The sequence below is a fragment of the Lontra canadensis genome, unplaced genomic scaffold (assembly GCF_010015895.1).
Source record: "Lontra canadensis isolate GAN:19392208 unplaced genomic scaffold, GSC_riverotter_1.0 scaffold23, whole genome shotgun sequence".
NCBI lineage: Eukaryota > Metazoa > Chordata > Mammalia > Carnivora > Mustelidae > Lontra > Lontra canadensis.
The window spans coordinates 680,776-752,864 of record NW_022631017.1 but is presented as its reverse complement, the minus strand read 5'-3'; positions in this window follow the sequence as shown (position 1 = coordinate 752,864).

Genomic DNA, 72,089 nt, shown 5'->3' with positions numbered 1-72,089 from the left:
AGCACTAATTCAAAGGGATACATAAACTCCTGTGTTTATAGAAGTATTATTTATAATAACCAATATATAGAAGCAGTCTAAGTGTCCATAGATTGATGAATAAAGAAGATAAAGGTACATATAATGGAATATTATTCAGCCATATAAAACAATGAGCCCTGCATGAGGCTCTGTGCTCAGTGCAGAGTCTGCTTTTCCCTCTCCCGCTGCTCCTTCCCCTGCTCACTCTCTTTCAAATGAATGAATGAACGAATGAATGATAAATAAAAATCTTTTTTAAAAAAGGGTACAAAATCTTGCCATTTGTAATGATATGGATAGAGTAACAGAGTATTAAGCTAAATGAAATAAGTCAGAGAAAGAAAAATATCATATGATTTCACTCATATGTGGAATTTAAGAAACAGCAAATGAGCAAAGGGGGGAAAGAGAGAGAGGCAAACCAAGACACAGACTCTTAACTATATAGACCAAACTGATGGTTATCAGAAGTGAGGTGGGTGGGGTGTTGGGTGAAATAGGTTGAGTTCTGGTTACTCTTGACTACCATAGAAAAATTTGAGAAGAGAGAAATACTTTAAAGATCTATATGCTGACAAGAAGGGATTTGGAAAACTCTCAGCCAATCCCTATTGTAAACAATAAGAAAGCCTATTCCAGAGAGAATACTAAGGGTATGGCAAAAAGACATTTGGTAACAAGTTAACCACTTCAACAGAAACCATGAGCTTTTGTTCCAGAAAATGAAAGAATGCAGCACTTAGGGATCACCAGCACCAATGGGACCCCAACTCACTGTCTACAACTGCCTGGCTTGGAGGGATACCCACTCCATAGTCTGGTGCTAATTTTTAGCTGCCCCAGGTGTGGCTTCAGTAGGTCCCAGTGAAGCACAGGTCATGGTCACCATTCTTCTGGAGAGCACAGATGGAAAACTGGTAGTATCTATGCTATGCTATCTATGCCAGCATGCAGAGTACACAAGCTATGGAAGTATAGTTGCCTCCACCTAGTTTTCAAAGAATACCAAGACAGAGAGCCTCTGAGCAGCTGTTCCACAAAACTGTTGGGGCAGGGCCACCTGGACCGTTAAGGACCCAAACCCTGCTCAGCAAATCTGAAAAGGCAAGACCACTGCCCTTGGACCCTCAGGACAGAGCACTGAGCAAAGGAGGATCATTCTCATGCCTTAAGGTCTATTAAAGTTTGCCCAGCTGGGTTTTGGATTTACTCAGAACCTGTTACTCCTTTTTTCTTTTCCTGCTCTTCCATTTGGTGGGAATATCTAGCCAATTCTCCTTCCATTACATTTTAGAAGTAAAAATCATATTTGATTTCACAGTTTCACAGCTGCAGAGAAATTTGCCTCAAGCTAAATTGTGCCTTGAGTCTTACCCATATCTGACTTAAATGATATTAAATGAGACTTTGCATTTAGACTTTGAAATTGGTGCTGGAATATTTTAAGACTTTTGAAACTATCCGAATGGAATAAGTATTTTTTGCATGTTAGGATGACATGGAGTTAGGGGGCCAAGGGTGGAATACTTTAATGTTTGTATCCCCCTTCTGAGAAATTAATATGTTGAAACCTGATTTCCAATGTGAAAAGGTATTTGGAGGTAGGAGCTTTGGGTAATGATTAGGTTGTGAGGGTGTAGCAGTCATGAGTATGATTAATGTTTTATAAAAGAAGCTCTAGAGAGTTCTCTTCCTGCTTCCACCGTTTGGTGACACAGTGAGAAGATGGCCATCTATATCACTCTCATCAAAGCAGCCCTTTGGACTGCTTCCCCTTGATATCCAGTGGTATGTTTCAAGTGAGTTGCCAATGAGATTTCCTGTGTGCCAATCGTTGGTTCCCAGCCTCATTGTGCTAGCAATTCAAAAGGGTATTATTTCCTGTTTGTCAGTACTAGCTAGCCATGGTTTTCTTTTGAACCCTGATTTTTCCTGCTTTCTCAACAACTGTGGACAAGATCTGACCTAGATTACCCCACCCATCTTCTCTGCTATCACAGGTCTGTAATCATGCCTTCTCTGGTGAGAACTGAATTCAAGCCTTGAGATTTATCTTCTTTTTAGGGTATTCTCCCTCAGCCCCAGGATGGGTATTCTTTAGATTACCTTTTTTTCGTTTATAGAAAATCCCATTTTATCATTAATGATTCTTTATATTGAATACTCTGTTTTCAGAGTACTGTGTGGTTTCTCTCTTCTGATTGGATCCTGACTACCAGAGGAAGGAATAAATATTGAAATTTTGTCTATGTCCTCTGCATTACCAAGTGGAATTTCTGTAAGTGAAATATATCAACCCGGGAAGTTTTTCTCTTAATATATTCTTTTTTCTGAAATAACATCCCAAAGGAATTCATCAAGCAGTGAATGTTAACGGATAACCATATAATAATATAGTTAATGTCCATAGCAATTATATTTATAATTGAAACTTTTAAAGTTAAAACTTTTAAATCTTAAAATGAGAATTTTTTTCTTCATATTTAGAATACAAGACAAAGTTCACACCACCTGAATTTCTAAATAGTCAGAAGTGATAGACATGATTTAACAGGCAATTAAAAATAACTTTCATGAGGACTGATCAAATAGAAAATTGCAAAGGTTGACTAATAATAATTAGTAGATAAAAGTTGATTAATAGTAAATAGTAACAGTAACAATAATAATAAAACATTTATATAATTTTCTTGGCAGTACAATTTTATCACATATATTTGGCATCACCACTAAGAATATTATCTTTCATATTTTTCATGGAAAATTATTCTCCTTTTGGAAATAGGTAACTTTTGGAAATAGGTACCTCATTTTATGTTAGAACCTATGTTCTATTGTAAGGCAACCAAGAATATCAAAATTGTATACATAGTTTGGGAATGCAAAGAACAATACTGATGTTAATAAAAATAGAAAAAAAAATTACTGCTATGTACCTCCCAAGTTTTATCAGTTTTTTTTGTGTGGCTAAAGTTCTGGGCAATAGGTCAGTAGGGGGTTGCTGAACACGGTGTTTTTCTGACAATGCAATCTTTTCTAACTTGTTATTAATTTTTCTATTCTTTTCTGGTAATACAGCAGGGGCTGAAAGGGAAAACCAGTCTACTGTTTGAAGAGAAAAATTAAAGGACTTAATGTATTAATTAACTAGTGAAGTGACTAATTTTTCCCTGTACTTCTTACCTCTAGAGTTCTTGTTAGTTGAGGATATTTACTTTGCTTCCATTACATGCAACTTGTTGCAATTCTGAATTAATACAGTCAAATGCCAAAACAGGAAATCATGGCAAACTCCAGGTCATTAGAAAATTACAAACATTGAAGGTACATATTGTGTCTTTCAAACTTGGTTGCACATTAAAATCATCTGGGAGTTTAAAAAACAACAGTAGGAACAACTAATGTGGGGATATTAACCACCATTTAAAAAAAACCTGGTTTTTGGCAAAGTCCATTAATAGATATTTTTGAAAAGCTCTCCAGAGTTTAATTTTCAATCAATGTATAGCCATATTGATATTATATTCTGAATAAATCTTTCTGGATCAATTATGTTGCTTCTGAATACTAGGCTGAGGTTCAGAAAGGTTAAGGTACATCAATGAATTCATTCTGAGAAATTTCTTTCCAGTATGATTTTAAAATTTTGGCATTGTTTATATGTGTTTCATCAAAAACAAGTATTCAGCAGAAAACAAACAATTTAAGCTTCTTTAACTTGCTATCTCAATTTTTTTCATTTATCTGGCATTTTTTTTTCACCATGAAAATATCCTTTTTTCCCAATAGTGGCTGGATTATTATAAGTTCTAAATTCATTGTAGTGGAAAAAAAAAAAACCTATGCCTGGAATGGAAGTGCCAGCTTCTAAATTGTTTCCATGTCATTTCTGGATTTGGAATCATAATGGTGTAGAATTCACTACCAAATGTATAGCATTGCATTTTCTAACATACAATGATTAGGTACCTCCTGGTGGGTATCTTAGTGCATTTAATAGAGTCAAAATGATTAAAGTCACTTTTTTTGAATGGCTGACTTTCCTCACATATTTTTTTCATGATAGCAACTTCAGTAAGATTTTTGGTCCATCTCAATATGTACCTGATTAACCATCTGGATTTCACCTGCTTTGAAATCTTCCTGACATTAGAAATGCAAAGGCTTCTTAGAAGTCCTAGGAGAGTTGGTTGCAGGCAATGACAGCTAAAAAGTGGGAAGCTGGGTGGACTGATAATCAGATGGCTCTGACAGTCTATTCTCATTCAGATGGAGATCAACAAGTTTTAATTATAAAGTCAATGTCTCCTAAATTTTTAAGGACACTATTTTTTTTTACATAGTAGACTATCTTCTGTATTGATGCTAAAGATAAAGTATTTAAAAATAACTAAACATTTACTTTAGATATTAAAGGACCCCTACCTTTGAATCATCTCATTGACATTATAGAAATTCTGGGCAACATACAGGGTGATCCAACATCAACCAAATTATCAATACATAGGGGAATAGTGTCATCACTCATGCAGTATCAAGTTACACTGACATTACATTGACAAGTTAATTAACAAAATAATGAGCTTTATATATTTGACATATATTCAGTCTATAAGGATTTTGCTTTGATAACTAGAGAGGCAGGCAGCCTACTTTTTGTTTGAGCAGAAGCTTTAATAAGTCAAATTCTACTGTATGATGAACTTTAAAAGTGCTACTACATGTTTGGTCAGGTCAAGGGGGTTGTCGCAACTGATATATTACAAAACTATAAAAGTAGCTTCTTGGAATACAATATTTAACTGAATTTGGTGTTTTAAAGTAATAGATATAAGAACTGAGTAAAGATCTCTCTCTCTGTTCTACACACATACACACACACGCACACACACACACACACACATTTTCTCTCACACACCCACACATACACACACAGATCAAAACTTGAGCCAAAACATTAAAAACATTAAAGTTTCTTGCTCGGGGAATAACATAACATAAACATTCACTGTTGGGTGGAAAGACATTAAATAAACCAACACAGAAGGTGCAGATAAGAGGAGCAAAATGGAGGTGCCTGGGTGGCTCAGTGGGTTAAAGCCTTTGCCTTCGGCTCAGATCATGATCTCAGGGTCCTGGGATCGAGCCCACATCAGGCTCCCTGCTCAGTGGGGAGCCTGTTTCCCCCTCTCTCTCTGCCTGCTTCTCTGCCTATTTGTGATCTCTGTCAAATAAATAAATAAAATCTTCAAAAAAAAAAAAAAGCAAAATGTTGAGTTAATGAATGCAGGGAGCAATTAAATTTGTGAAAAATAAAAAATACAGAATGGTAAGAATTGGGCTCAGAGATATGGGGTGAGGTTTGAAGAAGAGAAAGAAAACAATTATTATACAGTTACATATATAAAACAGGTATACAAAGGAAGACAGGATATAATACTAATATTATAAATTAGTGCATGTCATAAAGGAATAAAAAGTATTTTAGTTTTGAGTTCAAGGGGTTGAGACAGAGGATAATTTGGTGGGTACAGGTGTTAATTAATGAATACTAGAAGGTACATCAAGAGAAAGAAGGAGATGCTATAAGCATAGCTGTGTAACATGAAAGCTGCAGGTGTGGTGTGATAGTTCTTTCACGCTTTTAATAAGTTAAGGATTTCTATATTGTTATATGCCATCCACCTAAGCAGCTCATCATGAAACATCAGAAGTCCAGGGAGAGAATGAGAACCTGCCTAATGAGCCAGAACAATGAACCAACCCTTGTTATCCATGAGGAAAGTAGACTAAAGGAAACAATTTAGAGATCCCTTTCCTTATACAAAAGAACCAATCAGAAATGAAAAATTCAATAACTGACACAGAAAATACACCAGAGGTAATCAGTAACAGATCAGGGTATGCAAAGGAATGGATCAGTGATCTAGAAGACAGGGTTATGGAAGGCTGCTAAGCTGAACAGCACACAGAAAAAAGAATTTAAAAAAATGAGAATAGGTTAAGAGAATTCAGTGAAATCAAGTGGAATAACATGTGCATTATAGGGATCCGAGAAAGTAAAGAGAGAGTAGGGCTTAGAAAATTTATTTGTAGGAATAATAACTTAAAACTTCCTCAATCTGGGAAAGGAAACAAACATTCAGGTCCAGGAAACACAAAAAGCCCCTAAGAAGAGGAAGCCCAAGGTGTCAACAATAAGACACATAATAATTAAAATGCAAAAAGTAATGATAGAGAATTTTATTTTTTTTTTATATTTTATTTATTTATTTGAGAGAGAGAATGAAAGAGACAGAGAGCATGAGAAGAGGGAGGGTCAGAGGGAGAAGGAGACTCCCTGACAACCAGGGAGTCTGATTCGGGACTCAATCACAGGACTCCAGGATCATGACCTGAGCTGCAGGCAGTCGCTTAACCAACTGAGTCACCCAGGTGCCCCAAAGAGAATTTTAGAAGAGAAAACAGTTTAATACAAAGGAAACCACAGAAAACTATAAGTTTTTTGGGGGTTTGTTTTTTTTTTTTTACCAGAAATTTTACAGACTGGAAGAAAGTGGCATGATTTGAAATGAAAAACAAAACAAAACAAAGCAAAAACAAACCCTGCAAATGAGAATACTCTAGTTGGCAAGATTATCATTCAGAATAGAAAGAGGTAAAGAGTTTCCCAGAAAAACAAAAGGAAAAGAGTTCACACCACTAGAGAAGACTTATAAGAAATGGTAAAGGGAATCATTGAGTATAAAGGAAAGGCCAGAATCAGGAGTAAGAAAATTAAGAAAGAAAAAAATAGCATAGGTAAATGCAAACATATAAGAAAAGTAGTAATCACTTATGAAACCTGTATGGAGGTTAAAATGCAAAGCAGTAAAATCATCTTACCTACAAAAATCAATCAAGGAATGGTAATGCACAAAATAAAAGAATGTAAAGTATGGCATGAAATATGTGAGGGAATAAAAATTTAGTGTTTTTAGAATGGGTTCAAACTTAAGTGACCAGTTTAAGTTGGGTTCAAATTAATATAGACTGCTATATGCATGTGATGTTATATATGAACTTAATGGTAACTGCAAATTCAAAACCTATAATAGGTACATCAAAACTCAGAAAAAGAGAAAGAAAAGAAAAGCATCCAAATATAACACTGTGGAAAGCAACCAAACCACAAAGGAAGAGAGAAAGAGAAGAAAAGATCAGAGAAGACCTTCTCTGTACATGTATCAAAATGTATCAAAACAACAAAAAACATGTATCAAAATGGCATAAATATATACTTATTAATAACTACTATGAATGTAAATGGAATAAATGTTACACTCAAAAGACAGACTGTTTAAAAAAAAGAACAAACTACTGTCTACATGAAATTCATTTCATACCTAAGGACATAAATGGATGGAAAGTGAAGGGACGGAAAAATACTTGACATACAAATGAAAGTGAAAAGGAAGCTGGGGTAGCTTGTATAGGATAAAATAAACTTTCAAACAAAAACTGTAATGAGGCAAAAAAATATATATATTATAAAATGATAAAGGGAACAATCCAATAAGAAGATGTGATGTCTATATATACCTATGCACCCAGCACTGGAACAACAAAATACATACCGCAATTATTAACAGTAGTAAAGAAATAGAATGTAATACAATAAAAGTAGGGAAAGTAAACACTGCAGTTACATCAATAGATAGATCATTCAGGCCAAATCCAGTAAGGAAACAACAGCTTTGAATGACATGTTACACCAACTGGATCTACAGGACATTCCACTAAAAAAACAGTACTTTACATATTCTTCTCAAGTGCACAATTCTTCATAGAAGATAATATGTTAGGCCATGGAACAATTCTCAATAAATTTAAAAGTGTTGAAGTAATATCAACTATATTTTTTCTGATCACAATAGTATGAAATTAGAAATTAATCACAGGAAAAAATCTGGAATGAACACAAATACATGGAGGCTAAATACTAAAAAATAATCTAAAAGGAAATTAAAATTGAAATGAAATGAAAATGAAAACACAATGGTTTAAAGTTTTTGGGATGCCACAAAAGCAGTTCTAAGCAGGAAGTTTATAGCAATATATGCCTACCCCAAGAAACAAGAAGAATCTCAAACAATATCACCTTATACCAAAAAGAGCAATAAAAGGAACAGAGAAAGCCCAAACAAGTAGAAGGAAGGTAATAATAAGGATTAGAGTAGAAATAAATGAATTAGAGACTAATCAAAAAAATAGAATGGATTGTTGAAACAAGGACCTGGCTCTTTGAAAATATATGCAAAATTGATAAACTTTTAACCATACTCATCAAGAAAAAAAGAGAGGACTCAAATACATAAAATCAGAAGTAAATGAGGAGATGGGGTGTCTAGGTTGCTTAATCAGTTGAGTTTCTGTCTCTTGATTTTGGCTCAGGTCATGATCCCAGGGTCATGGGCTTGGGCCCTAGTCAAACTCCATGCTCAGTGAGGAGTCTACTAGGGATTCTCTCTCTCCCTCTGCCCCTCCCCCCAACATGCTCTCTCTCTTTCCCCCCCTTTGTCTCTCTCTCTCTCTCTAAAATAAATAAACAAATCTTAAAGAAAATAGAAATAAATGGGGAAAAATAACAATGGGTACCACAGATATACAAAGGATTATGAGAATATTATAAAAAAATATGCCAAAAAATTAGACAATGTACAAGAAATGGGTAATTTCTAGAAACACACAATCTCCCAAAACTGAATCATAAAGAAATAAAAATTTGAAATAACAATCACTAGCAATGAAATTGAGTAATTATAGTAAACAAACAACTCCCAACAAACCAAAGTCCAGGATAAGATAGCTTCACAGGTGAATCCTGCCAAATATTTAAAGAGGAGTTAATACCTATTCTTTTCAAACTTCCAAAAAATATAAGGGGAAAGAAATATTCCAAATTTATTCTATGGGGTTAACATTACCTTCAGACCAAAACCAGACAGACATTACCAAAACAACAACAACAGCAACAACAACAACAATAACAACAACAACAAAACTGCAGGCCAAAGTCTCTGATGAACATATATGCAAAAATCCTCAATAAAATACTAGCAAACCTAATGCAAAATACATTAAAACAATTACTCACTGCATTCAAGTGAGATTTATTCCAGAGATGCAAAGTGTTCGTTACTTACAAATCAATAAGCATGATACATCACACTAACAAGAGAAATAATAAATACCATATGGTTATCTCAGTAGATGCAGAAAAAGTATTTGAAGAACTACAACATCCATTCATTCATGGTAAAGACTCCCAACAAAGTAAGATTTGAAGAAACATAACTCAACATAATAAAGGCCATATATGGGGAAAAAATAACTAACATAACACTCAATGGTGGAAAACTGAGAATGTTTCCTCTAAGATCATGAATAAGAAAAGAATGTCATCTCTCACCACTTTTTTTCTGTATAGTACTGGAAGTCCTAGCCATAGCAATCAGTCAAGAAAAAATAAATAAAACACATCTAAATTGGTAAGGAATAAGTAAAATCCATTATGTGCGGATGTTATGATACTATATACAGTACACCCTAAAGACACCACCAGAAAACTACCTGAAAGAATAAATGATTTCAGTCAAGTTGCAGGATATACAACTAATATATAGAAAGTTGTATTTCTATACACTAATAATGAAGTAGCAGAAAGAGAAATTAAGAAAAAAAATCCATTTACAACTGTGCTAAAAAGAATAAAATACCTAGGAATAAACCTAACCAAGGAGGTGAAAGACCTGTACTCTGAAAACTATAAAACACTGATGAAAGAAATTGAAGATGACATAAGCAAATGGAAAGATACTCCATGCACATTAATTGAAAGAACAATTACTGTTAAAATGCCCATATTACCCAAGAAATGTACAGACTATATGCAATACCTATAAAAATACCAATGTTTTTCACAGAACGAGAACAAAGAATGCTAAAATTTATATGTAACTATAAAGACCCTGATTAGCCAAAGCAATCTTGAGAAAGAAGAACAAAGCTGGATATATCGCAATCTCAGATTTCAAATTATATTATAAAGCTATAATAATCAAAACAGTAGTATACTGGCACAAAAATAGATACATAGGTCAACAGAGCAGCATAGAAATCTCAGAAATAAACCCATGCTTATATGGTAAATTAATCAACAATAGATGGTGCTCAGAAAACTGGATAGCTACATGCAAAAGAATAAAGCTGGACAACTTTTTAATTTTATACAAAAAAATTAAACTCAAAATGGATTAAAGACCTAATTGTGGGACTTGAAACTATAAGATTCCTAGGAGAAAACATAGGCAATAATTTCTTTGACATGAGTTATACAGCCATTTTTTCTAGGTTTGTCTCCTCAGGGAAGGCAAACAAAAGTAATATTAAACTATTGAGACTATGCAAAAATCAAAGAGCCTCTGCACAGTGAAGGAAACTATCAACAAAATAATAGGGCAACTTAGTTAATGGGAGAAAGTATTTAAAAATGCCACATCCAACAAGAGTTTAAGACCATAATTATATATATATATATATATCATACAACTCAAACCCTCCCCTCAAAATAATAATCTGATTAAAACAGGCAGAGGATGCGAATAGACATTTTTCCAAAGAAGACATAAAAATGGTCAATAGACACCTGAAAAAATGCTCAACATCACTGGTAATTAGAGAAATGTAAATCAAAAGCACAATGAGATGCCCTCTTAAAACTGTCATAATGGCTAGAACAAAAGAGACAAGATAATGAGTGTTTGCAAGGAGGTGGAGTAAAAAGAACCCTCATGCACTGTTGGTGGGAATGCAAATTGGTGCAGTCACTGCATAAGACAGTACAAAGTTTGTGCAAAAAATTAAAATAGAATTATTATATGATCTAGTAATTCCACTACTAGGTATTTACCTAAAGAGACTGGAAACACTAATTTGAACTGATATATACACCCCTATGTTTATTGCAGCGCTAGTTTATAATCATCAAAATATGGAAGCAGTCCAAGTATCTATCTATAGATAAATGGATAAAGAGGAAGTCTTATATTTATACACTGGAATATTACTCAGGCACAAAAAATGATGTATTGCCATTTGTGGCAACATGGATCAACATAAGGCATATACAGCTAAGTAAAATAAGTTGGACAGAGAAAGACAATATCATATCATTTCATGCATATGTGGAAATTAACAAAATAGACAAAGGAAAAAAAAAGAGACAAAAAATTAGACAAATACAGAGAACAAGCTGGTGGTTGCCAGAGGAGAGGTGGGCCAGGGAATGGGTGAAATAGAGTAGATTTTGAGCACACTTATTGTAATGAGCACTGAGTAATGTATAGAATTGTCAAACCCTTATGCTGTACACCTAAAACTAATATAACACAGTTCGGTAATTATACAAGAAAGAAAGAAAGGCAGGCAGGCATGCCTGCCTTTTCTCAGTTAATGACATTTGCTGAGAGACCAGAGCTGGCATAGTGATTTCTAAAATATACCTCACCTTGGTTAATTCAGAAAACCTAAGGAAGTACCACTTTACCTATGTGAAATAATAGAAAATATATATATTGGTCTTTGCCCCCAGTTCCTGGCATACAACTCCTAAAACCCTTGTAATTTTCTAATGATAAGAGCACCTTTTATTCTAATATTTGGTCTTTGACGTCCATCCCTGACACAGGGCTCTTAAAACACTTGTAATTTTCTAAATTACAAAGCACTAGGAGCGTATTCTATTCTATTGAGGTAACTCTGGCTTGAGCTCATGGATAGCTCCAGGATGAGGGTCATTCACCAAAAAGACAAAGCAGGATTAGAAGATTGGAATTTTCAGCCCACCTCCACCCCAAGCTCTAGGAAGGAGAGAGGGGCTGGAAATGGGAGTTAATAATTGATCAAGTCTATGTGAGGAAACCTCCATAAAATCCTAAGAGTAGGGGTTCTGGAGAGCTTCCAGGTTGGTGAACACATCCACAAGCAAAAGAGTGACATACACCAACCCATGGGGACAGAATCTCTTGAACTTAGATCTCTCACAGACCTTACCCCATGTATCACTTCATATGGCCACCCACCTATAGCTTTTATTATATCTTTTAATAAACTGGTAAACATAAGTAAGGGTTTCTCTGCCTTCTGTGACCTGTTTTAACAAATAATCAAATACAAGGAGAAGAGGTCACAAGAACTTTTTTGTACCCAAGTCAGACAGATATTGTGGTTAACCTGGGGATTTATTACTTTTATCATTGGTATCTGAAGCAGGGTGAGGGGGGCGTCTCATAGAATGGAGCCCTTAACCTCCACATCAGAACTGAGTTAAATAGTCACCTAGCTTGTGTGAGAGAATTACTTGTTGTGGGGGAAACACACACACACACACACACACACACACACACACACATTTGGTAACAGAAAGTGTCAGAAGTGAAGTCTTCCGTATCAAAGTAAAGAGACCCACAGAAGGTGAACTGTAAGTTTTTCCAGTGCAACCTATTAGGAAACCAATGTTTTTGCATATTACAGGAACCCGCCTGTGAATTTACACTATAAATGTGTCAAATTTGAGGTCTAAAGCAGGTATTTTCAATTCTGATACTCCTAGAGATTTTTCAAATACCCTTGTCATTTAATCTTACTTTATTACTTGGCTAGGGGCTGACTTGGGCTTGAATCATAAAATCCATTCTGCAAGAATTTTTACCACATTCACATGTTTGCAAACCCAAGGAAACTAGAGCAGCGAGCAGCTGAGCGAGCTCTTTAAAGCAGATGCATGCTGAATTTGGAAAAGTAACTGTTCTTTGCCCACTAAAATCATGACAGTTTTCAGACTCATCAACCCAGTACCTCTTGAATATTAAAGCTGACTTTCAGATAAAAGATAGAAATAACTTCAAAGAAAATTAGTGATAGTCTTCAGGGCCATGACTATGAGATACATAACCACTTATAGCCCTTCTGGGTACTGTAAGAAGAGGGACTTTTGTCATGTTGGGAAAATACATAGGAAGAACATTTTTTTACATTATAAAAACTGCCCTACAATGCAATTTAATGACAATCCAATTAATATAGCACAGCATTGCCACTTAAAATACATTAAGTTGAGGGGTGCCTGGGTGGCTCAGTCGTTAAGCATCTGCCTTCTGCTCTGGTCATGAATCTAGGGTCCTGGGATAGAGCCCTGCTTTGGCCTCCCTGCTCTGCGGGAAGCCTGCTTTTCTCTCTCCCACTCCCCCTGCTTATGTTCCCTCTCTCGCTGTGTTTCTCTCTGTCAAATAAATAACTAAATATAATCTTTAAAAAAATACATTAAGTCAAGTGGCTGCAAAAGGAAAAAAAATAAGTAGTTTTTAAATAAGACTTTCTGGTTACACAACTTTTAGCAATGTGTTAGAAGTAAGGAATGGAAAAGTAGTCAGAGTTGGGATGAAAGCTTAAAACTCATGGTTTCACTGGAGAGGTAACTGGTGCCTTTAAAAAGCTGAGTTACTGCAGCAAACTGCATATTCTGTGTGAAAAGAGCAGAAAACATGTCACATTTCTTATAAATGCTTTATCTTTTGTCATACGGACTCTGACTGTGAGAAATAACTTTTCTACAGACTATGAAATAACTCACCCCATAATAAGGTAACAGAGAATGATTCTCTCACACCTCAGTCCTCAAAATAGGATGTTCCCATATGGATCTCTGAGTCTGCACTGACAAGGACCGACCTTGAGAATACATGCAGGAGGACAGACTCTGAAACTGGGGAAACAGCAAATTCTGTTCCTTTCTTCCCACAGAATTACTTCCTGTAGAGCAATGTTTCAAATCAATGCTCCTCAAGACACAATGTTCTCTTACTTGGTGAACAGAGTATTTTCCAATGTCTAAATTTCCGTGTCTAATGTAGTAAAGCCTATCCTTGCCAAGCTCTCCACCACTCTATTTCCTTTTACTTGTTCAAAAATTTATTTTATATGACTGACTCCTAAAGGTCTTTGATTTGAGCCCTTATATTTATCTAATATAAGACAGAAAGTATTTCAAGATTTATAGAATCACCAGTCAACAAAGTAAAAGTTGGAAAATGTCTAGTACCAGTAAGAGTGTGAGAAAGTAGCCAGTGGTAGCGTAACTTCTGGTAGGAGAAAAAAAAGTGTGAAATATTTTTGGGGGGGACAATTAGATGGACAGTATATATCAGAAAAAAAATGTGGTGTATTTAATACAGTGCTTCTAATTCTACCCTAAAAAGAATACTTGCATTATAATTTAAATATTTAAGGATGTTCATTACAAATTTGTTTGTAACAGAACAACATGAAATTGATGTAAATATCCATCTCTTAGAGAGTGGTTACAAAGTTATAATAAAGCTATGTAATGCAGGAAGTTAAGCAATCATTAAAGGGGAGATATGCCTATGTGTACTTTCTTGGGAAGTGCTCCAAAATATAGTTACTCAGCCAAATCAACCACATGTATTAAATAAATCACTTTATTTAAAATGTGTTTCTTTGTCGGTTTACATGTATTTGAATGTGCATCCATGAAGCATCAACTGGAGAAATGAAATGACACATACCAAACTCTTATCTATAAACTGAGGTGTAAATGGACATTTTCTGTATTTCTGTCCTAGTACTAAATTTCCTTGAAAACTTTAGAATGAAAATTTACTTATATACTGATTTTAGAATGATAATGGTAATGATAATAAACTATAAAAAGTATAACATATAAATATATTTATAAATATTATATATAATATTTATATTCCAATCTTAATATGTATATAATATATATTAATATAATGTATATTTATATTATATATATATATTCCAATCTTAATGGGTATCTTTTTCTTAAGATACTCTCCCCAAGTTCCCACAACTATCACTACCCCCCCCAACCAATTCATTCAGATTTTAACACACTCCCATTCAGGGAATTCTTCTATCCCCCTGAAACACAGCACCCATTTTTTAAAAATCTGCATCAAATGATTATTTATTGTACAGTTCACACAATGTTACATGATTTTCATGAGTACAACATTGTAATTGAAATCTCCATACATTACCACAAGTGTAGATACCATCTGTCACCATACAACACTATTAAATATCTATGATTATATTCCTTTCCCTATGCTATACCTTTATTCCATGAGTTCTTCATTCCATAACTAGAAACCTATGTCTCCCACTCCCCTTCATGCATTTTGCCCATGCTTCCCTTCCATCTGGCCACCATCAGCTTGTTTTCTGTATTTGTGGGTATGATTCTGCTTTTTGTTTGTTTATTCATGTGTTTATGATCTAGTAATTCCACTACTGGGTATTTACCGAAAGAAAACAAACAAACAAAAAAAGAACTAATTCAAAAAGATATATGCACCCCTATTATTCTTTGCAGCATTAGTTATAGTAGCCAAGATATGGAAGCAATCTAGTGTCCACCTGTCCACCAATAGATGAATGGATAAAAGTATGGTATATATACAATGGAATATTACTCAGCCATAGGAAAGGATGAGATCTTGACATTTGTGACAACATGGATAGACCTAGAGGATATTATGCTAAATAAGTCAGATTGACAATGACAAACACCATAAGATTTCACTCATACGTGGAATCTAAAAAGCAGAACACTTCGGGGGCGCCTGGGTGGCTCACTGGGTTAAAGCCTCTGCCTTCAGCTCAGGTCATGATCCCAGGGTCCTGGGATCGAGCCCTGCATCGGGCTCTCTGCTCAGCAGAGAGCCTGCTTCCTCCTCTCTCTCTGCCTGCCTCTCTGCCTACTTGTGATCTCTGTCTGTCAAATAAATAAATAAAACCTTTAAAAAAAAAAAAAACACAGAACACTTCATATTTTCCATATAACTATTTCCTATCCTAGAATGAAAGTTCAGTAAAGTCTGGATCCAGGTGTTTATGCTTTCCCCATTATTCCCTTGTGAAAAACAAAGTCTTTGAGTAACTACAACTCATTTAGCAGGAAGAGCTAGCAAGCACATTGGATACATGGGTAAGCAACAGAGAGGCAAAAAGAACCAGTGAAGCATGCTGTCTATACAACATCGGGTGAATATATTTTTTAAGCTAGATTTTTACATGTTCTGGCTGGTAGGAACTTCAAATTTTTAATGAATGACTGAATCAGTGAATTCATAAACAAAATGAATCTTACTTTACTTTCTTTGAAGATAATACTAGAAAGGAACTGAAAATAAGTTCCCTCTGGAAAGGAACTTGGAAAGTGAACTTGGAAAAGAGTAACAGTGTTACCAACCTCAGAAGCTTGCATGAAGCAGTCCTTGGATCTTATTTTGAATTTTTGTGAATTACTGAGTTTGAGTAATTTATAATCCATTTGTGGATGTATTCAGATATAATTAAGCATTTATTCATACATTTGTTAACACTCATTTTAAAGTTTGTCAGATGACATAAGCCTATAGATGGAAAAAAAACAAATTAGGCCATCTGAAATTTAATACAGTTTATTTATTTTAAACCAAAGTTTTTCAAGGCTGGGGGGAAGGGGAGAAGATCCTCCTGTCAAAACCTCAAGGTTATGTTCCTCTCATTCACATTCCAGTGATTATATTGCTTTTATTCATACCTGTAGCTGAGTAATTTTATTTAATGTTTATTCTTTTCTAAAATATGTTGTACCTGGCAAAATATTCCTAATTGTTATTTTTCTTTTTTTTTTTTTTTTTTAACCTTCCCATGGGAATTCTACCAAAGATTTTTTTTAATCATTTTTTTTTTAATTTATTTTCAGCATAACAGTATTCATTGTTTTTTGTACCACACCCAGTGCTCCATGCAATCCGTGCCCTCTCTAATACCCACCACCTGGTTCCCCCAACCTCCCACCCCCCCCACCTCTTCAAACCCTTCAGATTGTTTTTCAGAGTCCATAGTCTCCATTGTTTACCTCCCCTTCCAATTTCCCCCAACTCCCTTCTCCTAACTCCCCATGTCCTCCATGCTATTTGTTATTTTTCTAATACAGTGTGTCTTTTTGCTATTTATTTCAAAAACTCTATCAGCAAAATCTTTATTGTAACTTTCCTGGCCCTCAGATACCTATTCAGTTTTTACAGTGTTTGACCATGAAATTATATCTAATTTATATATGTTCTTTCTTTTAAACTGCCACTTCTCCAAATGTGGCTATTTAATTAACATTATCATATCACTTGCCAGTCAGGGTATAGCAGGAGCTGGCTAACAATTATTCTCATCTGATGTTACGAAGGCAGAATCCCCATTCATCTTTTCCTACAACCTTAATGAAGTTCACCCATATCTCTAGCATGCATACAAGCTCTTCTTGCTAAACAGGACATAGTCATCCATAGACTACATGTTTTCAACATTAGCATAGGTGTCTCAAAGTTGTTTTCTTCCAGCTTACCACAACTTCTGTAAGATGGTTAACAAATATTTTTCCTATTATTTTATAGACAAAGCTTTACCTATTATTAATGTATCATTGAGTTGATAGTGTCATTTAATTCAGGCATTTCTCAGGTAACATTGTACTTCCTTGAGTCACAAAATTAGAAAGTAAAGTTAAAGCTGATAACAAAAACAATGCGAAAGTTATTTTGGAATAATACCATAATTTTTCAAGTATGAATTATTGTCACCTCATAATTTTTTTAAAAAGTGTAATTTTAAGAATAAGAGGGAAAAAATAAGAATGGAGAGATAAAGGCATGGAGAGGTTAAAATGTAAGTTCTCTAGTGGTGAAGGCACAATACGCCAACCAATTCTGGGAAACATCAGAAGGAAAATTAATTAATAGTTTATACGATTCAAAAGTTGACATGTTACCTTTTTCTCTGAGAAATAAATATGCACTTATAATGTTAAAAATAAAATGCATTAGACTAGTCTGTTAATGTTGATATAAAGCACTATAACATTTAAAGAGTTTCTTCATAAATCACCTTAAAAAAATATATACATGAACTTGGAGAAATCACCAAACTAAAATACTTTCATCTCAATGTCAGAGTTCAATATACAGAGAAGGAATAGGGGGAAAATATCAAACTTGATGAATTTTTTATTAGGCTGTTGACTTCTGAATGTTTTTGGAGTCATATAAATAGAGATTTTTCTTGACTGAAGTCATGTCAAGGACTGTACTTTATAACCAAATACAATGGTGTGAACAATATTATTTTTCTGCACAAAGTTCTCAGTGTAGTCCATAATTAAAACCCAGATAAACAGAATAAAACACTATGTGATATTCAGGTCCATCTGCTACCCGTGGAAATAAAACTGTGCTGTTGTCTAGAATGACTGTAGATCTACTAATCTTATATTTCCAAGATGTTTATTTTCTGTAAGAAAAAAAAATGTTCCTTGAATTAATTTTATGTTAAAAATAGGGATCAAGAACACATAACCATACTGTGAAACCACTTATCTCTGAATACATAGCCAAAGGTGAGAAATACTGTTGATGCAACCAACCTTTTTATAGGAACTCTGTGATAATAAAGACATTTTATATAATTCAACTGTTTAAAATTCAAGGAACTTCAGTACAAGTATTATCTAGCAGATACTTTTACAAAGATTATTCTGTGGCCTTTTTATGTTTTTTTTTCCACTTTTTTAAAACTATTTGAAAATAAGATATTTTGTTGAATAAATTGAATGGAAGATATGAAAGACTTGTTCACTGAAAATTTCATGTCATTGAAAGAAACTGAAGACCCTAAATAAATGGAGTATTCCAGATTCACGGATTAAAAAAAATAGTACTAAGTATCATTAAGTAGTATTTTAAAGACTGATATTTGTACATATTTCCAGATTGCCCAATTTATACTGAATGTATATATCAATAATTTTATATGATTCATTCAAATATGTAGTAATATCCCTAATGATTCTGGATGGCATTTGATAATTAATTACCTTAAATTCATTACAGCCCATTAATTGTTTTAAAATTAGATGTCTCATTTTATTTTGGAATGTTTCAATTATTTCTCAAGTATAACTGACATACAATATTCTCTTAGTTTTAGGTATACATATTTATTTTCTATTTTTATACATTTTGAAATATATCTGCAAGTCTACTTATTATCTGTCACCATACAAACTTAGTACAATATTGCTTCCTATAGTCTCTATTCTGTGCTTTTCATCCCTATGACTTATTTATTTTGTACCTGGAAGTCTGTACCTCCTAATATCCTTCACCTATTTCATCTGACTCCTCAAACCACCCCCCTTCAGGTAACCAACAGTTTGTTTCATGTATCTATGTGCCTGTTTCTGTTTTATTTTTGTTTTATTGTGTTGCTTTATTTTATTTTCATTTTCCTATTTTAATATATTCTCTCTTTCTTATTATAAATGCTTACATTAAGAAAAATATTCAAATAAACATTGCTTCACAAGGAACTAGAAAAAGAAGAAACTTATGAGAAGTTTAATAGAGGAAGGATATAACAAGAAAAATGAGAAATAAATAGATACCAAAATAGAGAATAACACAACATTGCAAGTAAGGAGAAGTTTTCCCAGGAAAATAAACAAAATTGACAATACTTTAACAACTTTTAAAAAAGACTCAAAAATCAAAATGAGAAATGGAAAGAAAATAATACAACAGATACTACAGAAATACATAGTGTGATAACAGATTATGACAAACAATTACATACTAACAAATCAGAAAACTTGCGGGGGGGAGGGCAGATAATTCCTAAAAATGCACAAGTTACCAAGACTGAATCATGAATCTGGAATTTAAGAAATAGGAAGTCTTAGACCAATGACAAGCATGAAAGTTGAATTAGGAATAAAAAATCTCCCAGCACAGAAAAGCCAAAGAGTACATGAATTCTACCAAACATTTACAAAAAATAATTAGTGAAAATCTTCAACAAAATCATATGAGGGTGCCTGGATGATTCAGTTGGTTAAGCATTCAACTCTTGATTTTGGTTCATGTCATGATCTCAGGGTTGTGATGCCCAGCATGGAGCCTGGTTAAGATTTTTTCTTCCTCTGCCTCCCCCTCATGAAAAAAACCAAAATATTACAAATAATAGAACAGAAGGAACATATTCAAAATCATTCTATGAGGCCAATATTAACTCTGATACCAAACCAGGATGAAAACAATACAAGAACATTTGACAAGATGGCAGCAGAGTAGGAGGACCCTAGGCTTGTCTCGTTCCATGAACACAAGTAGAGAACTATCAAATCATCCTAAATATCCCAGAAATTAACCTAAAAACTGAAAGAACAAACTCCACAACTAGAGGGAGAGAAGAGGTCACATCTAAGAAATTAGGAAGTGTGAAGGCATTATGTAGGGGAGAATGGATCACAGATGCTGTGGAGGGGAGGGAGCTGTGGTCATGGAGAAGGGCAAGAAAGAGAGAAGCACACAGAGGAGTGCATAAGGGATGTTTACCCAAAGCTATAGGCTTAGAAAATGAGAGGAGCTGAATTTAATGAGTACTTGCAGCCAATGGAGCTTAAAGACTGGTGTTTTAAAGGTCAGTAGGCTTGGCTGGGATAGAGAACAGAGAGTAATGTGCTACACTGGGAGAGAAATCAGGGGGAAAATTATCTCAGAGACAGTGTGGAAAGAGAGATCCGAAAAGCACCTAGGGCACACAGTGGAGAGATGTTTTGCCTTTCTTGGAGCATCTTCCTGAGAGACAGAACTCATAGAGACACCTCTCGTGGAACAAAGGAGTTAGCTGGCACCATTTTCCTCCCTGCTCCTCAGCAATAATGAAGAACCACCAGAAGGAAGTAGATCAGTGTGGACACTGGGCACCTAACCTGCTTACACCAAGTCCCACACCCCTGTGTTCTGGTAGGACAGCACTTATCAGTAAAGGTTACCTCAGTCCCAATGTGGTGGGCCCCTCCCCCAGAAGATCAGCACAAACCCCCGCCCACAGCACATCTCCTAATCAGAGATTTCAGTAGGGCTTCAGTTCTGGTGGAGTTGGCATCAGGTCTCATTTCACAAGCAGACCAGAGCACACCTAGTTAAATCTCACTACATTCAGACCAGGGAATAAACACCATTCACAGCAGGCAAGGAAAGCCTCTACAGACAACTTGCCTTAAACAAAAACCAGGCAAAACACAACAGCAGAACAGACTCGGCATACACTTGGAGACATTCCCTGAAACATCAGGATCTGGGCACTACATGACCTTTTCAAACTTTCAGGAGCAGGAGACATAACTTGCCTTTCTAACACAAAGAAGAAGGCAGAAACTTAGACAAAATGCAAAGATGGAGGAATTTATCCCAAATGAAAGAACAAGATGAGTCCATGGCCAGATAGCTAAGTAAAACAGATACAAGTAATATGATTGATAGAGAATTTAAAGCAAAAATCACAAGGATATCAGCTGAGCTTGAGAAAAAAATAGAAACCATCAGTGAGACCCTTACCACAGAGATAAAAGAGTTAAAAAAGAATCAATCAGAGATGACAAGGGCAATAAGCAAGATTAGAAACAGCCTTGATGCAATGAACAGAAGGATGAAAGAAGCAGAGGAATCAATTAGTGACCTAGTAGACAAAATAATGGAAAATAATGGAGCTAAACAAAAGAGAGAAAAAAAATCAACATGAGAATATGCAGAAGGAATTCAATGACTCCATCAAATGTAATAACATTTATATTATGGGAGTCCCAGACGAAGAACAGAGAGAAAAAGGGGCAGAAAATTAATTTGAAGAAATAATGGCTGAAAATTTTCCTAATCTGGGGAAGAAAACATACCCAAATTTATAAGGCACATAAAACTCCCCGCAAAATCAATAAAAGAAGACCGATACCAAGACATACTGTAATTAAAATTGAGAAATATAGTGATAAAGAAAAAAATCTTAAAAGCAGCAAGATAAAAGAAGTCCTCAGCTTACAAAGGTAAACCATAAGACTAACTGGAGATTTTTCAATGGAAACTTGGCATCCTGAAGAGGGTGACACAATATATTCAAAGTGCTAAATGGGAAAACTCTGCAGCCAAAAATAATCTATCCAGCAAGGCTATCACTCAGCAAAAAAGAGAGATAGTTTCCCAGACAAACAAAAACTATAGGAGTTCATGACCACTAAATCAACCTGCAAGAAACATTAAAGGGTACTCTTTGAGTGCAAAGGAAAGACCACATGTGACAAAGACAAGAAAGGATCAGAGAAAATCTCCAGAAACAATAATAAAGCAAGTAATAAAATGGCAATAAATACAAATCTATCAATAGTTACTTTGAATGAAAATGGACTAAATGCTCTAATCAAAAGACAGGGTGTCACAAGGTTTAAAAAAAAAAAAAAAAAAAAACCTATCTATATGCTGTCTACAAGCCACTCATTTTTTACCTAAAGACACCTACAGATTGAAAGCAAGGGGGTGGAAAAATACTTCTCATGTAAATGGATGACAAAAGAAAGCCAGAGTAACAATACTTCTTTCAGACAAACTAGATTTTTTTCCACATATTTTAAATATGTATTACTTGAGGAGAAAGTTTTTGAAGATCAAATATACTTGGGAAAAACTGGATTAACTTCAGGACTTATTAGAATCCTTAATGTGAAGAAAAAAAAAAAAAACTATCCTTAGTGTGCTAATCATGGTATTATCTCCTCAGAAAGGAATATGGCTAACAATATTTTCCCAAATATTTAACAACAGAACAATTTTTCTCATAAAATACTTGACAACATTGGTACTTGAATAGCGTATTTTGTGCACACACAAAGAATCCTTTTATTCTTTCTTAATTTTAGCTGTTTCTGGATTTAAAATGAAAGCTAAAAGGCAATTGTTAGTTTCATTACGAATTTTGCATTATGTAGAATTCTACAAACCACTAACTTTATCATTTTTGTTTAAGAAATGGATATGATGAGTAATGAAGTGATTTACCTAGGTTTATAAGAGTTAAATTTATAATCTTAGATTCTATAATGAGTAAATAGTCCTTCATATTTTTAGTATTTTTTTCTGAAAAAAAAAAAGAATACCAAGAACCAATGAACAGGTACTAATAATATTGTAGTCAGTTTTATCTGGTTTGAGTATTTCCTACACAGAGTGTTTTACATTACAGTAAATGACAAATGTTATATAATGTCACAGAGTCTTCGGAAAAATACAAATATTTTTTAGAAAAGTATTTTGAAGGACTAAAAGCATGTGACCTCAATTTCAGGCTTCTTTAATATTTAATCTATACAAATAAATTTTTTCATTAAAATGGGATTTTACAACAGTTCACTGCATTCTTGTGTAAAACTTATTTGACAACTGATTGATGGAGACATTGATACATGGAGAAAACTGGTGTGTAGAAAAGAGAAAAATAACAGTATGCGATCCAACAAGTATAGAAATTTGCTAATAATTCTGCACACATGCTACCTGGACCAAGGTAGCATGTAAATCTAATAAATGGATTTACAATACAGAAGGCAGTTGTGTAGAAGGTATCTGTCTTTTCCAATCAGAAAATTATACATTTTAGTTTAAGGGAAACATCCATCAGAGCAGTAGGATTGCCAAGAGGACCTGCTGATTAGGATTTATGCAAGAATCACATTTTACAAATATTTTACAAAACATTTTACATTGTTTAGATGTACTTTTTTCTCCTTTGCCAAATCAGCATCTTTAGCAAAATGCTTCTCAAGATTTGAACCTGTAGGGGCACCTGGGTGGCTCAGTCAGTTGAGCATCTGCCTTCAGTTTAGTTCATGATCCCAGAATCTTGGGAATGAGCCCTGAGTCGAGACTGCTTCTCCCTCTCCCTCCGCCTGCAGCTTTATCTGCTCATGCTCTCTTGCTTGCTTGCTCTCTCTCTGTCAAATCCATAAATAAAATCATTTTTTTAAAAAAAGGTTTGAATGTGCATGGAATATTAAGTCAGCTACTCCCTGAGGTTATTTTTCAGTTATTACTAATGGGAAAAAAAATCAGAGGATATGGTATCCAAGCTTGTAATTTTAAAGATTAGAAAGCTGAAATCAGAGAAACTAAGATTCAGATTCAAGCATAAAAAAGCCAAGATGTTGTATTTCCCCCTACTGTTGCTGTCAATTATAAATATCAAATTTTCTGACACATTTAGTATTTGTATCTTTCAAAAATCTTACCTTTAACTTGTTTCTCTGGCAAGCTTTTCATTTCTCTTTCTATTCTAAATGATAAACTTTCTAGGTAGAGTATTCTTGTTTGCTGTTCTTTTCTCCTCAGTATTTTGAGCATACCATGTCATTCTCTTCTGGATTTCAGTGTTTCTGCTGAAAAATCAGCTGATAGTCTTATGAGGTTCCCTTGTATGTAACTATTTTCCCTTGTTACTCCTAAAATTTTCCTTATCATTGCTTCTTGACATTTTAATTGTTATGTGTCTTGTTTTTGACCTTCTTGGGTTTACCTTCTTAGGGCCTTTCTATATTTTCTGGAGTTCAATGTCTATTTCCTTCCCCATATTGGGAAAGTTTTCAGCTATTATCCCTTCAAAAAAGTTTTCTGACCCCTTTTCTTTCTCTTCTTCTTCTCAAATCCATATAATGCCAGTGTTGTTATGCTTGATGATTTCACTGAGTTCCCTCAATGTACTCTCATTTATTATTATTATTTTTTTCTTTTTACTGTTCTTTTTGGTTGATTTCCATTACCCTGATTTCCGGATTTCTGATCCATTCCGTGTCTTCTAATCTGTTGCTTATTCCCTCTAGTGTTTTGTTTTTTTTTTTTTAACTTTAGTTAGTGAAGTTTTACATCTCCAACTTGTTCTCTTTTATATTTTCTATCTTTCCATTGAAATTCTAAGGTTATGCACTCTTTGCTCAAGCCCAGTGTATATCTTTATGACTATTGTTTTGAATTTCTTATCAGGCATATTTGTTATCTCTGTGTCATTTAACTCTTTTGCTGTGATTTGTCCTTTTCTTTAACTTGGAACATGTTCATTTGTCTCCTCATTTTGTCTAATGCTCTGTATCTGTTTCTGTGTTAAGGTGGCCAGCTATGTTTCCTGGTTTTGAAAGAAGTAGCTTTGCATAGAAGAGGTCTTGTGGTGCCTTGTAGCATAATCCCCCTTGGTAAACAAAACCAAACACTCTCGGGGTATCTCCTATGTGGGCTCTGTGTATCCTACTGTTGTGGTTGAGCCACATTTGCCTCAGCCCAGGTGGCTGCAATACCCACATTGCCTACTGTTGGTGCACTGGACAGGATTTGATTCCAGACTATAGAGACTCGTATCTGAGGCCACTGAGATCTCACTGATGGGCAGTGTTGACAGAAAAAGTGTCTGCAGTTTGCCTCTCTACCATCGTTGCACATACAGGAAAAGTGTATGTGCTTGCTCCCTGCACAGCCAACTAAGATGCCAGGATGGTGGAAATACAGGTGCTGGTGTGTTGGTTTAACTCCCCTTCTCCTCAGGGCAGGAGTCACTTTAGTATAGTGTTAGGTCCTGTCAGGGCTGTCAAGGAATACACAAAATAAAAAGATGCATAATATGACATCATATACATAAGCATAGAGGCAGAGTAAAAAAAAATGTAGTGCTTTTAAAATGTGTTTGAATGTAAACAACCATCTACTTAATATATACTGCTATATACATAAAATGTCACAGAGGAGTCTAATGGTAATCACAAATAAAAACTTATAACAGATACAAAAATGTAAAGAAAAAGGAATCCAAGCATACTACCATAGAAAGCCATCAAGCCACAAGGAAAAAGAGTAATAGAGAAAAATAACAGAAGAATTACAAGAACATAAGAAAATTAACAAATGGTAATACATACCTGGCAACACTTAAATATAAGTGGACTTAATACTCCAATCAAAAGACAGGATGATTGAATAGAGAAACAAACAAAAAAACCACAATACTTATCTATATGCTGTCAACAAGATACTGACTTCAGACTTAAGATAAATACAGAATGAAAGTGAAGGGATGGGAAAATATATACTATGCAAATAGAAGTGGGGGGGAGGCCAAATTAGCAATACATGTATCAGAAAAAAAAATAGACTTCAAAATAAAGACTATAGCAAGAGACAAAGAAAAACATTACATAATGATACAGGGATCAATCCAAGAGGATATAGCAATTTAAATATATATGCACCCAATACAGGAGCACCTAAGTACATAAAGCAAATATTAATAGATATAAAGGAAGAAATCCACAGTAATACAAAAATAGTGGGGAGTTTTAACATCTCACTTACATCAATGGATATATCATCCAAACAGAAAATCAACAAGGAAATTACAGTTTTGAATGATACATTAGACCAGAGGGTCCTGACATATACAGAACATTCAACAACAGAAGAATACACATTCTCTTCAACTGTACATGAAACATTCTGTAGGGTAGATCACAAACTAGATACAAAACAAATCTATGTCTCAAAACCATTAAAAAGATTGAAATCGTATCATGCATATTTTTTTTACCACAATGTTATAAAACTAGAAATCAACTAAAAGAAAAAAAAAGCCCCACAAGTACATGGAGGCTAAACAGCATGTTACTATATAATGAATAGGTCATCCAAGAAATCAAAGAGAAAATTTTAAAAATACAAATGAAAATTTAAAAAGAAAATGATCAAAAAAGTTTGAATGCAGCAACAACAGTTCTAAGAGGTGAGTTTGTAGTAATACTGGCTTATCTCAAAAAAAAAAAAAAAACCAAGAAAAATCTCAAATAAACAATCTAATTTACACTTAAATGAGCTTAAAAAAAAAAACAAATCCCAAAGGTAATCAAAGATCAAAGGAATGGATTAATAAAGATTAAAATAGAAATAAATGAAGTAGAGATTTTTTTTAAAAGTATACAAGCAATGAAACTAAAAGTTGATTCTTTGAAAAGACAAACAAAATTGGTAAACCTTTAGACAGACTCATCATGAAAAAAAAGAGGACTCAAATAAAATCAAAAGTAAAGAAGTAACAACTGACACTACAGAATTACAAAGAATTATAAGAGAATGTTGTGGCAAAAATTATGACTACAAATTTGACAGCCTGGAAGAAATGGATATATTTCTAGAATCATAAAATCTCCCAAAAATGAATGAGGAAGAAATGGAAAATCTGAACAGACTGATTAGTGTAAGGGAAATAAATTGACAAACAAAAAACTCCCAAGAAATAAAAGCATGGAACCAGAAACCAAACATTTTAAAAAGAGTTAATATCTATTTGTGTCAAACTATTTCAAAAATAGAAGAAGAAAAACTTGTGAATTCATCCCATGAGGCCAGCATTACTCTCATATTAAAACCAGATAAAGACAATACAAAATAAAAGAAAACTACAGGCCAGTACCTCCGATGAATGTAGATACAAAAACCCTCAAGAGAATATTAGAAAACCAAGTTTAACAATACATCAAAAAAATCATCCATCGTGATCAAGTGGGACTTGTTCCAGGGAGACAACAATGGTTCAATATTGAAAAATCAATGTGATGTAGTATATTAACAAGAGAAATTATAATCATTTGATCATCTCAATAGATGCAAAACAAGCATTTGACAAAGTATAACATTCATTCATGATAAAAACTCTCAACAAAGTAGGGTTCAGAGGAGACATACCTCAACATAATAAAGCCTATGTATGAAAAACCCACAGCTAACATCATACTCAATGGTGAAAAACTGAAAGCTTTTTCTCTCAGATCGGAAACAAGACAAGGATGTCCACTCTCATCACTTTCATTTAACATAGTACTGGAAGTCTTAGCTATAGCAATCAGACAGAAATAATAGGCACTGAATTAGTAAGGAAGAAGTAAAATTGATACTATTTGCATATTACATGATACTATACACAGAATATCTTAAAATAGCCACCAAAACTCCACTGGAACTGATCAATGAATTCAGTAAAGTCACAGTTTACCACATTAATATGCAGAAATCTGTTGGATACACTAATAATGAAGCATCATAAAGAGCAATTAAGAAAACAATCTCATTTATAAGAAATAACAGTATTGGCCAGGAAGTTGATAAAAGGGAACACTCATACCCTGTTGGTGGGAACAAAAATGGTGAAGCCACTGTGGAAAATAGCATGGAGATTCCTCATAAACTTAAAAACAGAAATACCACATGATCCAGTAATTCCACTATTATTTATTCAAATTGAAAACACTAAATCAGAAAGATAAATGCTTCACTATATTGAAGCATTATTTACAATAGTCAAGATACTGAAGCAACCCAAGTTTCCATCAATAGACAAATGGATAAAGAAAATGAGGCATATGTATGTATGTATATGTATATATATACATATATGTACACACACGGGTGTGCACATACACAAACATATACACACATGCACACACACACATATACACACACATAGACACATGCACACACACATTCACAATGGAATATTACCCATAAAAAAATGAGATCTTTCCATTTGTTGTCACATGGCAAGATCCACATGGATGAACCTAGAGACTTTGTGAAATAAGTCAGACAAGAAAGAAAAATACCATATGACTTCACTCATATTTGAATGCAAAAACTAAAATAGGGGCGCCTGGGTGGCTCAGTGTGTTAAAACCTCTGCCTTCAGCTCAGGTCATGATCCCAGAGTCCTGGGATTGAGCCCTCCTGCATCAGGCTCTCTGCTCCACAGGGAGCCTGCTTTCTCCTCTCTCTCTCTCTGCCTGCCTCTCTGCCTACTTGTGATCTCTGTCTGTCAAATAAATAAATAAAATCTTAAAAAAAAAAAAAACTAAAATAAAATAAAAGAGTAACTAAACAAAAAACGGAAAGAGACCTTCAAGTCTGGAAAACAACTTGATGATTGTGGGGGAGGGGGAAGGGTTGGGGATGGGCAGAATAAATAAAGGGGGGGTGCTGGGATATGAAGGCTTCCAGTTATGGAGAGAACAGATCATGGAGACAGAGGCTACTGAATGGGGAAAGTAGTCAGTGGTCTTGTAATAGTGTTCATTGTATGGTGAGAGTAGCTACACTTGTGATCATAGGATAATGTATAAACTTGTCAAGTCAATTGTACACCTGAAAGTGTTGTAACATTGTATGTCAACTAAACTTCAATACAAAATAAAAATAAAAGAAATATGATCAAATTTACTAAACTGTGCACAGGCACAGGTAACACTACTATAAGAAAACACACAAAAAACAGAATAAGTATTTAAGACAACATAGTAAGTGTTCCTAAGGAATAAGGGCAATAAACAGATGATAGTAACAAACATGGTATTTTAACACAATAATGTCAATAATTACCTTAAACATCAATGATTTAGATACATCAATTAAAGGACAGATTGTCAGCATGAATCAAAAAACAAGAAACTCACTTGAAATACTCATATAGATTTAACATAAAGAAGTAGAGAAAAATATACCATGTTATCACTAATCATAAGTGTAGTAGCTGCTAAATTAATTTCAGACAGAGCAGACTACATGACAAGGAATATTATTACGGATTGAGATCTTACATAATAATAAAGGGAGTCAATAATTCAATGGGCTATAACAATCCTTAGCATGTATGTGCCTAATAACAGAGTGGAAAAATATCTGAGGCAAAATAAATAGAATTGTGAAGAGAAATAGATTAATCCACCAACATATTTGGAGACTTTAACACCCCTATGTTAGAAATGGACAAATCCAGGAGGCAGAAACTCAGTAAGCACATAGTTGAACTCAACAGCACTAGGAACCACTGGATTTAACTGAAATCTATAGACTACTTACACAACAACAAATTACATATTATTTTTAAGCTCACATAAAATGTTCACCAAGATAGAACATATCCTGGGCCTAAAAACACATTTAAAATTTTTAAAAGAATAAAAGTTATACACTATTTGCTTTCAGACCACAATAGAATTAAACTAGAAATTAGTAATACAAAGACAGCTGAAAAAAAAAACAGGATATTAAATAACACACTTGCAAATAACACATGAATCAAAGATGAAATCCCAAGAGAAATTTTAAAATATTTTGAACTAAATAAAAATGAAAACACAACTTATCAAAATTTATAAGGATACGGTAAACACAACTTATCAAAATTTATAAGAGATGCAGTTAAAGCAGTGCTTAGAGGGAGATTTATAGCAGATTGGACTTTTAGAAAAGAGAAAAGATCCAAAAATCAATAATGTAGGCTGTTACTTCAGGAAAGTAGAAAGAGGAGATCAAATTAAATATAAAATAAACACAAGAAATAATAATAATAACAGTAGTAATCAAGGAAACTGAAAACTGGGAATTTTTTAATAAAGATTTTATTTATTTATTTGACAGATCACAAGCCGGCAGAGAGGCAGGCAGATGGAGAGGGGGAAGCAGGCTCCCTGCTAAGCAGAGAGCCTGATGCTGGGATCAATCCCAGGACCCTGAGATAATGACCTGAGCCAAAGGCAGAGGCTTAACCCACTGAACCACCCAGGCACCCCCAAAAACTGGGAATTGATAGAGGAAGTCAACAAAGTCAGCAGCTCATTTTTTGGAAGACATTAACAGAATGGATGAACCTCTAGTAGACAAATTAAGGAAAAAAAATGACAGGAGACATGAATGATGAGTGTCAGAAATAAAAGAGGTAGTGTCACTACAGATCCCATGGAATTTAAAATGATGATAAAGGAATAAATACCATGAACAACTGTAAGCCCACTAATATGGTAACTTAAGTAATTGGACCATATGAATGGACCATTATGAATGACATAATCTGCCAAATTCATACAAGAACATATAAGCAATTTAGATAGGTTTGTATCTATTAAAGAAATTGAAACAGTAATTAAAACTCTTAAAACAGAAAACACAAGGCCCAGAATTCACTGGCGAATTCTACCAAACAAACAATGGACAGCCACAGGGGGAAAAATATATATAAACACAGAATTAACTCATCCTTCACAAAAATTAACTCAAAGTAGATCATAGATCAAAATGTAAAATGCAAAACTGTGCAAAACTCCTGCAAGATAACATAGTAGGAACCTAGATGACTTTAGTATGATCCCTTTTTAGATATAACAGAAAGTCATGATCCCGGATATAAATAATTGATAATTTGGCTTCATTAAAATTAAAAACTTCTACTCTGTGAAAGGCAATGTCAAGGGCATGAGAAAACGTGCCACAGAATGGAAGAAAATATTTGCAAACAGTATATCTGATACAGTACTTCCTCTGCAATATACAAAGACATCTTAAAACTTGACAATAAAATAGAAACACTTGATTCAAAAATAAGCAAAAGACTTGAAAAGACATCTCAACAAAGGTTATGTAGAGAAGGTAAGTAAGCATATGAAAAAGATGTTTATCATCACATGTCATTAGGGACTTGCAAATTAAAATAATGAGATGCTCCTATTAAAATGGTCAAAATCCAAAACACTGACAATGCCTAATGCTGACAAGGATGCAGAGCAAGAGAAACTGTGATCTTTTTGGCAATGGGAATGCAAAATGGTACATTTTGGAAGACAGTTTTCTGTTTTCTTACAAAATTAAGTACACTTTTACCATAAACTTTAGCAATTACCCTCCTTGGTATTTATACCAAGAAAGAACTGAGAATTTATGTCCACACAAAAACCTGCACACATATATTTATTGCAGCTTTGTTCATAATTGCCAAAAATAAGAAGCAACCAAAATGCCCTTCAGTAGGTGAGTGGATGGATAAACTGGTATGACCAGACAATGGAATATTATTCTGTGTTAAAACAAAATGAGCCATCAAGCCATAAACAGATGAGGAAGAACCTTAACCACATGTTACCAACTGAAAAAAGCCAATCTGAAAAGGCTGCACACTGTATGATTCCAACTACATGACGTTCTGGAAGAGAAAAAAAAAAAAAGAAGGAGACAAGGAAAAGAAAAAGATAGTGGTTGTCAGGGTTTAGAGGAAAGGGAAGGGTGAATCGGTGAAATATTGAGTATTTTTATAGCAACGAAACTATTCTGTATTGTAGACATATGCCATTATACATTTTTCCAAACCAATAGAATGTACTACAGCTGGAGGAGTTAACCCTAACATAAACTATGGACTTTGGGTATTAATAATGGATCAATCTAGGCTCATTGATTGTAACAAATGTACCACTCCGGTGCAAGATGTTGACAGTTGGGGATGTTGCAGGTGTCCAGGGATCAGGTTTCTATGTGAGCTCCGGTACTTTCCTTTTAACTTTGTTGTGAACTAAAAGTGCTCTAAAAATAAAGTTGTTAGTAAAAAGTTAAACAAAAATTCAGACTCCTGGGTGCTTATTCAGTCTTTGAAATTGAGACCCAGACCTCTGCATGCTGAGTCTCTCACATTTATACTTCAAGTAACAGAGTCACTATACTAATGAGATCCAGAATCTCTACAACCCAGGATAGTCACAAAGTACAGATAGATAACTACAAACCTCTGTCCTGAGTTATGAAACTACTGAAATCAGCAACTATGAGATAAGAAATAAACTCAATTCCCCACAAGTATAGTGACTGTTTCCCAGCTGTCATTTTGACAGGAGCTGTTCCAAATCAGGAAGAAGCTCTGTTATGACATCTGGAAGCTGCTCTCAAAGGTTTCCAGCTGTGTTTTCAAAGTGAAACTTCAGCTTGGTCAGATAATATATACAACTTCTATGCTTCTAAGCAGTTCCGTGGTAAAATTATTTTAGCCACACAATCAGCTTTTCTGCCAGCAACTTAACCAAATTTAGTGCAATCAAATGGGAAGGTCTTTTATCAAATAGTCAAAACAACAACAATTTCACACTTGCCTGAGAGCTAAAAAGCAGGCCTATAAGATATTGAAAAGTAATGCCTCAGAAATTATTTTAATTTTTTAAATTTATTTTCAGCATAACAGTATTCATTGTTTTTGCACCACACCCAATGCTCCATGCAATCCGTGCCCTCTCCAATAATCATCACCTGGTTCCCCCAACCTCCCACCCCCTGCCCCTTCAAAACCCTCAGATTGTTCTTCAGAGTCCATAGTCTCTCATGGTTCACCTCCCCTTCCAATTTCCCTCAACTCCCTTCTCCTCTCTAACTCCCCTTGTCCTCCATGCTATTTGTTATGCTCCACAAATAAGTGAAACCACATGATAATTGACTCTCTCTGCTTGACTTATTTCACTCAGCATAATCCCATCCATGTTGCTACAAAAGTTGGGTATTCATCCTTTCTGATGGAGGCATAATACTCCATAGTGTTTATGGACCACATCTTCCTTATCCATTCGTCCGTTGAAGGGCATCTTGGTTCTTTCCACAGTTTGGCGACCATGCCCATTGCTGCTATAAACATTGGGGTAAGATGGCCCTTCTTTTCACTGCATCTGTATCTTTGGGGTAAATACCCAGTAGTGCAATTGCAGGGTCATAGGGAAGCTCTATTTTTAATTTCTTGAGGAATCTCCACACTGTTCTCCAAAGTGGCTGCACCAACTTGCATTCCCACCAACAGTGTAAGAGGGCTCCCCTTTCTCTACATCCCCTCCAACACATGTTGTTTCCTGTCTTGCTAATTTTGGCCATTCTAACTGGTGTAAGGTGATATCTCAATGTGGTTTTAGTTTGAATCTCCCTGATGGCTAGTGATGATGAACATTTTTTCATGTGTCTGATAGCCATTTGTATGTCTTCATTGGAGAAGTGTCTGTTCATATCTTCTGCCCATTTTTTTTTATATGATTGTTTTGTGTGTGTTGAGTTTGAGGAGTTCTTTATAGATCCTGGATATCAACATTTTGTTTTTACTATCATTTGCAAATATCTTCTCCCATTCCGTGGGTTGCCTCTGTTTTGTTGACTGTTACCTTTGCTGTGCAGAAGCTACTGGCATAAAAACAGATACATAGACCAGTGGAACAGAATAGAGAGCCCAGATATGGACCCTCAACTCTATGGTCAAATAATCTTTGACAAAACAGGAAAAAATATACAGTGGAAAAAAGACAGTTTCTTCAATAAATGGTGCTGGGAAAACTGGACAGCTATATATAGAAGAATGAAACTTGACCATTCTCTTACACCGTACACAAAGATAAACTCAAAATGGATAAAAGACCTCAACGTGAGACAGGAATCCATCAGAATCCTAGAGGAGAACATAGGCAGTAATCTCTTCGATATCAGCCACAGCAACTTCTTTCAAGATATGTCTCCAAAGGCAAAGGAAACAAAAGCGAAAATGAACTTTTGGGACTTCATCAGAAATTATTTCTTACCTAGTAAAATATATTTGGTGCTATTTCTACTAGGGTCATAGACTGTTAAACCTTCTCAAGGACTAACAGAGTCATTTTCTTTGGATGACACAAGTTTATAATAAGGGGCATTAAATTTTCGAAGGACTATTTTTTAAGAATATAATGGGGGTATTCAGTCATGTGTTTTAATGTTTCTAAAATGTCTGAGATCATTATTTGCAAATTAATTTATAATACAGTGATCCTCCTGCAGGAATGAAAATAAGAAAAATTTTGAACAGTATTAATTAAGGGAGTTAATCAAGGGAATAAGGGGATATTAGGCATGAGGCTATGGAATTTTGCTATCTTAGTGTGTCATATCACAGTTGGGAAGCATTGTACTAGATCATAATTTTAAATTTTACTGGTGTTCTTTGCTGCTTATAGCATGAATGCTGTAATTTTAAGTCTTCTTTATTCAAACCTTAGTTTGGGGGAGTTCTGCTAAAGTACATGATTATGTTAATATATATTTTTTTCACCTTATAGGACTCTCCATTTTGAGTGTTCAAGGCAAATGATGGTTGTTCTAATATTTCCCAAAGAAAAATCTTAAAGAATAATTACTAATTGAGCCACTATAATTTATTGAATTCATAACCCAGCAGTAGGAACTATCAAGAATGCAGTGGAAATATATATCGGATGGGAAGTTTTCAACAACAAATAATAAAATTTTAATTAACTGTTAAAAACTGTGAGGGCATACATTTTGTTTTGTTAAAAGAAGTCTCCTGGCAGGACAGTAGGAGTGTTGACACTAGCTAATAAATATCATCAGGGATCAAGTTCCATTCTTCGTTTCATTTTACCACCTTCACCTTCATTTGCAAGCTAGGTACAGCAGCCCTAGTACCATATCTTCACATAACACCATCTTAAGACAGAAAAACAAAAGGGTCATACTATCTGTGCACATTTCTTTTTGTTGAGAAAGAAAACCTGTACAGAAATATTTTCTTTTTGCAAATTTTCTTGCTGGTTCCATTGACTAGGACTGCATCACATGCCCATGTACCAAGTACAAGAGAAGCTGGGAAGGAATGGATCTCTAGAGAGAGAGGAGAGGTTCTGTCACCTGAGATGAATCATGCAGTTGGGTGTGAAGGGAGAAGGAAAGATGACAAGGCAGTAAGTACTATGTGTCTCAAAGGACTAACCTTTTAAAAACTGTCAATAATAACTATGCTTTTTGCTGATTTAATATTTATGAAGTATTTCCGAGCAAGTCATCTCCATCCTTAAAATAAACATGTCTAATATAAACATTATATCCATTTCCATTTTTATATATGAGAACTCTCAGTGTCCCAACAGATAATTTTGAGCCAGATAGCAAAATTTATACATTCTTATATACAGCAGTACAAGTATATAACAGCTCAGGGTAAAGGGATATTAGTTAAGTATTTATGTTCAATGTGTTGAGAAATATATATATATATAACTAAATACTGGAGCAACTGATTGCTAAGGAAGATGATTTGGCAGAAAGATACAGGATAAACTTGGAAGGGAAGAAAAGGACTGAGCCAGAAAGACTAACAACAAACTGAGTCAAAAGCCATCTTAAATGGTGCCTGACTTTAAAAAAAAAAAAAAGTTAAGGAAATAAATGAGCCCATAGTAACTAAATTGAAGGAACGTCTTTTTTTTCTTCTAAGATTTTTATTTATTTATTTGACAGTGAGAGAGAGATCACAAGTAAGCAGAGAGGCAGGCAGAGAGAGAGGGGAAACAGGCTCCCTGCTGAGCAGAGAACCTGATGCGGGTCTTGATCCCAGAGCCCTGAGATCATGACCTAAGCCGAAGGCAGAGGCTTAATCCACTGAGCCACCCAGGTGCCCTTGAAGGAACTCCTAATGTGGAAATATTTGAGAAGGAAGAAGAAAAAAGAGGCATTATTAGATAGAAGAGACTGAAGAAAGACAAAACTTAAAAAAACAAACAACAATAGCAAAACAGGATGACCTATTCTATAATAGAACCATAACAATATCACAGAAAAGGCACCACTGAAACAGACAAATTTGGAAAGATAAAACAGTGTCAACTATGAGATAACCAAATTTGAAGAGATGAGTGAACTCTCCAATTATAAACATTATAAGCAAATATGGAAATCATGTAGAAGTGAAGTCAAGAGTAAAGCTCTTTGGGGATTTTCTTTTTTTTTTTTTTTAAGATTTATTTATTTATTTGACAGAGAAATCACAAGTAGACAGAAGTAGGCAGAGAGGCAGGCAGAGAGGGAGAAGCAGGCTTCCTGCTGGGCAGAGAGCCCGATGTGGGGCTTGATCCCAGGACCCTGAGATCATGACCTGAGCCGAAGGCAGAAGCTTAACCCACTGAGCCACCCAGGCGCCCCAGCTCTTTGGGGATTTTCTATAAAGCTAGTATTTTTTAGAAGGATATAAGAGAGTGCAAGCATGACATAAATGTGGCAGAGAGCACACTCATGTTGAAAAACCTCTGTGTTATGTAGCTGTGTCTATCAGTGCTAATTTAAAGCTGTCAAAAATCTGTATCTGCTCAGTTTAATTTAATCAAGTACAGGGATCTAAAAAAAAAAATGAGTACATGTCAAATAACATTCAGGTTTTTAAAGAAAGAGCACTCTACAGGCACCTAGCATTCTTCCCCTCCTATGCTCTGTTCCCACTCCATCCGTCTTCTTTCTCTTTCCTGCAACTTCAATTTCATTGCACTTGTTTTGCACTTGTTTTTTTCCTGCCTGAATTTGCTACTTGAATCCTAGCATTGCTTTCTGTCTGTGTAGCTTTACACATGTTCTTTAACATCTGCATGGCTCATTATGTAAATTTGTAAAAGACACTATATATATGATATATATCTACATTAGAGATAATTATCATTACATGAATTAATACACAAAAGTTTCTCAAAGAGGTATCCACACATATATGAGACCAAAGAATTCTCTGACCTTAGCTTATTATGCAGTGGTTTAGCCCTGGAGCAAGACAAGAGAAGTTTTGAAAAATTCAACTCTGAGAGAGACTCAATTGGTCATTTTTGTCAATATAGTGTCATCGTTTGATGTCAAACTTTCCCTGCTTCTACCCACACCCACACAACCCCAAACAGCACTCCTAATTATTGTCTCATCTAAGACTAGCCAGGCTGGAATTAGTTCTTCCCACAACAGAAACCACAAAAAACTCAGAGTCAAGAGAGTGCTCTGCCTCTCTTGTCAGTGTTCTTCCTTGTTACCAGTGACTTATGTCTGCTTTTATGCTTCACTTGCCCTGCTCATTCAGTTTCTGCACACCACCTGGTTCTTATAAAACCATTCTGCATTTTGGTGTCAGGGAAGCCTGGTCAGTAATCGGTTTGCACAGCTGCTGCTTAACTTTGAGCATCATCTCTTTTGTGTAACCTGGTTCTGATATCAGTACCTAGATGAACCTTCATTGGGATTACTTCAGGGATTTCAGACATTATCTTCTGCTTTGATGACAGGTTTCTGGCTAAGTCTAAATCCATAATCATTTTTATTTCTTACCACAATGGTGTTCAGTTCCTGAAAGTCACTGTGGGTTTTTTGTTTGTTTTGGTTATTATTTTCCTCATCATTTATGTTTAACTGATTCCATCTCCTTTTTGTAAAGTCTAAGTGGAAACTAGCGTACAGAAGATAAATTTACTGCTCTACCTAAATCTGGAGGAGATAACTGGGGGGTTCTGTGATTTCATTTCCATCTTTCCCAGGGTAAATTCTTCTGATATTCGCAACTATTAAGGGAAAAGTATTTTTCCCTTTCCTAAGGGAAAACTATTAAAGGCAAAGTCTGGTTCTCTCACAAGGATTTTAAATATGGGAATTTGTTCAGTTAATATACATAGTACAGCAAAATTATTCACTTTTTCTCAAAGTGCCTTCAAGTACACTATCTTATTTAGTTTCTACAAATGCCCTACTCATTTATTCACTCAGTGACTCTTCACTGAAGTTCTGATACATGTCAGACATGATTCTAGAAGCTGGCAGTACAGAATTGAGGCCTTTATGAATCAGGAATAGAGGTATGTATTGCCCTCTTGACAGATGATGTAATTGTGGTTCACCAGAGTTTTATAACTCGCACAACTTCATATAGCGAGTGTGCAGCTAGAACCAGAAATACAAACGTTCCTTCTGAAATCTGGTTTTATCCTCTTTGTGCTATAGCTATCATACAAAGCCTTTCAAACTCACAATTTACATTTGCATTATCGTTAGTTCTTTTTGAAGTGAATTGACATTTACAGATACCCTTACGTGGGTATAAATAGTTCTGTAATTTAGGATAAGTTGAATCAACAGCTTAGCATGATCCTAAGTAAATACTCTTATTTACATACATGCATTGTAAAGGTTGTAATCACATTGAAGCAACCAAAGACAAAAATCAAATTTGAAAATTAAATATTATAAATGAAGCTTTAGAATAACATTTTTCAAAATAACTCATTTTCATTACAGATAGCCACCACTCAGTCTTTAGCTAGAAGTGATTTATATATAATAGTCACACATTTGTTTCTATTACAGCATTATTTGTAGTGAAATGAAATAGATTAAATGGTCATCAATAGTAAAATGGTTAATCACATTATGACAGAACCACATCATGGAATATCATTCAACTTTTAAAAAAGGAATTAGATCCATACTACTTAAAAATTGTGAGATTACTAGAATGTTAGTTCTTTCCCCTCATTTCCTTTTCCTCTTTTTTTTCTCAAACTTTTGATTTTGAACTCATTTTAGACTTACAGAAAAATTGTAAAATAATGCAGCATATTTTCATATATGCCTCACTCAGGTTTCCCTAATGCTAGTATCTTAATTTATCACAGTATAATTACCAAAGGAAGAAATGAACATTGATAAAATAGTATTAACTAAACCAGGGATCAGCATTTCTATAAAGAACAAGGTAATATACACTAGAAGCTTTTCCAGCCATACCAGCTTTGTGGCAACCATTCAACCCAGACATTGAGGAATGAAAGCAGCCACAATATATAAGTGAATGCATGTGGCTATGTTACAATAAAACTTTATATACAAAGACGCAACAAGGCAGCTGACCTTTGAACTAAAGACGTTACTTAATTTCAACAATTTTCCTCTAGTATATATATTTTTTCCATTCTAAGATACTATCCGGAATCCTACAATGCATTTGTATTTATTTTTAAATTCCTGTTGTCAGTAAAATTTCTTAGTTTTTCCTTTCAAGTTCTAAAGTGTTGATCAGTTGCTTTTGTCAAATGTCCCTCAATTTGCCTTTTTTAAATTTAATTTTATTTTCAGTGTTCCAAACTTCCTTGTTTATGTACCACACCCAGTGCTCCATGCAATACGTGCCCTCCTTAATACCCACCACCAGGCTCACCCAACCCCTCACCTCCCTCCCCTCCAAAACCCTCAGTTTGTTTCTCAGAGTCCAGTCTCTTATGGTTCGTCTCCTCCTCCAATTTCCCCCAACTCACTTCTCCTCTCCATCTCCCAGTGTCCTGCGTGTTATTCCTTATACTCCACAAGTAAGTGAAACCATATGATAATTAACTCTCTGATTTATTTCACTCAGCATAATCTCTTCTAGTCATATCCATGTTGATATAAAAGTTGGGTATTCATCCTTTCTGATGGAGGCATAATATTCCATTGTATATATGGACCATATCTTCTTTACATTCATCTGTTGAAGGACATCTTCTCTTTCCAGAGTTTAGCGACTGTGACCATTGCTGCTATGAACACTGGGGTACAGGTGACCCTTCTTTTCACTGCATCTATATCTTTGGGGTAAATATTCAGTAGTGCAATTGCAGGGTCAGAGGGTAGCTTTATTTTTCATTTTTTTTTTGAAAGGTTTTATTTATTTATTTGACAGACAGAGAATACAAGTAGGCAGAGAGGCAGGCAGAGAGAGAGGGGGAAGCAGGCTTCCTGCCGAACAGAGAGCCTGATGCGGGAATTAATCCCAGGACCCTGAGATCATGACCTGAGCCGAAGGCAGAGGCTTAACCCACTGAGCCACCCAGGCGCCCCTATTTTTCATTTTTTAAGGAATCTCCACACTGTTTTCCAAAGTGGCTGCACCAACTTGCATTCCCACCAACAGTGTAAGAGGGTTCCCCTTTCTCCACATCCTTTCCAACATTTGTTTACTGTCTTGTTGATTTTGGCCGTTCAACTGGTGTAAGGTGGTACCTCAATGTGGTTTTGGTTTGAATCTCCCTGATGGCTAATGATGATGAACATTTTTTCATGTATCTGTTAGCCATTTGTGTCTTCTTTGCAGAAGTGTCTGTTCATGTCTTAGTAGACAATGCTAGGAAACAAATGTAGCAATACTAACCCACACAAGCATGCCTGCCCATTTATTGATTTCAGTCCAAAACCAGAGAACTCATTTTACTTTTCTCATTTTTGTTATTTGTAACTTCTTATTACCTATACTATGTTTGCATATTTGTTCAATCACAGCACTCATATAAAATAATCTTAAAAATTGCTAACACCCTTGCGAGAAACATTAGATTACTTTATTTACTAATAATTGCTTTTTCTTTAGCTTTACAGTATCCAGACAATGTATTGTTTTCTAAGGTTACTTAGCTTAGTTCTTTATATCCCACCATTTCTAGTGCAGTTATGCTATTCATTTTTAACACAATTAAGTTTCATTGTTAATGTTTATACTCATACTCCATGTGACCCCTACATCTTAGTTGGCTTTAATTATTATTTTGATCTGTGAAGATTGTGTGGAATATTTTTAAAGATTTTATTTACTTATTTGAGAGAGAGCACAAGCAAGAGAGGGGGGTAGAGGGAGAGGGAAGGCAGACTCCCCATTGAGCAAGGAGCCCAATGCAGGGCTCAATCTCAGAACCCCAGGGTCATGAGCCAAGCTGAAGGCAGATGCTTAACCAACTGAGCCACCCAGGCACCCCCATTTGTGTGGAATATTAATACATTTGTAAGATTTGTAGCTACCTAAAGTGATATATTAAAAAAGCGCCACTTCCTCTTCATCCCTGCTACCTATTCCCATCTTACCTTCCTTCTAATCTTTACCCACCTACCTCTTGTAGGTATCCAGTTTTTAAGTTTTATGTTTATCCTCTGTATTTATTTTGTACAAATGTGTATGCCATGTGTATTTTAATGTATATACTTCTACCTTACATTAAGAATTAAGCTCACCCTGTTCCAGGAATACAATTAGATATGTATCAAATCACCCTAAACACTCCAGAAATTGATGTGAAGACTGGCAGAACAAACTCTACAACTAAAGGTAGAAAAGAGGCCACATCAAAGAAGATAGGAAGTATGAAAACACAGTTTGAAAGAGAGTGTATCTTGGATGCTTCAGTGGGGAGGGAGCAATGGTTGTGGAAAAGGGCAAGAGATAAACAAGCACAGAGGGAAGTGCAGAGGAAAGAGGAATCCCCAAAGCAATTGACTTGGGAAGCAAGAGGCACTGAATTTTGTGAATTCTTGAAACCAGCAGGGCTTAAAACCTGGAGTTTTAAAGGTCAATGGTCTTGGTTTGGGGTAAATTTGGAGGTCATGGGAACTGTTCTGGAAGAAAAGGAATGGCAAATAAGTGTGGACACTTGCTACCTAAATTTTTGAAGCAAACCCTGACACCCTCCTCCCACCATGGTTGGGGGGAATGGCCCTTCTCAGTCACCCTTGCCTTAGTCCCAGTGCAGTGGGCCTCCTTCTCTGGGAGACTAGGCCACCCGGTATCCTGCCACTAAACCCCTTTCTCCTGACCTGGGTGTCTCACAGTTCTGGCAGTGGTAGTGACAGGTCTCATTTCACAAACAGACCAGAGCACACCTAATGAAAACTCACCACATTCAGGCCAGGAACCAAACAGTGCCTAGAACAAGTAAACAGAGCCTCTGTAAATGACTGGCCTGAAGGATAAAGCAGCCAGGACACAACAGCAGAACATGTGCAACACACATTGGAGATACTCCCTGAAGCACCAGGCCCTGGGAAACAGGGGCACTACATGGCAGGGCACTACAGGACCTTTTCTTCATAGATCATTACCCTCAAGAACAGAAGACATGGCTGACTTTCCTAACACAAAGAAGCAAGCACAGAGACTTGGACAAAATGAGGAGATAGAGGAATCTGTCCCAAATGAAAGAAAAGGACAAGGCCATGGCAAGAGACATAAGTGAAGCAGATATAATTAACATGTCTGATGGAGAATATATATAATAATGATAATACATTAAAAATCTGACCACCAAAAAACTGCTAGAACTGATACAAATTCAATAAAGTCACAGTACACAAAATCAATGCACAGAATTTTTTTGCATTTCTATACACAAATAGTGAAGCAGCAAAAAGGGATAATTAGGAAAACAACACCAATTATAATTGCAACAGAAATAGTAAGATACCTAGGAATAAACCTAGCCAAAGAGGTGAGAGACCACTACTTTGAAAACTATAAAACAGTAATGAAAGAGATTGAAGAAGACACAGGAAATGAAAAGACATCCCATGTTCATGAATTGGGAGAACAATATTGTTAAAATGTCTATACTACAGAAAACAATCTACACATTTAACACAATCCCCATTGATATACTAACAGCATTTTTCACAGAACTAGAATAAGCAACCAAAATTTTGTATGGAACCATAAAAGACCCCAGATTGCCAACACAATCTTGAAAAAGCAAAGCAAAGCTGGATATATCATATTTCTGGATGTAGGTCATATTACGAATCTGTAGTAATCAAGTCAATATGGTATTGGCACAAAAAATAGACACATAGATTAATGGAACAGAATTAAAAGCCCAGAAATAAACCTACAACTATCTTCAATAAAGTAGGAAAGAATATTCAGTGAGAAAAAGACCATCACTTCAACAAATGGTGTTGGGAAAATTGGACAGCAACATAAAAAAGAAAGAAAGTGAGTCACTTTCTTTCACTATACACAAAAATAAATTCAAAATGGATTAAAGACCTAATATGTGACCTGAAATTATAAAAATCCTAGAAAAGAGCACATGCAGTAATTTCTTTGATGTTGGCTAAAGCAACTTTTTTCCAGATAGGTCCCCTGAGGCAAGGGAAACAGAAGCAAAAATAAACTATATCAAAATAAAAAGCACAGCAAGGGAAACAAAACAAAAGGCAACTTTATCCCATTGGAGAAGATTTTTACAAATGCCATATCTGATAATGGGTTAGTATTCAAAATATATAAATATATAAATGTGTGTGTGTGTGTGTGTGTGTGTGTGTGTGTACTCAACACCCAGAGAACAAATAATCCAACTAAAATATAGGTAGAAGATCTGAGTAGGCATTTCTCCAAGAAAGGCATCCAGACAGCTGATAGACACCTAAAAAGGTGTTCATCACTCAACATCAGGGAAATGCAAATCAAAAGTACAATGACATTATTACCCCACACCTGTCAGACTGGCTCAAATCAACAACACAAGAAACAACAAATATTGGTGAGGATGTGGAGAAAAAGGAACACTTAGGCACTGTGGGTCAGAATGCAAACTGGTGCAGCTACTGTGAAGGACAGTACAAAGTTTCCCCCCCAAATTAAAAATAGAACTACCCTATGATCCAGCAACCACACTACTGTCCCAAATGAAAGAAAAGGACAAGGCCATGGCAAGAGACATAAGTGAAGCAGATATAATTAACATGTCTGATGGAGAATATATATAATAATGATAATACATTAAAAATCTGACCACCAAAAAACTGCTAGAACTGATATACAAATTCAATAAAGTCACAGTACACAAAATCAATGCACAGAATTTTTTTGCAAAGAATACAAAAAATACTAATGCAAAGGGATGCACCCTATGTTTATAGCAACATTATTTACAATAGCCAAGTTATGGAAGCCCAAGTGTCCAATGATTGATGAATGGATAAATATGTATATATATGTTTTCCACTCATAAATATTATCCACTCATAAAAAAGAGTAAAAACTTGCCATTTGCAGTGGCATGAACGGAGTATGTTGCTAAGCAAAATAAGTCAGTCAAAGACAGATACATATGATTTCACTTATATGTGGAATTTAAGAAACAAAACAAATGACCAAAGCTATAAAGAGGGGCTAGGAAAGTGGGAAAGGGAGAAGGCAGATGAGAGAAATAGGGAGGGGGAGGGGGAGAGGAAGAGAGAGAGAGAGAGATCAAGAAATCAAGAAACATACTTCTAATTATAAAGAACAAACTGACCAAACTGATGGTTACCACGGGGGGCGGGTAATGGGGGGTTGGGTGAAATAGGTGATGGGGATTAAGGAGTGCACTTGTCATACATCACCAGGTGATGTATGTAATCATGAATCACCATTTGATACACTGAAACAAATAGAACACTGTGTGTTAAATGGAATTAAAATAAAAATGTAAAAAAATAGAATATCAAATATTGTCTCCTGTACTTTAATAGCCATACTTAAAAAAAAAATCATTTTGACAGAATTAGGTAGTTCACTCAGTGGGGAAACTGTCATGAAAATGTGAGATTATCGGGGGACCCGGGTGTTTCAGTCACTAAGCAACTGCCTTCAGCTCAGGTCATGATCCCAGGGTCCTGAAATCGAGCTCCACATCAGGTTCCCTGCACAGTGGGAAGCCTGCTTCTCCCTCTCCCACTGCCCCTGCTTGAGCTCCCTCTCTGTCTCTCTCTTTCTCTGTCAAATAAATAAATAAATAAACAAAATCTTTGAAAAAAAGGTGAGGTTATCTTATGGAAGGGACAAATTCTGATGGAAACAGACTTAGGCACAGAAACAATCTTAAGCGTAGATGAAAATTCTCTGGTAAGCATAACAATAAAGAGATAAGCAAAAGATACAATTCAAGAAAGAATAAAAGGTCCAAACATATTAAAAGTTTCTGAAATCAATCTCACACATGCATTTTGAAACACTGAGATATTTTTGGAGTTTATTAATATGGAAAAGGAAGACTGATATTGTCCAGTAATAGAAAAATACATGGAAATTATAATTTATTATTAGTGGAATTTCACACTGATACAATATATTTGGTTTGAAATTTAAATTTCTACCAAATTATAAAGTATACAAATGCACTGATTAGGCAATTTCACCATGGCAAGTCAGTTCTAACAATATATTATATATGTGAATGAAAAGAGGGATGTTCATCTTTAATATCAAAATATTTAAAACATAAATACTCATAAAATAAGGTTTACATAATGTCAGAGCTATAGTATGCAACAGGTAAAAATTGAGATCAGTCTATAGATACTAACCTGTAAAACTATTCAAGATGTGCTTTTGATTTTTTAAAAGTAACTATGCAATAATTTCTAAAACAACAGTGATGCAATAGATATAGGTAATGTATGTTTTTAAATGTTTTTTTTAAATGTCTAGAAATTTATACATGTATGCATACATACAGGAATTACAGTAACGGACAAGATGTGAACTGGTATAGAGGGCTAATTTTAATTTTTTATCCATATACTTCTATGATTTTTTTCTTTAAACTAGCTTATATTAATGTATGTGTTGTGTAATTTCATATAAAGGATCTGTATCTGTATCATAGCTCTGATCAAGAAATTTTATAGCTGGAAGACCTATCAAAAGATCAATGGAGAAAGCATCAGATGGGTAATAGCAGTCTGATCTAAAAGATCAGGAAGAGGTACCAAAAAGTGGCATGTCTTCTCAGGATGATGAGGGGACAACACTAGGGTGAATGTTAACACTGGGGTAAAAAGAGAATTCCTGGCAGACTTGGTTCAGGGATTTGAAGGTGCATCTGTGCTAATTTCATTTGAGCTTTGTGTGGCACTATTAAATAACCATGAAGAAGAGGAGCAAGGTCGTCACCATACATTTAACTGATCTAACTTCTGAAGATGCGTAGTATCCTGAACTTTCTCTATGGACTTTCTGTAAGATTGAATGCTCTCCTTTATCCTGATCCCAGATGGCCTACTGTCCTACTTCATCTAGACTGAAGTGAAAAAATACTTTCTTTTTGTCCCCTCTGGATTAAAACATGTGAAAATAATGCTAGTTGTTTTTGCAAGATAGGGAAGCTCCTGAAAAGATAAGACAAGTGGGAGGCAAATCCCATGTAACAGTAGCTGGAAAACATGCAGATGCAAGTCAATTTATGCACTGAGACAAGATTCCAGGAAGAATAACCTGCCTGAGACCCTGGAATATTTTGTGGGAAATTTCATTATGGCATAAGGTAAGAAGAAATGTCATATTGTAATATAGGTTTAGCCATAAAAAAAGAATGAAATCTCACCACTTGGGACAACATGGATGAACTGTTATGGTAAGTGCAATAGCCAGAGAAAGAGAAATACCGTATGATTTCACTGGTATATGGAATCTAAAAAACAAACAAATGAAACAGAAATAGACCCGTAGGTATGGAGAACTGGTGATTAGCACAGTAGAGGGTATTGGAGGGTTGGGCAAAAGGGTGAAGTTGATTAAGTCTTCTAACCATAAAATAAATAAGTCATGGGGATGTAATGTACACTATAGGGAATATAGTCGATAATATTGTAATAACTTTATATGATGTAGCTAGATTTCTTGTGGGGATCATTTCATAATGCATAAAAATATTTAATCACTATGATGTACACCTGAAACTAATAGGATATTTTATGCTAATTGTACTAAAAAAAAAAGACTTCAGTTCTACCACTTTGAAGACAAGTTGTGGACTATTTTCATCCTCTGAAAAATAGGTAACTTGCTTCATACTCTCAAAGTTAACCTATACCTTCCACTACCTCTTCTTTTCCTTTCCATACTTTTCTCCTCTTTTTGACTGAGGGATTATACACAATCTATAGTGCTATATTTATCTGTCTTCTCCATCATGTAAGATTCTTTTTAGTGGAAAATTATTCATTCACAAGGAGACTGGCCAGGTGGTCACTGTTTACACTCTGAGTGCTTTTGGTACTTGTCTAGCCTCATGTGTTACATGGTTTCCATAGTGGTCTATAAGAGGCTAGTTGAGGACAACATTCTCTTCATATTTTAAGTAACTTGGCCTTATAAACTTGAATTTCCATCAATTTATATTTTAGGGTTTAATCTGGATTGGAGTTCTGATAAAAGGGAAAGCCATATAATACCTTGCCGGAGTGCGAGACATATAAAAATAGGCATAAATTATATTTAAATTATATTTACAATATTCTGAAACTTTTTGTCATTCGATTTCTCCATTTTTAATATTTCTGAAAAAAATATAGAGAAAAGAACACTGAATGAATATACTATAGATAGCTTCTTATGAAAATGCAAAATAAAAAGATGTATCCATTTGCGAATGGAAGTAATGTGGAAATTTTAGATTAGATAAAAATTAATGATTAAAGATTTTACTTAATCTAAATAAAGTTAAGAGTTTTCCTTTTAAAACATAGAAAGTAACTTTATTCTGACTTATAAGAAACTCCCTCCAATGAGCAGGACAAATGTTACGCTTAGCCTGAAAAACACTTCAAAACAGATGATTTCTACTTTTTGATATGAAATACTTTTAGAAAATCACTCTAAAAGGAGATTTTCTTAGGAAGAGATCATACATAGAAGCAATGACAAGAGGTGTCTTGTCTTTCTTTTCGTGTTCATTGCCATTGTCTGACCTTCAAGCATATGGAGAGAATCTGGATTTGTGGTGTGTACCTTTTGACATAAACTATACTGAACACATGGCCTTTCTAAAAATACTTCAGGGAATAGTTCTCTGAGTATCATTCATCATCTCTTGCCACAGTGACATCTCATTGCAAAGAGAAGTGAAAATTGTTGCTGTAAGATGGAAAGCTGACAGAGATGGACAAAGTTCACTTGGTAGCTAATAAAGGACACTTGGAGATACTCATCAATGATACTAATAAACTGTATTTATAATTCAGGCACTAGAGTTTACATGGAAACCAAAGCTTTATGAACACAAGCAGAGGGGCATGCATGCTTTCCTTCTTGGGACTTTGTCATTTATTTTCTTAGTAATGCTTCTGGTGACAAGGGGAATATGTTCAAACATACTTATTAAAATTAGTTTTAATGTTGGGGTGCCTGGGTGGCTCAGTGGGTTAAAGCCTCTGCCTTTGGCTCAGGTCATGATCCCAGGGTCATGGGATCGAGTCCCCCATTGGGCTCTATGCTCAGCCGGGAGAACCTGCTTCTCCCTCTCTCTCTGCCTGCCTCTCTGCCTACTTGTGATCTCTGTCAAATACATAAACAAAATCTTTTAAAAATTTTGTTTTAATGTCCTATGTGGGCTTCCATGTGTATATGATGCATAGCTTGATTAAATCAATAGCATGCCTTATATATTAGTATCCTTTAGATCTTCAATGGACAAAGTAAGAAAATTAAGTATTATTTCCTTTCAGTTTAAATTAAGCACATAAGTTAGTTTGGATGAATTTGGATAAGCTAGATTTATTTTTTCCTACAAAAAGTAAAAGTAAAAATTACATTTGAGTAATTATTCTGTGATTCATTCTTCAATGTATTTCCTTTTTTTGGATGGTCATCATATACATCAACTTAGGGATCCAGATATTAAACAGGATCAAAGAGGTTGCCAATAAACAAACAGATACTAAGCAGCAGGAGTAGAACTTGAACCTAGCTCTGTCTGGTGCCTAAATCTTTACCCTGTCCATAATACAACATAGTGGCATAGAGGCTGGTCTGTGAAACTCTGTTTTGCATTTATCATAAATGAGATTCAGAGAAACGTTTTAGCCAAGGGACCAAACATAAGAGTGACAAAATATCAGTTCTCAATCTGAAAGAGAATCAGAAAATTAGAGAAAATTATAGGTCCAATAACTGTATCCAGAATATTTTTTTCCTGTGATGGACTTGGAACAAAACCATGCAATCAGCAGCAATTACAATTGTTTCCTAGGCTTCCTTTCTTCCACACCCTTTCCCCCATTTGATTATACCCACCAATTTCTTCATACATACTTCTTGATTACATTTGCAAATGAGGTTAAAATACAAACAACTCTGCAATCACATAGACATCAATTTAAACATTTCTTACTGAGGTATCAACATCGTATTAGATCCTTAAATGCAAATACATGTTGATGGAGAAATGATTATAATGTTTTGATATTTTCCCTGGCTCAAGAGTTTGCTAGAACTGAGTAGGTAGAGAAATATGCATTTAGAAAGAATTGCAAAGTGTCATGCTACTTCATAGTTTCCATAAAGAAATTACTCTCGGAATAATACCTTACCTTTCAAGGTCAAGCTTTGTAGATAAGTCATGACTATAAATGGTAGTGATCCAGGAAACTCACATGTCCTAAAGACCAGTGAGTGGAAAAAAAAAAAAAACTGATGTCTTCAGACTTTTATCCATGGTGAAAGGTGTACATATAGAGTAGCCAAAAATTGTATTTTAAGTGATAGTTCAGAAACTAAACAAATGAGTACTTAGCATTATCTTTATTTTCTCTAAAATCCATGTTTTGATACACTAGAGGTCAACCCAAAGATATTTCAAATCTTTTTTTAGTCAATTGCATTTTTTTAAACATTTTATTTATTTATTTGACAGAGAGAGACACAGCAAGAGAGGGAATACAAGCCAGGGGAGTGGGAGAAGGAGAAACAGGCATCCTGCTAAGCAGGGAGCCCAGTGCTGGGCTCGATCCTAGGACCCTGGGATCATGACCTTAACCTAAGGCAGACACTTAACAGATTGAGCCAACCAGATGCCCCTGCATTTTATTAAATTTTATATTTAATTTTATATTTAATTTTATTGGCTTTTCCTCTTACCAATTAATCATTCAATCAAAAAAGAATAACTATGGGACACCTGGGTGGCTCAGTCAGTTAAGCATCCAACTGTTGATTTTGGCTCAGGTCATGATCTCTGGGGTGTGAGATCGAGCCCCACATTGTGTGGAACCTGTTTAAAATTCTCTCTCCTTCTGCCCCTCCTCTCCCCACTTATGCCTGCTCTAAAAAAAAAAAAAAGAAAAAAAAAGACTATGTCATCAAAAACTAGAGAAGTCTGAGAAACTGTCAGTCTAGTGGAGCATAAGAGAACATGAGAATCCTGAGACAGAATATAAAGATTAGGTAAAAACTTAAAAAAAAAAAAGTGTGAAACTTTCCTAAAAATAATGCAGCAATATTGGTTCATTTGTTTTGAAAAATGAATCATAGTTATGTAAGATACTAACAATGGGGAAAACTGGGTGCAGGGATACAGAACTCTTTGTTTTCTTTATAACTTTTCTCTAAATCTAAAACTATTCTAAAAAATTAAAATTTTACTGTATACATAAAGAATGACTAGTTCTGAGTAGGGGAAATGCAGTGGAATAAAGAAAGTCTATTTAGGTAAAGCAGAACTAAAATACGCAGCCATCAAATTACTTCACTGGAGAAAACTAAAAAAGAAGCTGCAATAAATCTGTCCTCCTCTTAAGCCTCCCTCTCTCCACTCTATCAAATTACACTGCTTTTCAAATTAAGCTGCTGACTCTAGTCAAATACAGCATATGCTTAATTTTTTTCACTATTCATGGAGATAGTTTGATAACGATCCAATCATTCCCTTACTCAAATTGCCTCATGAGGGATCTTTGCACAGGCAATGCTCCTCAGATGGATGTGGGGTCAAGTGGGTTATAAGAATGGAAATAAAGTAAGGGCTACTATGTGGAAGTCATTTTCAAGTGCTCAGCATGATCAGCAAACAGCTCTAAAAGGCTAAGCTAACAAACTATCCATTCTACCTTCTCCTTCTCACATTTAACAGGTGGAGATACCCAAGTTCAAACCTGAAAAGGTTGAAAGAAAAAGTGGGTAGCACCATGATTTCCTTTAAATTTGTAGCCTTCTACCTTCGATCAACAATTTCATTCTGAAAAATGGCATAATTTCACATAGCTAATCTGATCTTTGAAAAAAATCTATATACATACATATAAAAAAAAAAGCAGCCAAGTGTTTGGGCTAGTGTTTTTTTCAGGAAGCAGTCACCTAAAATATTTCCTAAATATAATTTGGCATAAACCAATATTCTGGATAAGGGAATATTGGGAAACAGCAAAGCCAGATTCTCCTCATCTTTTACTCAATATTTTTCTTTCTTTATTAAGTAGGCTCCCTGCGCAGTGCAGAGTCCAACAATGGGGCTTGAACTCGCAACCCCAGAGTCAAGACCCTAGCTGAGATCAAGAGTCAGATGCTTAACCAACTGAGCCACCCATGTTCCCCTACTCAAGATTATTCTTTACTGCTTTCTTCTTAAAAGGAAGAAATGATTCAATATTAGTCCATCTCACTTAATGTGGAATGACTTCATATTACTTACAAGTGTTCCTTAGAACATGATGTAACACAGAAAAGGCTTTCTTTTCTTTTCTTTTCTTTTTATTAAGAGAGAGAGAAGAGGGACAGAGGGAAAAGAAAAGAGAATCTGAAGCAGGATCCATGCTCAGCACAGAACCTGATGCAGGGCTTGATTACATGACCCTGAGATCATAACCTGAGCTTAAATCAAGAGTCAGATGCTTAACTGACTTGCCACTCAGGAACGGGTATTTCTGGGGCCTTCTGACCTCCAGTCAGTCAGTTTAAGCATAATAACATCCATCTTCCAAAGCCCCCAATTCTGTTGCTTTCTTTGCCTTTTGCTCAAACATATGACCCTTCTTCATTACTGACCTTCTCTGAATTTACCTGCTAGCAACACCTAACATTTTTCTCTAGCTGTCTTGCTATGGCACCTTTACTTTTAGGATAACTTATGTAAGTCAGAAAGTTGTACATGACACATTTTTTTTCCCCTCAGAATTGCTTTCAGTTTCATAGGAACATGTTAGTACACATTTCAAGTCTCACACAATGGAGTGAAAATTTCATGATGCAACTCTTTTTTCATATTATAACATTTCCAAAAGTGTTATTTTACAACAGCCTAAATCCCATAATTAACCATTTGAACAAGAGGGTCCTAGCATTTTGAATTATACCATCCCCAATTAGGGTATTTAAAATCCAGGTTCATTTACTCTGATATTTTTATAAATAATTTATATATATCCTATACTGCACATAAAGGAAAATTATAAAATATATCTTCACCTATTTCCTATTCTGTGGGGTTGTAATCATTCTAATAATCATTTGGGGAAGCTTATTAAAAATATAAACACTATGAACTTATACATGGTGATTTTTATTAGATTAGGGTAGAATGGAGGAATCTGAATTTCCATAAGCATTCCAGGAAATTACGAAGCAGACAGTCAATGGAATCAGCTTTTGGATATTCCTTCCTTTCTGATGTTTTAAACCCAAGGTAAAAGAAAATTAAAAATATTTCCCAAAGAGTTTTACTTCTTTACTTCATACAGGCCATGATTTAGTAAAAAGAAGCACACTTACCCTTTCCTATGAGCAACTATAAAAACTGGGAAAAACTACTAAAAAACATATTTGTTCAGAGATTTGACAATAAGCAAAGTAAGACTGTAAGCACGGAGCTAACAGAAATAAACCTTACTTTTTAAATATTTTATTTATTTATTTAACAGATAGAGATTGAGAGAGAGAGGGAGAGGGGAGGAGAGATAGAGAGCACAAGAAGGGGCAGTGGAAGAATAACAGGGTCCCTGATGGGGGTCTTGATCCCAGGACCTTGGGACAATGACCTGAGTGAAGGCAGACATTTAATGAACTGAGCCACACAGGCACCCCTAAACCCTACAGTATTTTTTCTCCCTGGAAGCAATTTTTGGATGATGGACCAAGGGAGGAGGGATGCATCCAGATCTTGACCTTCTGGAATCTCAAAAGATGTAAATTGGAGTTTGGGGTGACTTGTCATTGTGGGACAGACTTTCAGAAACAAAGCAGGCTATTCAGAAAACGTGTCCCCAGAAATCTGCTTTTGGAATCTGCTAAATAAAAGATGGCATATTTGGAGTATTAAACTGCATGAAACTAAGTAAAGACTAACTGGAATTCCCAGTTAACAAGGATGTTCCTCTCCATCCTGCCGGAGAGGATGATCACCTAAGGCATTCAGTGGAGATCCCAGAGGATGTAGGGGACTAGGACTGTCCTTAGTAGGGGGATTGATCTATTCTTAAAGGGTTCTTAAAGTGAAGGGTAATCTTGACTCATTCAGGTAAACTGTTTTGACCTCCCAAGGAAATTTTAAAAATAGGTTTCGAATGGATCAATCTCATCCATAGTAAACTTTCCCAGTTTCTGTGTGGTTAGCTGTCTAGCATATAAACCTTATTCCTGGCCCTTATAAAGATTATGTTATACATAGTTTTCTCTAACAAAATTTTTTCTTCTAAGTAACTAGAATGAATTTTATGTCTGACACCAAGAAATTAATCATATATGCACCGAGCTCATTTCCTATTGTTAACTGTATGCTAAAGCGGTATCAGCTGCCTCTGGTACTTTGACTATGTCATATTTCCTCATACGTCTGTGCATTAGTATATACCATTCCCTCACAGAAGGCCTTTTCGTCATCCTTAAGATCTTATTCAAATGATGTCTCCCCACTGGAGGTTTTTTCTTCTTCTTTAGAACTTAACTCATCTGTTTTCAGGTAAAGACTATTCAGTACATACTTTGTATAATTTATTGTTCCACCCCCTTATAGTAGCAATCATGATCTTCATATCTTGTATTATTTATTTTTAATCTTGAGTTAGGTTATTAGGTAACTCTGGTTCTCTCTCTTTCATCCAAGTTTTTTTTTTCATACCTACTTTTGACTCAGTCATATTGTTTATTCAACTTGTATTTAATCTCATAATCTGCATAATTCTTCAATTTGATACAATTAGCATGAAGTAGAGTTAAATAAGCTATAGGTCCAATATTTGTTTCCTATTAGAGGTATTTTAAAAAACATTCTTTTACAAATTATTTTTCTTAAAATGACTGATTGATTGATTACAAGTAAAGGGAGGGGCAGAAGGAGAGAGAGAGAATATCAACCAGACTCCTGCTGAGAGAGGGCCGGATGTGGGACTCAGATATCACCCTGAGATCATGACCTAAGCATAAATCGAGTTGGATGCTCAACCACATGAGACAACCAGGTGCCCCTTTTATAAATTATTTGTAATTCTCTTAGGTTGTAGTATCTTTTTAAGGATCCAATATCCTTATATTCTTTTTTTTTTTAATTTTATTTTTTATAAACATATATTTTTTTCCCCAGGGGTACAGGTCTGTGAATCGCCAGGTTTACACACTTCACAGCACTCACCATAGCACATATCCTCCCCAATGTCCATAACCCCACTCCCCCCACCCCCCTCCCCCCAGCAACCCTCAGTTTGTTTTGTGAGATTAAGAGTCACTTATGGTTTATCTCCCTCCCAATCCCATCCCATCTTGCTTCAGTATCTTTTTATTCTATTTATTTTTTCAATTTCTGGGGTTGCAAATTTCAAGCTTGGTATCTGCTCTTTGGATTTCCTTAGGTTCCCTATACATCTACTTAAATATACGTAGAATTACTATTTTAAAAACTAAACCCATGTGTAAATTTACTATACCAGCCCAGGGATTCCATATCCCGAAAGATTTACATGGGAACTGTTGTCATGAGGATTGGAGATGCTATTGAGTCTGTTTTCTTCTTTAGTTTGGTAGAAGTGTGACTCAGACTAATATTTCATGATCACCTTATCTTTTAGCTTGGTTTCCATCTCAGTATGTGACAGGGCCTACTTAGTGCTGAAGCTATGGAGTTATGATCGAGCTCTGCTGAAATGAGGAGAACAAACTCAACATCTACCTCCCACACAGACTTTTGTATTGTGTACACTCACAGTTTTTCTTTAGGGTCCCAATATAGCTCCTTTCAAATGCTACTGATGTACAGTTGCAAAAACTGTTACATGTGTCTCCTATCGATTTGGGTGCTTCTCCCATAGATGACCATGATTTTCTAGAGAGCCTGGATCACATTCTTTTACTCCTTGAATACTTACCCACCAGCATACTACCCTACCTGGAGGAAAAAAAAAATGTGTCTACTAAATGCTGACTGCTGAAACAAACACATTTTTACTTTAGAATTAGGAATATAATTTAATGTTTCTCAGTAGTGTTAAGAGTAAAACCAATACAAGTCACCCAGCTGATGATGAAGCTATTCTTTTTTTCCTTTTGCTTTTTTTCATCATATAGCTGTTCTTGTTTTTGTTTTGTTTGCTTTTGCTTTTTTCCATCATATATTTTCCTTTGTTGTTTTTATTTAGTTTGTTATTAGTTTTGTTTCTCCTGGGTGGTCCAGTCCACTGTACTTGTTACTATAACTATTAGAACTGAAACTAAATGAATACATTAAATTGTACTTTTTTAAAAAGTAGCTTATAGCGTCCTATACTTTAATAGTTGCAAATAGCCAGAATTTGATATAAATCTTTTTTTATTGATCCTTAATATTCATGGTTTCCTGAGTCCAGCAATGATGAATTGCTGAATGTGTGGATGTTTATACCCAATAAAAATATTTTACTACCTTTAAAATATTATTGTATTGCCATATAACTGAGGGACAAAATTGGAACAAAACATTCAATTAATTCTATGTCAGTTCAGCCTAAAATATATTGGTGCTACCTATAATACATCTGGCATACCAAAGGGAATGAGAAGAAAATATTCATGATATACCTGCAGAGAGGAAAGGTTATGAATAAGCTGACTAATGGCTTGCCTGTAGTTGTCTCAAAAACATCTTAGATAAAATTATGCATTTATATTATTCCTAACTTTATATGCCAAATAGTAACAATTTCCAGAGTGTAGATGGAGAGATTTACTTTTTAAATATACTGAATGCAGAAAGTTCTTAATTGTAATTTTATTACTGCAAAATATAAAACTATTTTAATGCCAGTAGAAAGGAAGCAATTTCAAACTATTCCCCTTTATAATCCTATTTAATGAGTTTGTTTCCATATGAATTTTATCAAATTGACTCTATGAAATTACTATTTTTATAAAATAGCTAATTACTGATAATTTCATATGATTCAAACAAAATATGTATTTATAGCCTGAAACTTTATAACCAGGCCAAATATAGCTTATTTTCATATTTTTCCAGCTTAAACTGCACAAAATGCATTAGAAGAAGTTGAAATTTGCTAAAAGAGAACTTAAATGTTCTTACCAAAAAAGGGGAGAGGCATATGCAGGATGATGAGTGTGTTCATTAATTTACTTGATGGGGGAATCCTTTTATGGTGTATATGTATACTAAATCATGTTTTAGATTCTAAATATCTTACAATATTATTTATTTTATCTCAAAAAGCTGAAAAACTAAGTTACTTCTTTTTACTAGAAGTGTAGTATTTTGGGGGGCACCTAGGTGGCTCAGTAGTTAAGCCTCTAACTTTGGTCAGGTCATGATCCCAGGATCCTGAAATTGAGCCCTGAATTGGGCTCCCTGCTCAGTGGAGAGCCTGCTTCTTCCTCTCCCACTCCCCCTCCTTGTGTTCCCTCTCTCTTGCTGTGTCTCTTTCTGTCAAATAAAATCTAAACAAACAAACAAACAAAAGTATTTTCTTCTAAAGAAGTTTTAAAAAAATGTAGGTAAGGTAGAAAATGTTAATTGTCTGGAGAATATGCAGCACTCCCTTCTACCTCTATTTATTGAAGCTTGAGGAAAATTAGTCATACTGCAATGTTCTCTAAGCTCTGAACCAAGAAAGAGGCGGAAACAAGAGCCAATAAACAATCTAAGTGTCAGGTTTGCTCATATTAAAGGTAGGTTGGGAATATTTCCTGAAAATTATTTAAATGTCCTCCTTACTCTCCCCCCTTCTGCCTCCACAACTGAAAGGATGTGCACAGGGGTAGAGTAAGCAGCTGAAAACCCAAGGCTTCCCCAAGATGGGTAAGGTCTGTCTGGGCAGAGAAGAGATGAGGCAGATCTGGGAACCTATGAAGCATACAGTTTGCCCAGAAAGAAAGTATGAATGCCTTAGATATTGGTATTTGGTGACCCCTTTCCTCACATAACCAGTCAGATAAAGCATTTCTTTACTGTGGATAGAAAAGAGTGCACATAAGTTGTAGAAGTTTTCTATCAATATAATTCCTCTAGGAAAAGATTCACCCTACCACAATGAACATTAAAAAAAATGGGTTAAAAAAAAGTATCCTGCAGAAGTCTACAAAGTTTAATTCTAATTTATGAAAGACAGTGTATTCTATTTATTAACTGAAGAGAGTTTGAGAAATGAAGGCCATGTGACTTTCAATCACTTGGGTAAATGATAGTTAGAAATATAGAAATATATAAGATTTACTTCAAAGGAATTCTGTTAAAACAAAGTTAAATACTTTTCTTATAATTTATATTCAGTTGGTTTTAAATTAGTGTATATATATTGAAAAATAATCTTCTTTTATCATCCCCAAAACAACCAGATACCATATGCCTAGGCATTAGAATTAGATGAGCCACTATCTACATGTAGAGTATAACCCAATTCATTTATTTTTAATTAAAAGCCCATTTTGTTACTCAACCATTATTTAGAGAATACCTGTCATGTGTACAGAATGGTATTGCATGATATGCCCAGTACTGTAGAAGTTATAAAAATGAATAAGTCATATCCTGTGCTCTATAAAATCCTTATAATCAAGTAGGGGAAACATGATACATCAATAATAAAACAGTGTATCATAGTATTCCACATAGAGCTAGATAGTTATAAATTAATCAGAACAAGCTGCATGGAAGGCAGTGGGGTTAGAAAGGCATATAAAATTATAATATGCCAAAAGAGAAGTTCTGGGTATTAGAGAAGTTGGATGCTGCTTATAAAACATTCTATTTTGGCCAAAGTGTTTAGTTTTTGTTTTTCTTTTTGTTTATTCAGAGTGGGTGAATGTGTATTTTTGGGGACTGGCTTCAACAACACTCAAGGAAGAAGAACCGGGCAATGCTGTGGTAAATGAACATAAGAGCCATAGATGAGAGATCTGTTAGGTGATTTTTGTAATTCTTCAGTTGTAGCAGATACCACAGGTTATCCCCATTGTTTGTTTTTTCTCCCCACCACCTCCACCCCTGTAATGTCAGAGTATATTATCTGAACATATAATATCTAGAAAGAAGACTTTATTCCCTAGATGTACCAGATGCAAATGGATGTGACCATGTGATCACGTGGTGGTTATCAGGGTGGAAGCAGAGATATTTGTCTAGCTAGTGAGAAGTGGTCTTAGAGAGAAGGGTACACCCTTCTGCGTTAACGCTGCTTTGTGGTATGGAATGTAGGCATGGAAGCTAGCACTGGGAAAGCCATTTAGGACCATCAATTGACAAATATATAGAGAAGAAGGCAGAGAAACAAAAAAGATCATGCATCTCTGAGACCATATCTTGTTTAAGTCATAGTTACTTGAGTTTTCTCTCACATGATGCCAAACACAGTATAGACTGCTATACCAGTTATGCCAAATATATTAGAGCTCTTATTTGCAAACAATGCACATGTGTGGGCAAATCCTTATATATTGGCTCTTTTTTATATGCTATGACCTTTGGTTATAACAACACATCAATTATGTAAAACACATTACAATAAAATTGAGGCTACTAAATCTACCTTAGTTATACTTTGTTTACAACCTTTTGAAATGCAACTTGATCAACTTGATTATTATTAGAAGGATTAGAGACACCCCAGCCTTGATTCAGAGATTTAAGAAAATCTTTATCCCACTGAAAAACTAATTTTAGAGTAAGCAATGTTTCAGGGACTAATCTTGATTTACCATTGATTTTCATTACCTTCTCAAAAGGCAACATTTGGGATTTTTATGGAGGATCTGGAAATCTATCTAAATTTTATGTTTTTTCTATGTACCCTAATGAATATTGTGCACTTTAGGTTAATACTGCTATGGAATGATGTTAAAGCTCTAACACGGGGTTGTCTCTTAGATGCCTATCACCATTATCACTACACATTCTCAAAATTTTTCTTCTTTGATGAGTTGGAGGTGTGGTTCCCTGCAATGTGTTTTGGGCAAGAAATACCTGGTGGAAGATAGTTTGCAATTAAATGAGAGTCACCGAAATAGTCACACACACACAAATGTTAGGAACCTAGAAGAGTAAGTCATCAAATAGGAGTTCACATTTGACACTAGATCAATTGAGTAGTTTATGAAGGACTAGGAATACATTTAATGAAAAGAAGGAAAAACAAGGGAAATAGCAGAAAGGAGAATCTTTCCCCTAAAATAGTGTTTGTAACAAAGTTATATGAGATAGCAGATAAAGGACATACATTTGCTGCAAGGATAGCAGCTTTGTACTAGTAGAAAGTGATACATAATGTACAATAACAAATGCTCATTTTCCAATTTGCATTCTGCAATGGGGGAAGAATCAAAATAGATGTTAAGAGTGTGAAATGTGCTTCCTCACCTTTACATACAGAATTTGAGGCACAGATAACCTGAATGATGACCCAAATATGACATAATTAGCTAAAAACGGTTATATGGAAATCTCACTCTCTGGAATATTTCAGCCTGGAACTCTTTCTAAAAAGGAAAAAAAAATCTTTTTTCCCTTAAAGAGTTTTTGTAGAAGTCAGATGTTGATAGTGTTTAAGACTCCAAATGACCCTGTGACACCAGATTGCTGACCTCCAGGGATGAGGTTTTTTTTAAATTTTGATAAAAGCTTACAGAAAGCTGAATTTCTCCCAGAATTACTGGGAAGTTACTGCAGTTCACTGTGCCTGTAGTGTTGAGACCCCATCTATTATTGCCATAACTGCTATTCAAGTGTACTGCTCTCTGATCTTGTCAGTATACAGTAAAGACCCGAACTGTACTCTGATGAAAGCAATATTTGAAGAAAGGGGAGATGATGCCTGACCTGAGTAACAATGACACTCAGCTGTGGCCATCTCGGATAGGTCTTTTAGATTTAATAATCCTAGGTGATGCAGAGTCATACAAATCTTATGACAACTTCAGGAACTGCAGTTTTGCTCTAAAAAACTAGGACCCCCCAAAAATTGCATATAGGAAATTGAATCAATATATGGCTGTTTAACTTCAAATAAAGTTAAATGTCTCCAAATTATTCTCTGCTTATTCCTTAAATTTTGGCTTCTCCTCTGAATGAAACAAGGATGTATAGTGGTCTGAATTAGGTGAATGTGTCATTCTTGATACATGAAAACACTTGGACAGAGACTGAGGAACCCACTTGTTCTAGAGTCAGTGTGGTATGAGAACTGAAGATGACTCTCAAGATTCTCATTCCTGATGTGCATACTTCATATAATTTCCATCCTTTGAGAGTGGGTGGGTCTGGCCTAATCAGGTAAGCCCGTTTAAAAGGGGGTCCAGAGGTTGCAGATGTCAGAAGTCTAAAAACTGCTGTGTTTTGGAAAGAACCACATATTTGGGAATGGTAATCTGTAGAAGCTGATAATAGTCTCTGGCAGTGAGCAAGAAAGCACTGATCAAGTCCTAGAGATATAAAAGATTCAATGCTGGCAATAAACCATGAATTTGGAAGAGGACTTAAGCCTCAGGTAAGAATGAATTCCTGTTCAGTCCCTGGATTTCAGATATTGGAGACCTTGAACAGAGAACCCAATCATGTTGTACCTTGACTTCTGATCTATAGAAACTGTCTGATAATACCTGTTTAGAGTTCTGACCCACTGTTTTTGGTAATTTGTTACACAGCAGTAGAAAACCAACAAATAACTGTAATTGGTTATCAAGGGAGTTTTGCATTGAAATTCCAGGAGACCTCTCTGTCAAAAAGAGATGAAAAAAACTGTTTATATTTTGATCCATTAAAATTTCATTTTATTATCAGTGTGCTCTGGGATAGAAGACAGATAGTGTGTTCTTTGTAGAACACACATTTCATTTTTATTTTTCACTGTGCTCATTGGGTTGGTAATTTTTGAAAGTAGCCATATTTATGCATACTGGTATATTTTTAGTAAGAAATGTAATAAATGCTATATATAAAATAGGCTTTTTCCCAACTTTTGATGTAAAAATCCCTGTTATTTCATATGTAGTAATGTATCAACCATAACAGGAAAATCCTTAACTCAGAATAAGCCTAAATTCATCCCTATGACATCAGAGAAATGAGTTGGGTCACTGAATCAGAGCAGCTGAACTGATAGAGGAAGACTTTCTAGAATCAAGATATATTTAAAAATAGAATAGACATAAAATTTGGTAATTGCCATTTTGCCATGAAATATGTAATAATGCAGATGCACATCTAACAAAAATGTTCATTCTTCCAGCATTGGCTCCATTACATGTTAGCCATAAGAACATAACCGGGTTTATTGAAGTTATTTCATAACTTACTGACATTTTCTCCAAAAATAATGACATACAAGTTGGTATAAAGAAAAGAACTTGAAACCCGTGAGATATGAGAGATTCTTTATGAAATCCACCAAATATAGCTATTTGACTTTGGATAAAGAAATATTTATTTTGCTTTAATTCCCTAGGATGTGGTCTGAATCCTCAAAGCATTCACAATGCATTACAAATGAGCAAATACTTGATTGATGCACAGAAAGCATAAATGATAATTCTTAATAAGTGACAACTTACATACTCCATTGCTCATTTAGTTAAAGTCCATTTGCTGACTGCATTCTATATAGTTCACTGTGATATGTTTTGGGAGAGCATGCAATTAGGATGCAGTACATTTCTTTCCATGTACAAATGTATGGTATAAGTGGGAACAAAGTAGTTGAGGAGACATGTGGAGAAATGGCAGTTCAGCTTTATGAATTAAGAAAATATATTTTGATTAAAAAACCCTCTCTGTTTAGCTTTAATTCATTAAATTGATGGCTAATTCTAAGTTAAGCTGACTTGCAGGAAGGAGGAATTCCTAGACTATAATTGAGATGAACATTTGGTACTCAAAATAACTTGTAAATCATCAAAAGAGTCATAATAGGGGCGCCTGGGTGGCTCAGTGGGTTAAAGCCTCTGCCTTCTGCTCAGGTAATGATCCCGAGGTTCTGGGATCGAACCCCACATCGGGCTCTCTGCTCAGCGGGGAGCCTTCTTCCTCCTCTCTCTCTGCCTGCCTCTCTGCCTACTTGTGATCTCTGTCTGTCAAATAAATAAATAAAATCTTAAAAAAAAGAAAGAATCATAATAGATGCCACTATAAGATACATTATTTAAAAGAAAGTGACATTAAGAGTTTAAAACATGAAATGTCAAAAAAATAAGTACTATAGACAGGATTATTATCAGGGACGGGAGGAGGAAAAGGAAGCCATATATGAAATATCACGAAAGATTGTAAGGAAAAAAAAAGATTCCAGAATAATCTGGGATTCAAGGAGTTCCCCCCCACCCCAGGAAAATCTGGTCAAGAGTAACCACATTTTGCAAGAAAATTTAGTGGGAAAAAAAAGACTGCAAGAGGTCAATAATTTGGAGGAAAGAAGCATAAAAAGCAAGGCACCCATATTATCTTCTCAGATGAGTTACAGTAGACTGAAAGCTGATTACAGTCTAGAGGAGAGGTTAAAATGGAGACGATGGTCAAAACTGGAATATGAAATATGGACATTGGGTTGAATGAGTTCCTCTCCTATTCCCCACGGCAGGCATAGAAGTTGTGAATAAATTGCAAGTCAGAGATATCACAAGGTAAGAGATTACATATAATAAAGGAAGAAAAGTCAAAATAATTTTATATGTGTGTATGAATGGCATAAAAATAAGATTTTTAAAGCTATATTACATTGGCTGTTGCTAGAATTAAGTAAAATGAACAAATAAAAAGTGGCACAATGCCTAACACAGAGAAGTCACCCAGTAAACAAAATACTCTTATTTACTTATTGTCATCCTTTAATACTTAAATCCTTATGTCTCACATGATTTGTTACTATATTGTAATCTCCAACATTTCATGAGTGGTGTCCAGAGACAAGAAAAATAAAACTTACACATCTACACAAACAGTAATACTCTATCACTAACATAACTTGGCTCACAGTCTTTTATTAAAATATTCTTAAACCTAAAAACTTCAAAATTGCTCCCTGCTGCAAGATAATGGAGATCTCAAGTAGGATGGCATCAGCAAAAACCCATCTATAGAGTCTATAATAATAATCTTGATCTCACCCAATTTATTTCACCCCAAAAGCTCAATTGTCTAATGTTTTCTAGAAATTCCAGGAATCCTGGCAAGAAATGAAAATATAAATAATCTGGATTGCTAAGGCCTAAAAACTGGTGAACAAAACAAAATAAAAATAATAAGAGGTTAAAAAAATGTTCAGAATAGATGGATTTTTTTGCCATTAAGCCTAATGTATTTTAAATTTTGTTTCTAATTTTATTTTATTTTTTTCAGTGTTCCAAGATTCATTGAACAGATGGATTTTTAAATTTACTTTTTCAGTCTTCTGAAGCCTGACTGCACAATTGAGTATTTTTCCTCATACTGCACAGAATTTTGAAACTTATACTTTAATTTACATCATCTTTAATTCATAAAAAATCTTTAAGATAATAGACAAAGCCTGCTAATGAACTGTTGAACACTACACCAAAAACTAATGAAGTACTTAATGAAGTTGGTTAATTGAAAACAATAAATAAAATAAATTAGACATATAAAAAAAGATCATAGACAAAGCCAACCTAAAATCAAAATTACAGCTGGTAATCACTTTTAACACTAATGTGCACACCCTCCTGAATATTTGGACAAGGATTTCCTGATGGACTGACTACATGTCCAAAACTGAATTCATCTCTTCTTTAAAACACGAGATTTTCTCATTTCTTTATAATTCTTCTAGTAAACCAGTTCTAAATTGGAATAATTTTAATTATTTTGTTTTGTTCTCTACATTCAACCAGCTGCTAAACCTGATTATTCCACATTCATAATACCTCATAATTTACTCTACTTTCTCTTTTTTTACTGACATGATCCTAGTTTGAGTCTCTATTGTCTTTGGCTAAAGCTGTTCAGTGAACTTCTATACAACATTGGAATTTCAACTATAAAAGGGAACTCTTCACGAATGTTGAGTTGTGCAAGATTAGTATCTCCTTTTCCTGTTCCTTTCATTCTGTTAGCTCAGAAGGGCCTAATGACAACTAATGACACAAAATTGAGATTCAAAGCTTGACAAAATTTTCCAAATCACCTAGCAGCGCTCTCAATTTACCCATTACATTTGCTTTCTTGCTGACATATGTTAAATATATTACCAAAATGAGATGTTGATGGAACTATCATTTGAAAGACTGGTGGAGAACATTTTATTGCAACCATGACTACACACATCTTTTCTACCATCTTCTAACTCCTTTTTTAGTTATAAATAATGAGCAAATCATGAAGTTTGTTCAGAGCTGTCATGTCCCATGGGTTAAGTAATATGATAATATAATATTGCCATCATATGAAATGTTTTCACCATTCTGGGTACCTCTAAGTTCACTTTTCTTTTATAAATTGGTATTCTCATTCTCAAAGAAAGAAAAATAAATAAAAACAACTATTAACGCAGTTTTGAAGTTTGATTCTATAGTCAAATGTTATATAAAATTTGACAAATGTCTTTGTTAAATCAGGGGTATGTAATAATGGTAGCAGTCTAATTTATTAAGAATACATCACATCTTAAATGTATATGCACTTAATATACATGAAAGAACACTGAGAAAAATAAAAAGAGAAGTTAAATTAATTAAATGGCAATAACAATACATTTATCAAAGTAGAGTTAATGCAGCTAGAGTAGTCCTTAAAGAAAAAAATAGATGTTTAAATGAGTATATCGGGGAAAAAGCTGTATCAAAAATGTGTGAGCTGTGAACAGTTGATATTTAGGAAGTGTAAATCAAATTTAAAGAAGAAAGCAGAAAAAAACAACATAAGTGTAAAACATTTAATAGAATACAGATAAGCAATTGAAAAAAAAAGTCAAAATATGAGTGAAAACACTAAACTAGACCCATGCAAAAATGATGAAAAAAGGAGAAAATTTTCAAGTCACTGTCAGTTTAAATGGGTTATCACTTAGATCCCAAACATACTTAAAAGACAGTAAGAAAATATTATAAAACACCTTATGCAAATGAATTTAACAGAGAAAATGAATAAATTCCGAGAAACACAACAAAAAACTGATAACAAAATTAATAGAAAAATAACCTTATAGCTATTGAAAAATTAATATCGTAATTCAAAATGGATTTCCACCAAAAACTTGACTAATTTTTCACACACACACATGCACACATGTGTGATAAATATGTGAGATGATGGATATGTTCACTAATTAGATGGTAAGAATCCTCTATATATACATATATACACATATGTATATGTATATATATATAAATATATATAACATAAAAATATATATATATTTATCACAATAAACACTTTGAATACCTTACAAGTTTATTAATCATACTTCAATAAAGCTGAAAATTTTTTTAAAAATTGCTATCAAACCTTTAAGAAAGAAATGACACCATTATTACCTAAAGTCATTCAGAAAATAGATGACAAGAGGTCATTTCTCAAGGTAGTTTTATAAGATCAGCATGATACTGATATTTTTCTTTACCATCTTAAGCTATAATTAGAATATATAAGCTAATATGGAATATTCTAATACTCTACACATGTAAACACAAAATTCCTTAAGACAATATTATGAACTTATTCCCCAAAATAGAATGTTTATTTAGGATTCAAGAGTAAAATAATTTGCCACATCAAAAAAATAAAAATTCAAGAGTAAAATAATTTGCGCCTGGGTGGCTCAGTCGTTAAGCATCTGCCTTTGGCTCAGGTCATGATCTCAGGGTCCTGGGATTGAGCCCCACATCAGGCTCTCTGCTCAGCAGGAAGCCTGCTTCTCCCTCTCCCACTCCCCCTGCTTGTGTTCCCTCTTTTGCTGTCTCTCTCTCACCATCAAATAAATAAATAAAATCTTAAAAAAAAAAAGAATAAAAGACTAAAATTATATGATAATCAAACTAGATAAAGTAAATAGTGGAATACTTTATAAAATCATTGATACAATTCAGTGACCCTTCATGATTTAAAAAAAAAAAAAATGTTCTCGAGTGGAGTCTTGGGTTTTCCACATATAGTATCATATCATCTGCAAAGAGTGACAGTTTGACTTCTTTGCCAATTTGGATGCCTTTAATTTCTTTTTGCTTTCTGAGGCTGAGGCTAGGACTTCTAGTACTTCTGGTGATAATGAACATCCCTGCCATGTTCCTGACCTTAACAGAAAAGTTTTCAGTTTGTCTCCATTGAGAATGATATTTGCAGTGGGTTTTTCATAGATGGCTTTGATAATATTGAGGTATGTGCCCTCTGTCCCCACACTTTGAAGAGTTTTGATCAGGAAGGGATGTTGTATTTTGTCAAATGCTTTTTCAGCATCTATTGAGAGTATCATATGGTTCTTGTTCTTTCTTTTATTAATGTATTGTATCACATTGATTGATTTGCAGATGTTGAACCAACTTCACAGCCTTGAAATAAATCCCACTTTGTCATGGTGAATAATCCTTTTAATGTACTGTTGGATCCTATTGGCTAGTATTTTGGTGAGAATTTTCACATCTGTGTTCATTAAGGATATTGGTCTGTAATTCTCTTTTTTGATGGGATCTTTGTCTGATTTTGGGATCAAGGTGATGCTGGCCTTATAAAATGAGTTTGGAAGTTTTCCTTCCATTTCTATTTTTTGGAATAGTTTCAGGAGAATAGGAATTAGTTCTTTTTTAAATGTTTGGTAGAATTCCCCTGGGAAGCCGTCTGGCCCTGGGCTTTTGTTTGTTTGGAGATTTTTGGTGACTGTTTCAATCTCCTTACTGGTTATGGGTCTGTTCAGGTTTTCTATTTCTTCCTGATTCAACTGTGGTAGTTTATATGTCCCTAGGAATGCATCCATTTCTTCCAGATTGTCAAATTTGTTGGGGTAGAGTTGCTCATAGTATGTTCTTATAATTGTTTGTATTTCTTTGGTGTTGGTTGTGATCTCTCCTCTTTCATTCCTGATTTTATTTATTTGGGCCCTTTCTCTTTTCTTTTTGATAAGTCTGGCCAGGGGTTTATCAATCTTATTAATTCTTTCAAAGAACCGTCTCCTAGTTTCGTTGATTTGTTCTATTGTTTTTTTTTGTTTGTTTGTTTGTTTCTTTTGTTTTGTTTGATTTGGTTTCTATTTCACTGATTTCTGCTCTGATCTTTATGATTTCTCTTCTCCTGCTGGGTTTAGGCTTTCTTTGTTGTTCTTTCTCCAGCTCCTTTAGGTATAGGGTTAAGTTGTGTATTTGAGACCTCTCTTGTTTTGTGAGAAAGGCTTGTATCACTATATATTTTCCTCTCAGGACTGCTTTTGCCATGTCCCACAGATTTTGAACCGTTGTGTTTTCATTATCATTTGTTTCCATGAATTTTTTCAATTCTTCTTTAATTTCCTGGTTGACCCATTCATTCTTTAGAAGGATGCTGTTTAGTCTCCATGTATTTGGGTTCTTTCCAAATTTCCTCTTGTGATTGAGTTCTAGCTTCAGAGCATTGTGGTCTGAAAATATGCAGGGAATTATCCCAATCTTTTGTTATCAGTTGAGACCTGATTTATGGCCCAGGATGTGATCTATTCTGGAGAATGTTTCATGTGCACTAGAGAAGAATGTGTATTCTGTTGCTTTGGGATGGAATGTTCTGAATATATCTGTGATGTCCATCTGGTCCAGTGTGTCATGTAAGGCCTTTTTTTCCTTGTTGATCTTTTGCTTGGATGACCTTTCCATTTCAGTGAGGGGAGTGTTAAAGTCCCCTACCATTATCGTGTCTGAGTCTTTTAGTGATCATGTGCCTCAGGATTGTGAACTTCACAAGTGTTTCTATTTTTTTCCTCTCCTCTTTCATTTGGGACAGCATGGCTAGCTAAAACTGGGTATTTGTCTTTCCCAAGTCAATTAAGATGTGATAATACCTCCGCGGTTCAGGCTTTGGTTAACTAATTTCCCCTGATGGCTGGTCTTGTTGAGAATAAGAGGACTCTAGCATATTTCAGAAGGGTTCCTTTTCCTCTCCTCCTGCCAGAAGCCTGAAGGGATTTTTCTTCCCATATTTACTTGAGGGATCTGGTCAATTTCTTGGAGTTAAAGCTCACATATTGAGGGGGAATCCCCAGTCACTGAAGAAGACAGAAACTACAAACTGAAAAATCATTTATTAGAGTGAGTAGCAAACCTGAGCAAAAGATCACTCAAGTGGAGAAAAAAATATCTACTGTTCATGAGCCTAAGTATAGCGACCTTAAATAGGCACAGACAGAATGGAAAAGCTACTGAGGGGAACAAAAAGAAAACTTTAACTATAGAATATATAGACAAAGACTCATAGAATATCCAGATATATTTGGGGATGTGAATGTTTCAAGTGATTTGACCATTATTATGTTCTACTACAGGTTGACAAACTCAGCTAATGGGCCAAATTCAATCTATAACATATTTTGTAAATAAGGTTTTTTTGGAACATAAGAAAAAATTGTCAAATATGTTGATCAAGAATATAAAATATTTTGGGGAATGCCTGGGTGGCTCAGTGGGTTAAACCTCTGTCTTCGGCTCAGGTCATGATCCCACGGTCCTGTGATCAAGCCCCACATCAGGCTCTCTGCTCAGCAGGAAGCCTGCTTCCCCACGACCCCCTGCCTCCCTCTCTGCCTACTTGTGATCTCTGTCTGTCAAATAAAGTCTTATAAGAAATTTAAAAAAATATATAAAATATTTTATAATTTAATAATGAAAATAATGAGATGCAAAACTCAACTAAAGAAAAATAGAGCAAGGACTTCAATAGTTCTCAAAAGAAAACAGATAAATGACCTATAAGCACATGAAAAGATGTTCAAGATCATTAATCATCAATGGAATAAAAATAAAAGCCACATGAGACACAGTTTACAACTATCAAGATGAATAAAATACCTCAAAGTAATATCAAAATACCTCAATATACTAGATATTGATGAGGGTATTGACTAATTGTAACTTACTAATTTTTTCTTGACAGTTTAAAATGGCTTATTTAGAAACTTGACCATTTTCTTAAGAAAATTCACATATAACTATACTATGACCTGACAATTCATTTCTAGGTGTTTATGCAAGAGAAATAACATGCACAGTAATGTTCACAGCAACATTATCATTATAGTCCTAAACTAGATAAACAAGAGCAGGAAATCTAATGTTTGTCTCTGGGGTACAGGGTATTGACTGAAAAGGTACACGAGGGACTCCCTGGTAAGATGGAAATACTCTTTATTCTTCTATGGGGATTATTCCAAGGGTGCTTAAAATTGTCAAATTTCATAGAACACTTAAAATTTGTACATTGTATTACACATAAATTATGGCTTGATTTTTTAAAGTTCCAACACATCTGTCTGTTATAGGTTATCTTTAGGTTGCACTTTCCTACATGAGAATGCACACCAGAACCTCCAGATGAAAATGATAAAAATGTTCAACTGATGTATTATTTTGCTTATAGGCTGCTTTAGCTGGAGCATGAAATAATGAAAAAGAGTTTAAAACTAATTTTTATTTGCAGGTGAAGTTTCCTTAATGCCTGATATACACATTTCCTCTTGATTATAAATACATTATCAGATATAAAAACCTATAGTTTCTCCATCCTTGATCCACATTTTTCCCCCTTTGGGAATATCAGTTTATGTTAGCTGATAATGTTGCCTCAAATACAAAGCAAGAGAGAAGAGCTAAATGTTAATAGCTTTAAATTTTATTCTACCAGAGATTTACTATATTAAAAGTTTCAAGCTCTGTCACAAGTAGTTATCAATAAGTGAAGATAATATTTTACTTAGTTTACCACTGCAATAAATCTGCTCCTAGTAAAGCAGGAGATTTCCTGAACTATTACTTATTTTGTCAATGTCATATACAAAACATTTAATATTTAGATATGATTGTTGTTTACTGTATATGTTATGCTTAAGTTCCCCTAGAAATTTTTTCTGTGTATTAAACATCATAAAGAATATTATTTTATTTTCCCTTTGTGTCATACAGGCATATCTCATTTCTTCTCTTCCTTCACATTTTCCTTCTTCCCTTCATTTACTTCCTCCTCCTCCTCCTTTATTGTGCTTTGTATATACTGTCTTTTTCTTTACAAATTTATGACACTTAATGTGATAACCCTGTGTTGAACAAGTCTATAGGTGCCATTTTTCCAATGGGATTTTCTTATTTTATGTCTCTGTGTCACCTTGTGGCAATTTTTGGAATATCTCAAATTTTGTCATTATTATTATGTTATGGTGATCTGTGATCAGTGGTCTTTGATGTTACTATTGTAATTGTTTTGGGGCACCATCAACCCCACCCATGTAAGATGACAAACTTAATCAGTAAGTTTGTGTGTTCTGACTGCTCCACTGTCATGCCATTTCCCCATCTCTCTCTCTCTCTCTCTCTCTCTCTCTTTCTTTAGGTCTCCCTATTCCCTGAGACACAACAATATTGAAATTAGGCCAATTAATAACCCTATGATGGATTCTAAGTGTTCAAGTGAAAGAGTTGCACATCTCTCATTTTAAATCCAAAGGTAGAATGATTACACTTAGTGAGAAGGCATATCAAAATTCTAGAGTGGCCAAAAGCTAGAGTTTTTGTGCCAGTTAGCTGAGTTGTAAGATCAATGGACAAGTTCTTGAAATTGAAAGTGCTGCTTCATGAACACAAGAATGGTAAGAAAGTGAAACAGCTTTATTGCTGATATGGAGAAAGTTGCAGCACTATTCTCTGGATAGAAGATCAAATCAGCTACAGCATACTTATAAGCCAAAGCCTAATCCAGAGAAGACCCTAATTCTCTTCAATTCCATGGAGGCAGAGAGAGGTGAAGAAGTCACAGAAGAAAGGTTTGAATCTAGTAGAGTTTGGTTCATGAAGGTTAAGGAAAGAAGCCATCTCTGTAATATAAGAGGGCAAGGCAAAGCAATAAGTGCTGATGTGGAAGCTGCAGTAAGCCATCCAGAAGATCTAGCTAAGAGAATTAATAAAAACAGCTACACTAAACATCAGTTTTTCATTGTATATTAAACAGTCTCCTATTAGAAGAAGATGTCATCTAGGATCTTCAGAGCTAGAGGAGAAGTCTGTGTCCAGCTTCAAGGTATAGGCTAACTCTCTTAGTAAGGCTAATGCAGTTGGTGAACTTAAGTTGAAGCCAATGCTCATTTACTTTATGAAAATCCTCAGGCCCTTAAGAATTATGTCAGATCTAGTCTGCCTATGCTCTATCCAAGGAGCAACAAAGCCTGGATGACAGCACATCTGTTTTCAACCTGGTTTACTGAATATTTTAAGCAACTGTTGAGACCCACTGCTCAAAAAAAAAAAAAAAAATATATATATATATATATACA